Genomic DNA, 70643 nt, shown 5'->3' on the forward strand with positions numbered 1-70643 from the left:
ATTTCTATAGGAAATTTTGTCAAAATTTCATTTCTATAGGAAATTTTGTCAAAATTTCATTTCTATAGGAAATTTTGTCAAAATTTCATTTCTATAGGAAATTTTGTCAAAATTTCATTTCTATAGGAAATTTTGTCAAAATTTCATTTCTATAGGAAATTTTGTCAAAATTTCATTTCTATAGGAAATTTTGTCAAAATTTCATTTCTATAGGAAATTTTGTCAAAATTTCATTTCTATAGGAAATTTTGTCAAAATTTCATTTCTATAGCAAATTTTGTCAAAATTCCATTTCTATAGGAAATTTTGTCAAAATTCCATTTCTATAGGAAATTTTGTCAAAATTTCATTTCTATAGGAAATTTTGTCAAAATTTCATTTCTATAGAAAATTTTGTCAAAATTTCATTTCTATGGGAAATTTTGTCAAAATTTCATTTCTATGGGAAATTTTGTCAAAATTTCATTTCTATGGGAAATTTTGTCAAAATTTCATTTCTATAGGAAATTTTGTCAAAATTTCATTTCTATAGGAAATTTTGTCAAAATTTCATTTCTATAGGAAATTTTGTCAAAATTTCATTTCTTAGGAAATTTTGTCAAAATTTTATTTCTATAGGAAATTTTGTCAAAATTTTATTTCTATAGGAAATTTTGTCAAAATTTCATTTCTATAGGAAATTTTGTCAAAATTTCATTTCTATAGGAAGTTTTGTCAAAATTTCATTTCTATAGGAAGTTTTGTCAAAATTTCATTTCTATAGGAAATTTTGTCAAAATTTCATTTCTATAGGAAATTTTGTCAAAATTTCATTTCTATAGGAAATTTTGTCAAAATTTCATTTCTATAGGAAATTTTGTCAAAATTTCATTTGTAAAGGAAATTTTGTCAAAATTTCATTTGTATAGGAAATTTGTCAAAATTTCATTTCTATAGGAAATTTTGTCAAAATTTCATTTCTATAGGAAGTTTTGTCAAAATTTCATTTGTATAGGAAATTTTGTCAAAATTTCATTTGTATAGGAAATTTTGTAAAAAACTCATTTCTATAGGAAATTTTTTCGAAATTTCATTTCTATGGGAAATTTTGTCAAAATTTCATTTCTATGGGAAATTTTGTCAAAATTTCATTTCTATAGGAAATTTTGTCAAAATTTCATTTCTATAGGAAGTTTTGTCAAAATTTCATTTCTATAGGAAGTTTTGTCAAAATTTCATTTCTATAGGAAATTTTGTCAAAATTTCATTTCTATAGGAAATTTTGTCAAAATTTCATTTGTAAAGGAAATTTTGTCAAAATTTCATTTGTATAGGAAATTTTGTCAAAATTTCATTTGTATAGGAAATTTGTCAAAATTTCATTTCTATAGGAAATTTTGTCAAAATTTCATTTCTATAGGAAATTTTGTCAAAATTTCATTTCTATAGGAAATTTTGTCAAAATTTCATTTCTATAGGAAATTTTGTCAAAATTTCATTTCTATAGGAAATTTTGTCAAAATTTCATTTCTATAGGAAATTTTGTCAAAATTTCATTTCTATAGGAAATTTTGTCAAAATTTCATTTCTATAGGAAATTTTGTCAAAATTTCATTTCTATAGGAAATTTTGTCAAAATTTCATTTCTATAGGAAATTTTGTCAAAATTTCATTTCTATAGGAAATTTTGTCAAAATTTCATTTCTATAGGAAATTTTGTCAAAATTTCATTTCTATAGGAAATTTTGTCAAAATTTCATTTCTATAGGAAATTTTGTCAAAATTTCATTTCTATAGCAAATTTTGTCAAAATTCCATTTCTATAGGAAATTTTGTCAAAATTCCATTTCTATAGGAAATTTTGTCAAAATTTCATTTCTATAGGAAATTTTGTCAAAATTTCATTTCTATAGAAAATTTTGTCAAAATTTCATTTCTATGGGAAATTTTGTCAAAATTTCATTTCTATGGGAAATTTTGTCAAAATTTCATTTCTATAGGAAATTTTGTCAAAATTTCATTTCTATAGGAAATTTTGTCAAAATTTCATTTCTATAGGAAATTTTGTCAAAATTTCATTTCTATAGGAAATTTTGTCAAAATTTCATTTGTAAAGGAAATTTTGTCAAAATTTCATTTGTATAGGAAATTTGTCAAAATTTCATTTCTATAGGAAATTTTGTCAAAATTTCATTTCTATAGGAAGTTTTGTCAAAATTTCATTTGTATAGGAAATTTTGTCAAAATTTCATTTGTATAGGAAATTTTGTAAAAAACTCATTTCTATAGGAAATTTTTTCGAAATTTCATTTCTATGGGAAATTTTGTCAAAATTTCATTTCTATGGGAAATTTTGTCAAAATTTCATTTCTATAGGAAATTTTGTCAAAATTTCATTTCTATAGGAAGTTTTGTCAAAATTTCATTTCTATAGGAAGTTTTGTCAAAATTTCATTTCTATAGGAAATTTTGTCAAAATTTCATTTCTATAGGAAATTTTGTCAAAATTTCATTTCTATAGGAAATTTTGTCAAAATTTCATTTGTAAAGGAAATTTTGTCAAAATTTCATTTGTATAGGAAATTTGTCAAAATTTCATTTCTATAGGAAATTTTGTCAAAATTTCATTTCTATAGGAAGTTTTGTCAAAATTTCATTTGTATAGGAAATTTTGTCAAAATTTCATTTGTATAGGAAATTTTGTAAAAAACTCATTTCTATAGGAAATTTTTTCGAAATTTCATTTCTATGGGAAATTTTGTCAAAATTTCATTTCTATGGGAAATTTTGTCAAAATTTCATTTCTATAGGAAATTTTGTCAAAATTTCATTTCTATAGGAAGTTTTGTCAAAATTTCATTTCTATAGGAAGTTTTGTCAAAATTTCATTTCTATAGGAAATTTTGTCAAAATTTCATTTCTATAGGAAATTTTGTCAAAATTTCATTTCTATAGGAAATTTTGTCAAAATTTCATTTGTAAAGGAAATTTTGTCAAAATTTCATTTGTATAGGAAATTTGTCAAAATTTCATTTCTATAGGAAATTTTGTCAAAATTTCATTTCTATAGGAAGTTTTGTCAAAATTTCATTTGTATAGGAAATTTTGTCAAAATTTCATTTGTATAGGAAATTTTGTAAAAAACTCATTTCTATAGGAAATTTTTTCGAAATTTCATTTCTATAGGAAATTTGTCAAAATTTCATTTCTATAGGAAATTTTGTCAAAATTTCATTTCTATGGGATATATTCCCATAATTCTATTTCTATGGGATATTTTCCCAAAATTCTATTTCTATAAGAAATTTTGTCAAAATTTCATTTCTATGGGAAATTTTGTCAAAATTTCATTTCTATAGGAAATATTGACGAAATTTCATTTCTATAGGAAATTTTGTCAAAATTTCATTTCTATAGGAAATTTTGTGACAATTTCATTTCTATAGGAAATTTTGTCAAAATTTTATTTCTATAGGAAATTTTGTCAAAATTTCATTTCTGTAGGAAATTTTGTCAAAATTTCATTTCCATAGGAAATTTTGTCAAAATTTCATTTCTGTCAAAATTTTATTTCTATGGGATATATTCCCAAAATTCTATTTCTATGGGATATTTTCCCAAAATTCTATTTCTATGGGAAATTTTGTCAAAATTTCATTTCTATAGGAAATTTTCCCAAAATTCTATTTCTGTAGTAAATTTTGTCAAAATATCATTTCTATAGAAAATTTTGTCAAAATTTCATTTCTATAGGAAATTTTGTCGAAATTTCATTTCTATAGGAAAATTTGTCAAAATTTCATTTCTATGGGAAATTTTGTTAAAATTTCATTTCTATGGGAAATTTTGTCAAAATTTCATTACTATGGGAAATTTTGTCAAAATTTCATTTCTATGGGAAATTTTGTCAAAATTTCATTTCTATAAGGAAATTTTGTCAAAATTTCATTCCAATAGGAAATTTTGTCAAAATTTCATTTCAATAGGAAATTTTTACAAAATTTCATTTTTATAGGAAATTTTGTCAAAATGTCATTTCTATAGGAAATTTTGTCAAAATTTCATTTCTATAGGAAATTTTCCCAAAATTGCATTTCTATGGGATATTTTCCCAAAATTTCATTTCTATGGGATATTTTGTCAAAATTTCATTTTTAATGGGAATTTTGTCAAAATTTCATTTCTATAGGAAATTTTCCCACAATTTTACCTTCATTTCTCTAGAATTTTTTTTTTTCAAAACTTAATTTCTATAAGAAATTCTTTCAAAATGTAATTTCTATGACAATCGAAAAAATTGAATGTCTGAAAAATTCCTCAGCTAATCCATGACAGTCCTTAATTGGTGGCATACCTCGTTTGGCGATGGTGTACCCTGCTTTGGAAAAAGTTAATGCAACATATGTAGAGCGTTTTTTCTTACAATTTTTTTGGGGAGGGTAATAATCGCAAAGCAAACACCACAGCAGGTGGAGCACCAGGAGAAGGGGCCACCCCTTCTACTAGTTACTCACTTTTAGTCGGCGGGCAATCGCTGTGGGTAAGGTACGAAGTACGATCATATGTGTAGACTACTTTATTTATTGGCCAGCAACAATGCCATGCCTGCACTATCGATTGCATTGCGTCCACTCAGTCAGTCAGTCGGGTAGCACTTGGAGTGGTTGCAGCTGCATTAGTTGCCAATTTATCAATTGATGCTGATGCTGAAGCTGAGTAGCCGTTGTTTGTTTGTTCGTCGTTGGGGTAGTAGTTACTTAGTTTGGGTGGTACAAAACAACCTTGCCGCTGCCCGGCTGATCGCCCGGCCAATGAATTATGGTAGTCAGTGGCAGAGGAAAAACTAAAAACGCACAAATTGTCTGTCCAATGGAGACCAAGCGACCATAACATTTGTAGTAAATGTTTTATAGACACCAGAAACCCACTAACATTACAAATCATGACAGTATCACTGCACGAAGTAAAATCGATCACCACACCGCGCACACTACCCAGCCCCAGCTGGCAGCATCGAAATATACCACCACGCATTGATAGATAGATAGATGGATGGTGGCATAGAGCATCGATAGTCTAGTTCATTCAAGTGTTTAGACGAGGTCGTTGTAAAAATGATTGAAGAAAAATTTAAAAAAATATTTTTTTTTATATGTATCAAAGAATATGGTTTCTACGTTTTGCGCTAAATTTATTCGGTCGTAAAATATGTCATACAATTGGATAATGTCCAGCTGCAGACCCTAGGTTATTTGTTTACAAATAGAAAAACTAATTCGCGATTTTATTTGACACCACGCCAAACTCATCGGTAGGATCTGTCAAAAAGGTATGTCTTCTATGCTGAAACCTTAAGGGTAACTATCTTTTGGAATGCAGCAAGAGTTGTTTTGTTTTCTTTCTTGCTGCGCTATAAAAGGAAATTACATTTAAGAGCATAGTTTCAGCCCAGAAGACATACCTTTTTGACAGACCCTACCGATGAGTTTGGTGTGGTGCGAAACGAAATCGCGATCTAGGAAACCAGTCAAATGCTATTACAAAGCAAAACACATTTTCTGCCCAAATAAATGGTTTTTATACCACACATCAAAATATACATTTCCTATCTAGTATATATATTCTTGATCAGCGTAAAAATCTAAGACGATCTAGCCATGTCCGTCCGTCTGTCTGTTGAAATCACGCTACAGTCTTTAAAAATAGAGATATTGAGCTGAAACTTTGCTCAGATTCTTTTTTTGTTCATAAGCAGGTTAAGTTCGAAGATCAGATATATCGGACTATATCTTGATATAGCCCCCATATAAACTGATCCGCCGATTTAGGGTCTTAGACTCATAAAAGCCACATTCATTATCCGATTTTGCTGAAATTTGTTAGGCTCTTCGACACCTTTCTTCAATTTGGCTCAGATCGCACCAGATTTGTATATAGCTGCCATATAGACCGATCTCTCGATTTAAGGCCTTGCGCCCATAAAAGGCGCATTTATTGTCCGATTTTGCTAAAATTTGGGACAGTGCGTTGTGTTAAGCCTTCCGTAATCCTTCTTCAATTTGGCTCAGATTGGTCCGATTTAAGGTCTTGCGCCCATAAAAGGCGCATTTATTGTCCGATGTCGCCGAAATTTGGAACAGTGAGTTGTGTTATGCCCTTCGACATTTTTCTGCAACTTGGCCCAAATCGGTCCAGATTTGGATATAGCTGCCATATAGACCGATATATCGATTAAAAGTCTTGACCCCATAAAAGTCGAATTTATAATCCAATTTCACTGAAATTTGGCTCAGTGATTTATGTTAGGCTTTTCGACATCCGTATATATCTAAATATAGTCCGATTTTAACCAAATTTAGGTCAGATGTCGGGAAGCTTAAAATAGCCCGATAAAATAGACCCTTATCGGCAGACCGGTCTATGTGACAGCTATATCTGAATATAGTCCGACCTGAACCATATTTGGGTCCTATGTTGGGAGGCTTAAAATAACCCACTGTTTCAAATTTCAGCGAAATCTGTTAAAAAATAAAGCTTTTATGAGATTCAGGCCCTTTATCTGGAGATGGGTTTATATGGCATCTACAATATGTCTAAATATAGTCCGATCTGCACCATATTTAGGTCAGATGTCGAGAGGTCAGATAGCCCACTGTTTCAAATTTCAGCGGAATCTGGTAATAAATAAAGCTTTTATGGGCTTCAGACCCTTCAGATCTGTCTAATGACAGCAATATCTAAATATACGTATGTCTACCAAATTTCAGCCTAAATTTTTATATCTCATCGTAGCGCAGAGGTTAGCATGTCCGCCTATGACGCTCAACGCCTGGGTTCGAATCCTGGCGAGACCATCTGAAAAAAATTTCAGCGGTGGTTTTCCCCTTCTAATGCTGGCAACATTTGTGAGGTACTATGCCATGTAAAACTTCTCTCCAAAGAGGTGTCGCACTGCGGCACGCCGTTCGGACTCGGCTATAAAAGGGAGGCCTCTTATCATTGAGCTTAAACTTGAATCGGACTGCACTCATTGATATGTGGGAAGTTTGTCCCTATTCCTTAGTGGAATGTTCATGGGCAAAATTTGCAATTTGCATCTCAATTTTTGGAGTGATTACAACAGACGGACGGACAGACACACGGACATCGTTAAATCGTCCTAGAATTCTACGACGATCCGAATTCTATATACTTTGTAGGGTCGGAAATTGATATTTCGATGTGTTGCAAACGGAATGACTAAATTATACCTAGGGTGGTGGGTATAAAAATATTTGTTCGCATTGAATCCCACACAATTTGTCAATTGCGCAAAAAAAAAGGCTCGTGTCGATTGGTCGAAAGAAGTGCTCCAAAAATACGAAACAACTGCATTTTTGAGCACTATGGGCCAGACTTGGCACCGAATGATTTCTTTTTATTCCCGTACGCAATAAATAAAATGAGAGGTCAACTTTTTTTGACACCTGAAGATGTTCATGCGTTCAGAATGCATGTTTTGGAGATATCTCAATCAGAAGGGGAAAAAGTGCTTCGACAATTGGTTCAAACGCATGCAAAAGTGTATAGATCTTAAAGGGAAATATTTTTGAAAACGATTTTCGATGGCTAATATTTGTTTTTTTTTTCTCTAATCCCGAAATATAGAAGGCAACCCTCGTATACTATTTGAGCTTCTGCCTATAAGGGGAGGGATATATAATGTTTGGACTAAGATTCGGCCTGTCTATTCTCAACCTTTACCATTCCATTCGCAACCTCACTTATCACGCCTACCCCATGGGTGTTACATATTTATGCAGCAGTTAATATCCAAATGTGATTTATTTACCAAAGGGGAAAACTGGTCGCATACTTAGACGTACAGGTGCATTTTAACCACACTTCAAGATGTGTCTCCATGCCATAACCACCAATCTCAATAAGTCGCCATCAAGCTATGCAGCCTGGGCCTGCAAAAAAAGCCGAGCATTTTTTGTCACACAAGCAGGGAAAATTCATAGCGAAAAACTAAATTATTAACTAAATTGCAGTGAAGTTTCTCGAAGAAGAGGAAAAAGCGAGGGTATGAAGGAGGACGAATACTCAACTAGGCATAGCACACATGTTTTACAAAGACCGATGGATCAAGCTATTTGAATTTCAGCCTCAGCAGGTTTATGACAGCGGCCGGATGGATGTCGATCAAATGGCACGCATTAACTTCATATCTCACACAGAGCAGAGTGCACAACCTGCTGGAGATCGGTCCAAAGAGGAGGTGGTGGTGTGATATGCGTGCCTGTAACTTAAGTGAATGATCTCCATAGATTTGAGTGACCACCGGCCAGGGATCAGATCACTCGTTAGCTGCTTTCGACTGTCGCTAATAAGCTGACAGACAACCCAAGTGCATATGCATTTACATATGTATATGGGCATATGTACTATATGGGGAGAAACTAAACATCCGGTGTGAATGGAGTTAATGCAAAATCAATTGCCTCTAATAAGGGGACCGGCCAGCAACGCCGCTGTTTGCTCAGCAGCCTTGTTAAAGACGACCAAACAACATCAATTGCGAAATTGGAAAATTATTTAAATTTAATTGGATAATCCAAGCAGCTTGGCAAACAGACTGGTTAGCTGCTGGTTAGCTACGAGTGATGGCTGCATGGTGTACTGATGCCCAATTTGTCAATAAATCATAAACATTGATTGTGCTTTCGATGTTGGTATTATCGATGCCATGGGAAAGACAGGCCTTCAAGCCACAGCATAGTTTAATGGAAAGAATATAATTTTTGCATAAAACCTATATAACATTTAGGAATGCTTTTAGATTATAACAAATAAAAGGGTGCTAAGTTCGGCCGGGCCAAATCTTGGGAACCCACCACCATGGATTCTGCTAAAAATTTATACAAAAAAAATTTATTTGAAGGGCATAATTACTCTTCATACCAAACTTCTGTCAAACTAGCAAAAAAGAAAGCTTCTAGGAACCGAACAAGGATGATCGTGAAACCGGTTTACGTGGGAGCTATATCAAGATATAGACTATTTTGATTGTATTTGGCACAGTTGTCGGAAGTCACAACAGAACACCTCATGCAAAATTTCAGCCAAATCGGACAAAATTTGCGGCTTGTAAGGGCTCAAGAAGTAAAATCGGGAGATCTGTTTATATGGAAGCTATATCAGGTTATAGACCGATTCGGACCGTACTTGGCACAGTTGTTGGAAATCATAACAGAACACCACATCCATGCATGGGAAATTTCAGCTCAATCGGAAACGGACGCAAAAATTGCGTCTTGTAAGGGCTCAAAGAAGTCAAATTTTGGCGAAATCGGACTATAAATGCGCCTTTTATGGGTCCAAAACCTTAAATCGACAGATCGGTCTATATGGCAGCTATATCCACATCTGGACCGATCTGGGCCAAATTAAAGGATGTCGAAGGTCCTAACACAACTCACTGTCCCAAACTTCGGCGACATCGGACGATAAATGCGCCTTTTATGGGCCCAAAACCTTAAATCGAAGAAGGATGTCGAAAAGCCTAACATGAGTCACTTTGTCAAATTTCAGTGAAATCGGAATATAAATGCGCCTTTTATGGGGGGACGATTTAAAGTCTTAATCGAGATATCGGTCTATATGATAGCTATATCCAAATCTGGACCGATCTGAGCCAAATTGAAAAAAAAGTGTCGAAGGGCGCAACACAACCCACTGTCCCAAATTTCGACGACATTGGACAATTAATGCGCCTTTTATGGGCCCAAAACCTTTAATCGAGATATCGGTCTATATGGTAGCTATATCCAAATCTGGACCGATCTGAGCCAAATTGAAAAAGTGTCGAAGGGCGCAACACAACTCACAGTCCCAAATTTCGACAACATCGGACAACAAATGCGCCTTTGATGAGCCCAAAAAATTTAATTGAGAGATCGGTCAATATGGCAGCTATATCTAAATCTGGACCGATCTAGGCCAAATTGAAAAAGTGTCGAAGGGCGCAACACAACTCACAGTCTCAAATTTCGGCAACATCGGACAATAAATGCGCCTTCGATGAGCCCAAAACCTTAAATCGAGAGATCGGTCTATATGGCAGCTATATCAAAATCTGGACCGATTTGAGCCAAGTTGAAGAAGAATGTCGAAGGGCTCAACACAACTCACTGTCCCAAATTTCGGCGATATCGGACAATAAATGCGCCTTTTTAGTGCCCAAAACCTTAAATCGAGAGATCGGTTATATGGCAGCTAGGCAGCTATATTCAAATCTGGACCGATCTGGGCCAAATTGAAGAAGGATGTCGAAAGGACCAACACAACTCAATGTCCCAAATTTCGGCGACATCAGACAATAAATGCGTCTTTTATGGGCCCAAAGCCTTAAATCGAGAGATCGGTCTATATGGTAGTTATATCCAAATCTGGACCGATCTGGGCCAAATTGAAGAAGGATGTCGAGTGGCGTAACAAACCTCACTGTCCCAAATTTCAGCAAAATCGGGCCAAAGACCCTAAATCGGCGGATCGGTCTATATGACAGCTATATCCAAATCTGGAGAATCTGTGCAAAGTTTCAGCTCAATATTTCTATTTTTAAAGACTGTAGCATAATTTTAACAGACAGACAGACGGACAGAAATTGCTAGATCGTCTTGGATTTTTACGGCTATCAAGAATATATATATTAGGGTCGGAGATGGATATTTCGATGTGTTGCAAACAGAATAACAAAATGAATATAGCCCCGTCCTTCGGTGGTGGATATAAAAAGATAGTTTCAAAGTACCATTCAATTCATTCAAAAAAAATCACATACGAAAGGAGGTCAGAAATCGTTCAGAATTCCTTCCGACAGCACTGTCGATACAAAAATTCCCTCAGAATGTCGAACAGCTTGCGGAACGAATCAGGTATGATCTTGTCGGAAGACTTCCGATTTTCTTCTGACATCAGACATTTGATTTGCTATCCTATGGTGGTGGGTATAAAGATATGTTGAGTTGTTACAGACTTATTTCCAAAATTTAGAATCACTGTGCGACATCTGCTTACAAGATTTAAAACTAAAAATGACTTAAAGACTGTACCATAAATTACTAGCGACATCTGACTTCAACTGTTGGCAAATTAAATGTAACTAATAATGTGTCTTTGCTATAGTGGTACCTGTTTAAAATCGTTATAGCAATCATGGAGTTCATGTCTTGGCTAAATAAATTTTTCACCATGACAAAATTTTTAAATTTGTTAACGGTTTTTTGTAAAAAAAAATTAAAAATGGAAATAAATTTATTAAGATATAAATTATACAATTAAAAAAAATTAAATTGTTGTTGTTGTGTTGTTTGTTCGTTTCTCAAAAACGGCGAACTTTTCATGAAAAATGCCAGATATCGGAGATATATGATGTTGAAAGTAGAAAACCAATAAAAAAAACAAGTAAAAAGGCATATATCAGCTATATCCAAATCTGGAACGATCTAGGCCGTATTCAACATGGACGTCGTGTAGCTTAACACAACTCGCTATACCAAATTTCAGCGAAATCGGACAATAAGTGGGCCTTTTATTGGCACAAGACCTTAAATCTAGAGATCGGTCTATATGGCAGCTATATGTAAATCTAGCCCACCCTTACTTGTTTTGACTAAATTCGAATGTCTTTTTGAAGAATAATACCACTGTGAATTTGATGTACTTCATTCTTATTATTTGATTAGTAATAAAAAAAAACTTTTTCTTCCGAAGTATAAATTAAAATTCATTAAAATTTTAAATTGTATTTGTTTTTTCGAGTTCTGGGAACCATTACTTGCTATGTTACAAACTACAATACATTTCTTACAAAGGTTTAATACCTATGGCCATAGGCTTCTTTCATATTCCCCTTTTTTCTAATGCACTTTGGAAGCTTTAGAATATTTCTTCACCTGTTACTCGATCACAACTGACTCTTATATGGATCAATATTTTCACACTCCATTAAATGTTTCATGAAATTATAAAATCCAAATATATTGTTGGAGCAATTGTTACACTGAAATATTCGCAATTTGGAAGCACATAAGCTTTTGTTAAAGTGTTCTTGCATTTCATTAAAAGTTTCGAAAGCCTTAAAACAAATTTCGCAGAAGTACAGGCATATCACCACATCGTCATCTGCGTTAGAAACTGCAGTGCTTGTTTGTTGGTTATGTCCTAATTTGTTTATATTCGTTTGATGGGCTTTTTTGCCACTTAATTTCCCAGAAACTGATTTGCCGGGCATTGGAGACCTTACATTTGCTTTGCTTGTCGTTTTGAGAGTTATTTTTTTATTACTCTTTGGTTTATTTAAAGGTTTATCTTTAACCATAGCCATCTCAAGGAGATTTTGGTACGCATTTTTGTTGTTGGTGAGTGATGTAACTTCTGCCACACATAAATTTTGCTTCACTGATTCTTGAGGCTTCGGCCTTTTTAAGTAATTTTTGTCCACATTACTGCTATCTTTATTTGGTGTGACTGGTTTCTTATGTGAATTTTGAAGGTTGGCTGAAAAAAAAAGTATCTCTTTTATATAAAAATCAATTTGTGTTTGTTTGTGTGTTCCTTATAGACTCAGAAAAGACTGAACCGATTTTCTTGATGGTGCATAATGATCCCGTGGTGAAAATAAGGTACTACATTGTTTGATATCTGAAGGGGGAGTGGACCCTCCCCCTTTTCCTAATTTTCAGAAACGCCAGATCTCGGAGATGGGTTGTGCGATTTAAGCAAAAGTTTGTGTGCTATCTTATATTAACCTACAAACAAAAATTTGGTATCCAAATTTCGCATGGGGTACATAGGGGGGGCGCCCACCCCCAAAACCTAGCAAATATAAATATATATACACCAATCACGACAAAATAGAACTCAAACGAAAAGTATTGAAGATTAGAAAACGTATCTGATATTCAATTGCCGGACCAAGTATTTGGGGGACCCCCCCAGCCCCCAAAACAACCCTAAATCGGACATATTTACCGACCATGGCAATATGCGACTCAAATGAAGGGTATTTGATAATCTGATATCTAAATTTACTGACCATGGCAATATGGAGCTTAAATAAAAGGTATTTGAATGCAGAACACGAATCTGATATCCAGATGAGAGACCAAGTGTTTGGGGGGCCGCCCATCCCCGAGAACATTACCCAAAGAAGACAAATTTACGACCAAAGCAATATGGGGCTCAAATGAAAGGTCTTTGGAAGTAAAGCACGAATCTGATATCAATGTTCGGGAAGAGTGTCAATGGGGCCACCCCACCCCCATAACACCACCCAAATAGGAAGTATTTGCTGACTATTGCAATATGAGGCTCAAACAAGAGGTATTTTAAAGTAGAACACGAATCTGATATATATTTTCAAAGCCAAGTCACTGAGTGGCCGACCCATCCCCCAAAACACACCCCAAACCGGTCATCTTTGCCGACTATGGAAAAATGGAGCTCAAATGAAGGGTATTTGGGAGTAGACCATGAATCTGACTTCAACATTCGGGACCAATAGTCTAGGGGACGTCCCACCACCATACCAACCCCCAAGTAGGACGTATTTGCTCACCAAAACAATTTGAGTTTTCAAGACTGTGGAGTTTGATGTTCATAGTTTTAAGAGCCCATACCCTCAAACCGGACATATTTGCTGCCTTCTGTATTAAGAGATTTAAATGAACGTTATGTAAGATTAGAAAACGATTATGATATCCAATTTTGAAGCCAATGGCAATATGGGGTTCAAATATATGAGAATAGAGCACGTTCCTGTTAATTTCAAGGCTTAGTGATTGGGGGACCACTCCACTCCCAAAAAGCACCCCTAAATCGGGCATATTTACGGACCATATCAATGTGGGGATTAAATGAAAGGTATTGGGGGGGGGGGGCAGAACAAGAATTGATACCCACTTTCGGGACCAATTTTCGGGGGTCTACCTCTTTCCCAAAATACCCCACAAACAGCTATTGGGGGCTCAAATAAAGGTATTTGGGAGTAGAATACGAATTTGATATCCAAATGTAGGACCATGTTTTTAGGGAATCAGCACGTGGTGTTATTTTATGACTTCCAACAACTGTGCCGGTTAAAATCAGTCTATAACCTGATATAGCTGAAATTTTGCACGTAGTGTTCCGTTATGACTTCCAACAAGTGTGCCAAGAACGGTCCGATCTCCCGATTTGATTTCTTGAGGCCTTACAAGCCGCAATTTTTGTCCGATTTGGCTAAAATTTTACATATATTGTTTTGTTATGACTTCCAATAACTGTGCCAAGTACGGTACAAATCGGTCTATAACCTGATATAGCTCCCATATAAACCGATCTTCCAATTTGATTTCTTGAGCCCCTGGAAGCTGCAATTTTTGTCCGATTAGGCTGAAAATTTTCATGTAATGTTCTTTTATGAATTCCAATAACTGTGCCAAGCGTGGTATAAATCGGACTATAACCTGTATAGCTCCCATATAAACCGATCTCCAGATTTGACTTCTTGAGCCCATACAAGCCGTAATTTTTGTCCGACTTGGCTGAAATTTTGCATGTAGTGTTTTGTTATAACTCCCACAACCGTGCCAAGTATGGCCAAAATCAGTCTATAACCTAATATAGCTCCCATGTAAACCAGTATTATCCTTGTTCGGTTCATAGAAGCTTTAAGTTTTGGTAGTCTGACAGAACTACAACTTAATTTATTTTGTATAAATTTTTTACAGAATCCATGGTGGTGGGTCGCCAAGATTCGGCCCGGCCGAACTTAGCACGCTTTTACTGGTTATATAATAGATAAGTAACTTACCAGGATCCCTTGAGACACATTTTATTTTATATTTGGGAATTTCACCTTCAAGTTTTCTCCTTTTGCTTGCTTTTAGGTCTTGTACAAAATCCGAGTTTTTCTTTAATGTTTCCCGTGGTACTTCTACAAACTCCAACGGCTCATCAATAATAATGATATCAGTATTGGGGTTATAATTTAAATCAAATTGATATAAAGCATCTTCGATATTGGTATTCGTATTGTTGCAATCGTATACACGAATCACTATCTCATTGTCCTTACATGGGTAAGATTGTATGGTTACAGGTCTATTGGCAAGATTTATGGTTTTTTTGATAGCTCGCGATGTTGTTTGCTCTCCGCAACAACTGCTTTTTGAGGCAGCCAAATCATCATTACTCGTCAACTGACACGACGTAAGATTTTCCAGTATTGCCAAAAATTTATCATAGATCGATGGTTTTAAACGATTCTTACACATTTTCAAAATAGTTTTGTCATCCACCATATATTGTGGAGTGTAATTATAATATTTCTCTTGGAAGAGTTCATTGCGGACATTTTGTTCGTACTCTATGAGTTCGCTCCAAAAATACGAATAAATTTGATATTTGGGTACATTAAAAATTTCCCTATAATGTTCAGCCTGTTGGAATATTTTCTTTGAAAACCTGTTTCCTCTGCTGTTCCATAGAGAGCGTTTTGTCCATTCAATAAGCAATTGATGTAAAGCCTCTCGATCAGTTTGTCGTGTTATGCCAATTTGGCCATCTGTGGACTTAGTGGTGTATGGGACACGAGAACTATTTTGCTGTCTACTGCATGCATTTGAAGAATCTCTTCCGCCAGGGTACTCGTATGGTTGTAAGGGAGTCACATGAATTTTCGCAGCATTGCTAGCCTTATGATCGCTTTTATTACTTGGGTATTTTTTTCGTTTCTCTTTTTTGTTGAGGAATGTTGAGAGTTTTTCTTTATTCTGATTTTTTAATTGTATATCCAGCGGCGCTGTTACATTCGGTACCTTCTTCGCATCATCATCAACATTAACTATTTCGGATATAGTAACATTTCTAAACTGGATGACCTGCATCCGAGGACATTTTTGAATGTCTTCCATCGCTTACGTTTGTATGTACCAAAAGTTTTTGATTGTCGGTTATAAACAAAAATAAAATAAACATAGCTGTAATGTTTTACAAACAACTTTGATAAGCGATTTGAAATGACTGATATAAGAAGTAATGAAATGAAATACAAGCAGATCCTTTATTAATATAGGTTAGCCGTCACAAAGTGTTACCAATAAAACTCGACCTCAAATTAAATGGTTTTTACAAACTTATGATTGAACCAAGGCGGATTTAAAAAGGTGGTCTCACGCGAACAGCTATTAACAGCCGGTCAGGTTTGACAGTATTAAGATGAGATTTTTTTGCATTTTCTTTGTTGTTATCTTTCTTCTCGCATTGTCTCTGCTCATTTACGCACACGTATCTTGACAAAACGTCGACCAGCTTGATGACAAGATGGCGTATTGAACCGTATGTTTTGTAGTTGTTATACAAATGAGACCACCTTTAATTGTTTCGCCATGTGCTTTTCTCAAAACTTTAACAATCATTACGCATAAAAAAATCAGCTTTTGCTCAAATTTTTAAGTTATGTCATACGAAAATAACATACAGGTGTTAGAGCAAAAATGATGAGTCGTATATTAACTGACAATTTTGACAAACATTTTTAAATACACGTGAATACAAAGTGACATGCCATAAGACATCTACATGCCGTGTAATAGCGCCTTAACTTTGACGTCAGGCTGGTTGAAAACTATTGAAGAGTGGTCATCGACGGTCCCAGCTGCCATACTATTACTTGAGAAGGAATAGTACAGCTGGCCGTTCGTAGGGTCAAATTCTCCTACATGCGCATGGTTAAGTAAACTCGATTGTTTTTGAATTTTACGAAATGCTTTCAGAGATTCACCACGTCACATGTCCTTTGTTCTAACTAAGAAAAGTCTATCTTTTTTCTGCCTCTTGAAACTCATAAGGCTTTACCTTAGGCTCATGCAGATGTACCACATAGAACTTGGTAACACTTCGTGTCAGCTAGCATGTAGGGTACACGAAGGTGACAATAAGCAAGACCAATATGGTAGAAAATCCTACACTGTAAAGGAAACCACACTAATTTTGATGCAATATGATACACAAAAATGTTTTGACCACCGGAACATAAATACAAAATCCGTTTTAGGGACTCATCAAGGGTTTCTTTTTACATATGTTTTCTCATATTCGTAATCTATTTACTAATACCCATACCCTTTGGCCTAAGTTGGAGGGTTTAAGTTCCAAGAATCCATAGGTCCTTCCTTGATATAATTTTAAATTTTTCGCTAGCATGTCTTCCGTGTATCTTATTTCATATCCCACTTTATTGTTTTCGAGATAAACGCACTTGATGTTTGCAAATGGCATTGTAATAGGGCATATTTACTCCTCAATAACTCGAAAACTGAATACCACGATACATAAAATATTTTTGGAGATTATGAAAGAGCATCTTGGGGTCTTGACATCACGACAACCGATTTTAACTCAAAAAAACCAGAAAATGGCGTATGGAACAAGATAGCATTAAGCCAACGATATGCGTAATTTTCTTGTCAATACGTATGATTTGATACCGATATTGCTTAGGATGGGGTCATCTCTCCACTGGAAGGGATTTTTGTGCTCTGGAGGCGCCCACTCCACATGCATTTGTCCTAAACACGGACTTTAGATACATATTCATGGGATCAAAAGCAAAAGTTAGTGCTGCTCCTTATAAAGTGCAGTTTTACCATACGACCTAATGTACAACATTTTCATGTATGTGTGCTGCAGGAAGATTTAATTCTAATAAGACAAATCAAAACAGAGGTCTTCAGAATTTTGTATATAAAAAAACACAACTTTTCACATTTTACTAAATATATGGATAGGTCTATTAATCTAACACATTTAAGGATTATTACACAAATTATTTACGGATAAATATCTTACCCAAACTGAAACAACGAAGATCAGGATCAGATGTTGTTGATCGAATGCATACAGTGATGCCAGAAGGAAGGTTTTTCAAAAAACCCTGTACAACAAATTGCTTTTATTATTGTGCCTGTTTTATTTTAATGTTCTACTAGGATGCACTTGTAAGGTGAGTTGATGCGAACAGCTGAGTGCTTTTTATTTTTGTTTTGATTTTGCAATAAATCTAAATGTAAAATTTTATTATTCTACACACAAAGCCTAGTACTGACTTTGGCTTTTCGGCCGAAAAACTGTCAAAAGGCAATATAAAAAAATGGTGACGAAGAAAATGCAAACACATTCCATAGAAGTTGTATTGAGTTCTTTAAGCAAAATATTAGCGACATGTCGACATACAAATTTAACTTCAATTAATGGCCAATATAATTAAATTCTCACGAAATGAGCACTTGTCAACTCTGTTTCAATGATTTTGTCTTTGTTGTGTGTTGTTGTTTGACTTTTGTTGGCGTTCTGTCACAAAATAGAGTCCGTTTGGATTTCGCAATTTTCGCTGCGAATGAAGTCAGTACTAGGCTTAGCAAAAAAATAGTGTTACAATGGTGAAAATATAACTTTAAAATACATTTGAACAATATATATATTGTAAAACTATTTTTATTTCTAAAACCACTTTGACATTTGCATTTACGACATTTGCAAATCAAGGTTATTTCGTTAGGGGCATATTTTTGTTTTGTGCTAATAACGCTACCTCTTAATTGTACCGTCATGATCAAGGTAGAATTAATAAGGTGGTCTCAGGCGAATAGCTAAAAACAGCCGGCCAGTTTGACAGTATTAACATTCCGGAACGGCACAGCTGTGAGCACAACACAGACTGGAACTTTAAGGCCCGATCTGTGCGGTGTTCTTCGAGAAGCTACCGGGCGAGTCCACAGGTTGCTGATAGTGAAATGCCCAATACGTAATAGCTGGAACGGCAGTCGTGGACAATCAGCGGTATCGAGCGCAGTCGCTGCGCAACAAGTCGTTTTCTAAGGATTGGTACTCCATTCGGCTTTTTACGTGAACAACTGTCAAATACCATATAAAAAACGTATACGCTAAAAATAAATGCCGCTTTAAGGTTAATGGCTTAAAAGGAGCACTTAAAAATAATTAATCCTTGTGTAATATGAAAGTAAGATTGAGTTAGTATCAAAATGTTCATGTAATTATGTTAAAAAAAATTATGATATTTTGTTGAAGTTTTTCGTAACAATTCCGAAAGCTGAACAGAATACTCTGATTAATGTAAAATAAACGCGATCGCCAAACTTCAAATTGTAATTGTTAGTCTCAAGCTGTGGCAGAGCTAAAAAGGTGTCCCAAGCGAACAGCTGTTAACAGGATTGACAGTATTACAACGTCAGTTTTTTTGCATTCTCTTTGGGGTTATCTTCTTTCCCGCATATTCTCTGCTCATGTACGCACACGTATACACACACGGACACAAATTTCTTTGTGTGTGCTGGCAGAACGACGATCAGCTTGTTGACAAGATGGAGGATTGCATCATATGATTTGTGGTCGTTGTTTGAGCTTGCTTACCAATAGGAGCTAGACGAGGATCGCAACCTCCACATTTAGACACGCGGCTACAACAACAATAACGCATTTCAGAACAATCGGACAAGAATTGGTTCTATAGAGGCTCGATAAGTAGGTTCTATAAAGGCTTCATTTGTTGTCGCAAACGACTCAATTTTAGGTGTTACAAACAGTATGGCAATGTTAATATACCCCATTCTATGATGGAGGGTATAATAGTTTAAAATTAAACATATTTTTAAGAATTATATTTTTCTCTTTTTATTTGTATTATCAAATTGTGATATTGATTTGAACCATTTTTGAGTTTTTTCATTCATATTGTTAGAAATTTCAGATTGCATGAATTTCTCCCACTGGTCTTTGAGATCACTCTCTTGCGCAATAATATTGGTGATGTTATTCATGCTAAAACATCTTTCCATTATTGGAAATACATTCGAAATGGATGGGTACTGTTGGCAATAGTACAAAACCAATAACTTTCGATAAAGTTGTAAAACATCTGGTTTAATAGCCTGCAAAGAAGAATATAAGTAATAGAACATTAGTTAATTTAAGTACAGGAATGCTTTAGTCCAATCCGAAAGATCCGAAGCTGACCGGAGTGGGAGCTCCGATACAAGTTCCTAATTTAAAATCACATAAGATGAGTAAAAAACTATTTCTATATACAGGGTTGCTTACTCGAAGCTAACACTGGTATACATATTTAACCAGAAATTACAGCATATATATTTTATTGACAGCTCGTTTATATTGTTTACAGGCCAGCAGAAATGTTAAACCCAAAGAGCAAATTCCACATATTTTTGCCCTTTTAATAAATAAACAAGTATTTTCACAAAAATAAAAATTTGGTCGTTTGAAATGACAACTCTTCGTAAATAAAAAGCAGTACTTACGTAATCTTTTCCGAAAACTTTCAAGAATGCTACACGTAAATATATCTCACTGAATTCTGGCAAATCTTCGTCTTGGGTATATCTGTAAAATGTTTATGTTTCAATTCTCTAAATATATTTCAATAAGACAAAAAAGCAATATGATGACAAATATATTTTTAGTAAAAAACAAATGTTTGTATGTATGAAAAAGTAAAATTAACCATTCAACACTACGATTTATTATAATTTTCAAATGATATTATAGAAAACGTGATTTATTTTTGTGTGGTAAAATATGCAAAACAAAAATGGAAAATGACTTGAAAGCTAAAAAAAAGTATTTTAGAGACCAATACCTATGTATTTTTGATATTAAAAAAGCTTGACAAATATTTTATAATCTAATATTTAAAGAACTTAAATATTAATATTTTATTTGGCAGCAAAGTATATCTATCAGTGAGAATGTCCCCTATGGTTTTCTAACCTGTACATACTGAACACGACCCACAACAAATTTTTTAAATGAACAAATTTAGGAATTGCCATCTTATAACAGGCTGGCAACTCTATAAAATAAAATGAAGAAGCTCAATTTGATTTGTTCGGTTTTTTTCTATCCCTTTGTCATCTATGAAAAACCGCAGCCGGGCCAAAAACACAACTTATGACCGGACTAAACTAGTTTGCGCACTTCTATCTTTTTTCACAATTGTACTAACTTGATCATATCTTCATAATAATTTATAATAGGATCGTAAAACAAGGAAAACATTGAATGGTAATGTACAGCTCAATATTTTTTAATCAATATTCCACAATGTATATGGCTAACAAACCAAAATAAACAAAACTGATAGAGCTGCCGGATATATAAGCTATTTGAAATACAAACACATGAATACTTAAATGTTAACGTACAACGTTTCCATCGTAATTTAATAGGGTATTGACATGATAAAATGTATTATTTAAGAGCCATATTCGACATGAACTGGTAAGAGTTTCTGGTTAATTGTGTTAACTAAAGAACAGAAACACAAATGACAGTCAATAAACAAAAATGGAAAAACAGCATTTCTGTACATTTATACGCATAAAGTACGTAGTACGTCATTTTTTATGAAGCTCACCACAAGCAAAAAATACAACACACCTACAATGTTACCAGATGTTGGATATTGCATGCAATCAAAGCATTTACGATAAAATACATCTCTGTTTTTGAGTTGCCGGCCGTGAAACGACGCACAAACAACAACTTTGCAATTTGGATGGCCATTGGCTGCTTCTAATTGATTTTGATAATATATATTCCGTGTTTTTAGTGACTGTTTGCAAAAAACGAACTCGCCATTACAACAACAAGGCATTCATTTGCGAAAAATAAAATATTTACCATCGTTTATGTCGTTTGTTTTAAACACACCAAACAAGTATGTCTACAATTGAACGTCTATCTATTCAGGGCATAAGAAGTTTTGGCGGAAATGCTGGAGATAATCAGGTATGTATACAGTATACATACAACACGCATAATATTTATGATGCATGATGCAAATGGGCCGCAAGCTGTGAAGACTAACTACAACTAATAATTTTTTATTTTTCATGGCAGATGATAAGTTTCACCTCACCGGTTACCTTAATATTGGGTGAAAATGGTTGTGGTAAAACTACCGTCATCGAGTGCCTGAAGTATGCACTCACCGGCGAATGCCCACCCGGCAGTGACCGTGGCAAGAATTTTGTTCATGACCCGAAAATCTTCAATTTAACTGATGTTTTGGGTCAAATCAAATTGGAAGTGCGCAATGTTCAGGGTGCTCGTTTGTCCATTTGTCGTTCCATGAAATTGGGCATGCGACGTGGTAAAATTACCTTTGAGACACTAGATGCTACTTTGAATTACTTAAATGATGATGGGGATGGCAAAAAGGCAATTGATTCCATATCAAAACGTTGTGCCGATGTGGATTTAGTTATGTCCCAGTTCATGGGTGTCTCAAAGGCCATTATTAACAATGTGCTGCTTTGCCACCAGGAAGACTCTAGTTGGCCCTTGGATGAACCCAAAAAGTTGAAGGAGAAATTCGATGCAATTTTTGGAATTTCGGAGTATAATAAAGCTTTGGAACGAATTATTAAGATGCGTAAAGAGGAAATGGACATACTCAAAATCAAAGGTAGGTGCATAAGTGTGTTTCGCTAATTTTTACTTTTTATGTGTTAAGTAAACAGATCGAGAGAATTGCCCAACGAATAATTTCTAAATGAATTTGTTGATGACCGTAGACACCGCAACTACTACTCACCCCCCTTATTTTGAACATTAAAATTTGTTGTTTTATTGTCGCAACAAGTATGGGCATTATGTAGTTATCAAAGTCGATTTGTCTTTTTTGCTACGAATGATAAGGGACTCTTAAAAATTCAATATGCTAATATATGAGAAGTCTGAAATCATGGTGCCATGGGTAAGGGTAATTAAAAAAAACCAAATTTTCCCATTTAGGGATATTTCTCTCATATCAATGAGTGCTGTCCGATACAAATTTAAGCTCAATTATAAGGGATCTGCTTTTTATTGCCGATTCCGGACATTATGCAGTAGAGTGATATCACCTAGTAGAGAAGTTGTTGTGGTAGTAGCCACTTAATTGCATGTGGAGGTGCGATCCTCGCCAATGTCCAATATGTGGCCAAGCTCTTTTCGATCCATATGACCGATCGCCGAGTGAATGTGATGACAATTTTAAGGCGGTCCTTAAATGGTCATAATAATAAAATGGTCCTCGCTTTGTCATATCGATCATCATAGGCACTCAATGTTTAAGCATTAGCCGGTCCACCGGCCTCTCACTGAGACTCTGCTGATGGTCCGCGTTATCTGTAGACGTGCCCGGTAGTTCTCAGCTGACCTGAGCATGATAACGATAAACACCTCATACATAGATCGGAGCTCAAAGTTCCAGCCTGTGTGGTGCTTATAATTGTTCTGTGCCATGTAGCAGAGATTTTAATAAGGCTGATTACCTAAGGTTAACACCTAAAAAGTTTTGCCAGCACTTGGAGGGTTTAATGACCACCGAACCTTCTTCCTAATGTTCTCGCCAGGATTTGTGTCCAGGCTTTCAACGAAAAAAGGTGGATATGCTAAAAAATAGTAACCGCGTTAAAATGCTTTTGATAATCTCGTCGTGATTTCGAAAGAATGGAAGGTTAAACCAACGAACAAGACAGAAACACTGGGAACCAGACGGATCAGAGAGGATCACTTACTAGTGAGAGCTATAACCATAACAGGATATTTGAACAATTCACTATTTTTCTCATAAAGTCAATATGTGAGACGTGAAATAGGGATGCTATATTATCTTGTTGATCGATTAGCACTATATTTGACACCGATATTGGGAGTCATAGCAGAAGTCGTGCAAAATGCCAGCCAATTTGGCTAATAATTGCGCCCCCTATGGGCTTAAGAAGTCAAATCCAGAGATCGGTTTATATGGGAGCTATATTAGATAATTGACCGGTTTGAACCAAATTTATTATATATGATATATATGCTATTGGAGCTATATCAAGTTATAGCCCGATTCCGACCATAAATTAATTGAATGCTGTCATAGTAGAAGTCATTGGGTAATATTTCAGTGCATTCGGATAAGAATTGTGCCTTGTAGGAGCTCAAAAAGAATTATCACAGGAGATCGGTTTATATGGGAGCTGTATCAGGCTATAGATCGGTTCAGACCATATTAGACACGAATGTCATGGGAGAAATCTTTGTACATTTCAGCTAAATTGGATAAGAATTTCGCCCTCTAGAGGCCTAAGAAATCCACTTTTATTTAAATTTTCTGAAAGAACAGCAGATCTTATATTTTTCTATCTTTCGACTAAAAGCCAATCGGTATGTGTTGAAAGCCGGTGTTTTAGTTATCTTCCAGTCTCAAGAGGTTCTCCACAGGGGTCTGTATTGGGTCCACTCCTCTTTTCCTTATATAGTAATGACCTTCCTGGACAGTTGCGGAACTGTGGTATTCATATGTATGCCGACGACGTAAAGATGTATATGAGCTCTTCGCCGGAGAGGCTGATCGATGGCGTAATAATTGCAAATTTTGCCCATGAACATTCCACTAAGGAACAGGGGCAAACTTCTCACATATCAATGAGTGCAGTCCGTGCAGTCCGATTCAACTTTAAGCTCAATGATAAGGGGCCTCCTTTTTAAAGTCGAGTCCGAACGGAGTGCCGCAGTGCGACACCTCTTTGGAGAGAAGTTTTACATGGCAGAGTACCTCACAAATGTTGCCAGCATTAGGAGGGAAAAACCACCGCTGAAAATTTTTTCTGATGGTCTCGCCAGGATTCGAACCCAGGCGTTCAGCGTCATAGGCGCTACGGTGGTCTCCTTCGCCTTCTATGGCGTACTTCGCCTTAATAGCGACTTGAATAGAATAAACACATGGGCAAACGCCACGGACTACTTTTAAATCCAACAAAGTCAAAGTACCTTGTGATTCGTAGGAACCGAGTGACAATGCCGCCATATCTTGATGTGGCAATCAATTGCTGGAGCCCCAATTGAGATTGTTTCATCTGCCAGAAACCTTGTGTTGGGGTTTGATGATAGACTTTCATGGAAGAATTATGTCAGTACGACATTGGGCAGGACCTATGGCGTTTTACGAAACTTATATATGAGTCGACAGTACACCCCTTTGTCCATAAGAATGCTTTGGGCTATGATATTTATTCTGCCGAAACTACTATACTCTTGCGAGGTTTTTTACAGTTACGGACCGATATGGCCCATTTACTATCCCAATCGACCTACACTGGTAAGAAGTATTTGTGCAAAATTTCGAAACTTATCGGATCGACTTAAAATGTTATGACGATCAAGACTATATATATGGGGTCTTGACGAATATGTTACAAACTGAAAGATGAAATTAGTAAACCCCATTCTATGGTGGAGGGTATAAATAAATTCAAGGGATTTATACATTCATTGATTGTTAAAGTGTTAGTCATATTATTAGGTAAAATGATTTCTACTTTATTATCTTCACGATTAATAACATGATAATTGTTGATTTTATGACCCCCCTTTAGTCTCCAACAAGTCCTTAGCAGTATATTTGCAAGATTTGTATAGTGGTCATTCATGTGTCAGCTAGGTTGCGATTTTTGACAAGTACGGCAAATAATGTATGAGACACATTTTCACAATCGGCGTGATACCAAATATTGCACGTGCGACGGATCAAACACTTGCTAACAGTAGTATCTTTACCACATACATCACAAGGATATGCCATTTCAAGGAAAAAAATAATCTTTGCGGCACACTCAATAAATTTTTTGAGGTTAGATTCAGTTGCCCAGAACTAACCACCAACCACCAATCCACAATGACAGTGTTAAGGGCTTATGTATTATGGATTGCATCTCCACTGCAGTTGCTTTGCCAGGAGATAAAACCTTGATATAAAAATTAGTATAACGTTGGAAATTTTTGTAAAAAGCAGTCAATATCGGTGTTTAGAACTTTCAGCTACTAAGTAAATTGTAAAAAAAGTATACAATTCAATAAAGAAATCGAAATTTTTATTACAAATTTGCCCGTTGGCAACGCAACTGAAGTTGGGGGTCCGTTCTTTAATCGACATCTTAGGCTCTGTTTATTTCCGACAGTAACGATACTGTTGAACTATCTTTAAATTAAGAATAAAATGTTTATTCATGGTATTTCACAACTTCAATTCAATTTTTTGTGGTGGTTTAATTATTTGTCTACACATTTTCTTGTTGCGGGACTGCCAATATTAACGGCATCAATTGACAAAAGTTGTCAGACAACCACTCAACTGATCCATGATCGACTCATTAGATTTACAAAGCTATTGACACAAAGTATAACGCATTCAATCGACCAGTTTTTTTATGCGTAAATATTCCTTATGGATTCAAAAGTTATATTTATTGGGTTGCCCAAAAAGTAATTGCGGAGTTTTCATATAGTCGGCGTTGACAAATTTTTTTACAGCTTGTGACTCTGTAATTGCATTCTTTCTTCTATCAGTTATCAGCTGTTACTTTTAGCTGCTTTAGAAAAAAAGTGTAAAAAAAAGTATATTTGATTAAAGTTCATTCTAAGTTTTATTAAAAATGCTTTACTTTCTTTTAAAGAATCCGCAATTACTTTTTGGGCAACCATATATCATTAAATATGTGGAAGTTTCTAAATTTCAGAGCCCATCCACTTTTGGTCGTTATGACCACATTTTGGATTGACTTTTGCTCTGAGTCGTTAAAAATACAATTTGCAAGCTGCTCGAATGTAGTCTGCCGTTATTTTGGCCTATCCATGCTGTCATTAATCACACGGCAAGCGATGCGTATATCACCGGAATGACCGGATGAAACCTTCATCGGCAAAGGCTGCCACCTCAGTGTACAAAAAGAAAAGTCCATTAGATTGAGATCTGACGAATAGACCAAACGAAGCACGGAAGATGATTATTCAGCCATTCTTGGTTTACAGGTGCTCTATATAACGGTGCCGAGACTTATTAGTGCGTGCATAGTCTACGACCGAAATGTATCCGTTTCCACGGCTCCAAAGCAGTTTCAGGACATGTTTTTCCGATTATAAGTTGCATTTACTTTGACCAATATGACTTGATTTGAGTTAAGCTTCAAAGGGCTCATGTCTACCGTGGTACCACAGTTCATGGTTCATACGACGCCTATACTCTCCTTCAATGCAAACTGGTCCATAAATTTTACGAAGAATTCTTTCAAACACTCCAAGCGGCAGTCCTCGTCTGCTTTCGCAAGTACCCATATCTCCTGTATAGTGTAATCTTCGTTTGTTTAGAGGTAGCCCTGTTTCTAAACTGCTTGCTTAAATCCAAAGTATCTTTTGTGTGATCCAGTATTATTCTTCTCTTTATTTCAAAACTGGTGTCATTCGTTTCGGTTACAGCGGTGACGAGGTAGATAAAGTTGCTATCTCAAAGTTGTGATTCCCAACGTTCTCCATTTTTATTCCCACCATCGAAGGATGGGGGTATATTCGTTGTGTCATTCCGTTTGCAACACATTGAAATATCCATTTTCGACCCTATAATGTATATATATTCTTCATATGCAGGTTAAGTTCGAAGATAGGCTAAATCGGACTATATTTTGATATAGCCTCCATATAGATCGATCCGCCGATTTAGGGTCTTAGGCCTATAAAAGCCACATTTATTATCCGATTTTGCTGAAATTTGGAACAGTGAGTTGCTTTAGGCTCCTCGACATCTTTCTGCAATTTGACCCAGATCGATCCAGATTTGGATATAGCTGCCATATAGACCAATCTCTCGATTTAAGGTTTTGGGCCCATAAAAGGCGCATTTATTGCCCGATTTCGCCAAAATTTGGACAGTGAGTTCTGTTAGGCTCTTCGACATCCTTCTGCAATTTGGCCCAGATCGGTCCAGATTTGAATAAAGCTGCCTTATAGGCCGATCTCTCGTTGTAAGGTTTTGGGACCATAAAAAGCTCATTTATTGTACGATTTTGCCAAAATTTGGAACAGTGGGTTGTATTAGGCCCTTCCATATCCTTCTGCAATTTGGCCCAGATCGGTTCAGATTTGAATATAGCTGCCATATAGATCGATTTCTTTTCTTTTTCATCTATTGTCCGATTTGGGACAGTAACTTATGTTTGGCCCAGGTCGGTCCAGATTTAGATATAGCTGCCATATAGACCTATCTCTCGATTTAAAGTTTTGGCCCCATAAAAGGGTTATTTATAATAAACTGTATTATCTGTGAAAATTTCATGAAAACCGGTTCACCTTTTGTTAATAACATCTGTGAAAATTTCATGAAAACCGGTTTAGCCGTTTTTGAGTCTACTCGGAACAAACAAAGCGCAGCACAATTTTTATATAATAAAAGATATCAAGTACATAGGAAAAAAAATTTAAAATCGGTTTCAATCACTAAATTAATTGATCTAATTAATTAATTAACGAAAATGATCATGTTATGAACAGTTTTAAAAAAATTTCCCAATTAAAAAATTGCATACTCAATTAAAAAAATTATTAAAACATTTCTATTTCCAATTAATTGATACAATAAATACATGATGGAATTTTTCAATTAATTTTTTTAATTGATACAATTGAAAAAATTATTAAAATGGTTGGCGCCGCGTCCTGTCTTCAACTAGTCGAAACAATTTTTCAATTGAATTGCAAATTTTATACTGATTTTTGAAATGTCATAGATCAGGCAATAATCAGTAGTTCAAAACCAATTGCAAAAAGGCACAATCCCATACTTGATGCGATACACATACTAAAATATTTATTACCATTTAATTTCAGAGGCCGATTTACGTTTGGAGCAGCATCTTAAAGTTGAAATGGAAGACAAAACTATGAGTTTACAAAAATGCCAAGAGAAGGCCAAATCCATAGAGGAACAGTGTAAGCAATGCGAGGAGGAAATGGCTCCCATTGAAGAACGCCTACAGCAAATTCATAAAATTGAAGCTGAAGTGGGAAAATATCAGGCGCAGAAGGTTGAATTGCAAACCAAGTAAGTATTGCTGTGGCCAAGGTCATTAGCAGTTACTTTTAAAACGATTTTCTCTCTCTCTTCTTTTAGGCAGAAAAATTGTCAAGATCAAATGAATAATTTGAAAAAGAAAATTAAAACCATGTTTGAAGGCACTCTGGAAGAGCTGGACTCTGAAATTGGCAATTTCGGTCAGAAAATGACAGAAAAACGTACTGAACGTCGTGAAATGGAGGGAAAACTCAACTCCGTTAAAAAGGAAGAGAAGAGTTTGCAGAATCGCCACAATGATGTTGATAAGAAACGTGTCGTTGCCATACAGCAAAAGCAAAAAGAAGACGATGCTAAGAAGAAACGAGCTGATAAGTTAAAAGCAATAGGTCAACAAATGAATATTACCATACCTGAAGACTTGGGTGATACCACAGAAGAGGTTGCAAAAATTTTGGAAGAGATTAAGGGAGTACTGGCCACAGAACAGGGCAAAATCAATGAAACTATTAGCCAGCACGATGCCGAGGACCAGGAAATTCAAACTAAAATCGATCAATTGCGTGTTGAAGTAGCCAAATTGCAAGAATCCGTTGGAAACTTGACCAAGCAAAAGAAAGCCTATGAGAAAGAGTCCGAGCAAACTGAAAAGAAAATTTTAGAGATTGAGAAGTCCACGCAACAACTGAAAGTTGTTTCGGCCAAATTGAAGGAGACTGAGGATTGCTACGAAGAGACTTCATCGAAATTCAATCAGGAAGAGCTGCGCGAAAATATTAAAAAAGACAAAGAAGCCATCAAGAAGTTGGACGCCGATTTTCGTTCAGTCGATGAACGCTTGACATTTTTGAATTCGATTTCAAAACTTGTGGCCGAGTTAAATTTAAAGGAACAAGAGTTGGAGAATCGCGAGCAAGAGGTTAGAAAAGTCAAAAGTAAGCACAGTGGTAATTTCCGCAAAATCTTCGAGGAGGGCAAAGTTGTTGAGAGCAATTTCCAACGTCACGTGAAGGTTACCTATGAGAAATCTCGCCGTCATATTAAGGAACTCAATAATAAGATTAATGGTCTAAAATTGAAGGAGCAACGTTTCGAAATTAAACGCAAAACTCTAAAGGACGAATTGCAAAAGGCCGAAAAGGAATTGGAGGATTGCAAGGAGACCATCTTTGAGAAATGTCGTTCCACACCATACGAAGAGCTGCTGACCAGATCCAAGACATTGCTCAGCAAACATCAATTGGAACTTGGCGCTCAAAAGTCAGCTGAGGCGTTCTACAAGCAGTATTTGCAAAAGATTGAGGATGAACCATACTGTCCTTTGTGTCAAAAGGATATGACAACTAGTGAGGTAAGTTAAAGGCGTATAAAAAAAGCAATTGGCGAATTTTTTAAATTTGTTTCCTTGTTCTTGTTCCTCTTAGGCTTCAGGCTTAACTTCCGAATTGAATGACAAGATTGTAGATCTTCCACAAAACATCGACAGACTTGAAAAACTCATCAAAGAAGAGCAAAAGAAACATGACGCCCTATTGCAACTGAAACCGGTCATTGACAAAGTTGCCAAACTGGAGCAAGATATTCCAAAAAGGAAGGAGGATATGAAAAAATTGCAAGATGACTTGGCAGAATGCAGCAAAGAAATCGAATGCATCCAAGCTCAATTAGCCGATCCAACAGCAAATATGGATCTGGCCAACTCCATGATGGGCGATATGTCTCTTCTCGATGAGGCCATTAAACAGGTTACAAAATCCAAGGATGACATAGCAAAGTTGAAAAATAAATTTCCTAAAGAGAAGGATTCTGAAAATGAGAATACCTCAATCGATGAGGTGCAAGCTCAGAAAACTGCTATTTCAACGGAATTGGAAGAAAAGCGTAAAACACTCGAACAAAATCAACAGTACTATGAGAAGAACATGGATGCTTTGAATAAATTAAGGGATTTGAAAAATACGTAAGTATGCTTGCAATAAGGGACGTTGTTGCATTGTACATGACTGCACTTCCTCTTCTACAGTCTAAAGGACCAACAGGTTAAATTACAAGAAGGAATACAGAATCTACCTCAACTACAAGAACGTCAAACTGAACTCAGCCAATTATTGGTGGCCCTTGTTACCGAGATGCAGGACAATCAGGGCAAAGTTGGTCCTATTAAATCGCAACTAAGTGCGACCATCAAGGAAAAAAGTCAACAGAAGGATTCGAACCGTGTTAAAGTCAACCAAATGCTTATGAAATTGGATACATTCAAGCGCATGGATCAGGATGTACAAAGGTCTGTTTTAGATTTTAGAATAGAACATTTTCCAAAATTATTTACCAAAAAATGGCTCATTCCTCCCATCCAGACTACATGCGGAAGTTTTGGACTATGAAAAATTAACTTTGGATCACAAACTGAAAACTTTTGAGGAATCATTGAAAATCAGCAAGGAGGAATTGCAAAAATTGGTAAGTTTCGTTGGCGTATACCCTTACACAGTATTTGTGGATGGACGTTGAGTGACGACTAGACCTATACATAAAAGCTGTTATGCATAGGTGTAAGGCGGTTGTTGTGGCCGCAGATTTGCATAGGGAAAACGTTATCGGCTAGCATTGGTCCTGGGTTGATCCCGGTACATATACCAGAGCACAGTTGGGCTTAGGTTAGGATAGGTAAGGTTGAACGATGGCGGATATGGCACAAAAACTCAAAACCCTCTCGACATAGGTTCCGCCTCGCCAGTCACCTCTGGACCCTACTGAAGTTCAGAATGACAATAGTGCAGGGGGGTGTCGGGCAGCTCCAGCTCTTGCTTGAATACTAAGTGCCAATAGTTATCATGTCCCCGCGGCGATTGGAACTTGCTCATTTAGAGGAGATTGAGAAGGATCGCTACCTCCATAGGCAAATATGTGGTTACAACAGCAACAATGGGATCGAATGTGTGAAGGGACCTTAGTGGTGAAAAGAGATGTTCATCCAGAAGGCTCCACGAAAGCGGAACATAATCATACGCCTTCTTCCCATCAGCGCGGTAAAAGCGATGTGACATCGCAGTGGCCGGTCAGTTCTTCCACCAATAGCCCCAGAACAATCGACGACCTCGTTCTCTACAGAGCCTTCGACTCTCTGCAATCCATAGCGCCAAGCCCCTACAAGTCGCCGAATTCGTCGTAATACCAAACAGACAGCACAAAGGGGGTTTCACTATCGCCGTAGCACTCGCAGACATCAGCTACCAATCATTCGAGACGCTCCTTGCAGCTCCCGATAAGCCTGCGCCTTCAGCGCCTTCTGATTTTTCACCTATTATTATGAAAGTGTTCCAGGGCCGGCACTCCTGACCCAGAATCACATCTACGGCTCTGAGGACACTGCACTCGTCCAGAAGTATATGTGACACCCTAACTTCTAGGAACTCTATAAATACGTCTGCACCAGTGTCGCATTTCAGCTTTAACCCATCTGTGTAAACAGAGGGAACCGAGAAGGGCGATACGACCCCAGCCCAAAGTTCCATCTCCAGCAGGATAACTTGCAGATCGCCATTGAAGAAAGATAGGTTCGGCTCTTGGTCCATCGCGTATCCTATGCCACACAGTCGCTGCGCAGAGCATACGAATACCCAAAATCTGATAAGATCAATGTTCCTAGCAGCTCCTTTAGCCTAATGGCAGTACTATTGCCGCGCATTACACACAAGGACTTGTTGTTTCCACACAATATAAGTGGAGGCAGCGATACTCGTCAAGCTCCATAAGTCAGTTATCTTGCTTCGATCCATAGAAACGATCGCTGCGGGCATATGAAAACCATTGATTATTCGCAAATTTAAATTTGGCCATGAACATTTCATTAAGGAACAGGGGACACTTCTCTTATATCAATGAGTGCAGTCCAATTAAAGTTTAAGCTCAATGATAAGGGGCCTCCTTTTTCGTGCCGAGTCCGAACGGCGTGTGGAGAAGTTTTTAAATGGCAGGATACCTCACAAATGAACCCAGCATTTGTAAGGGGATAACCACCAATGAAAAAATTTCTTATATCCACCTATAGGAGCCTCTTGGCCACATGATCTCAGTGACCATTAGTTATTAAGAGGCGCCAAAAACTCGCATTGTCATATCGAGCACCATAGACACTCAGTATTTGAGCAATAGAAGTTCCTTATCATTGAGGTAAAAACTTGAGGCCGCACTCATTGATATGAGATCGTGAGTTTTTTTATATGTGAAAAAATCGAGAATGATTTAAGGGTTGTTCAAATGGCCGCCCCGATGGACGTATATTTATCCCGTGCCGGGATAACTATGAACACCACACGGCCTGTCTGTTTGGTGTTCACTGCTGCAACGAGACACTTAGCTGCATCCACGGGTTGCGAATAGTGGAATGCTTCATGCGGAGTGGCTGCAATTGCTGTCGCGGACAATCAGCATTATCGAGCGGAGTCTCTGAGAGGCCGGGAGGCACCGGCTCTTACATAAATACTGAGTGCCTATGATGCTCGATATGGCAAGGCAATTTGTTGGTGCCCGAGTCCTTTGGACCGGAACGAGCTTGCTCACATATAGGAACTCGACGAGGATCGCCTCCTTTACATGTAGGCATGTGGATACAACAACTTAGGACCCCCCAAAGTTCGATCCCCGGTATAAGCCTGGTCTGTCGCTACTGTAGTATCAAAATTAACTAAAATTTTCCAAGTGAGTCTTTATAGAAAAAAATCTGTTACCTAACCTAACCTAAGATTTGTTCAAGCCTATCAGACGTTCTTACGTTCTATCCAAGATGTACTACGGCACTCATAATCTCCCAAGTAAAAATTAAATTTGTATAAAAAGTTTTTGTTTTTGCTTCTTAACAGGCCGATAACATTGCTGAGATGACAACTAAGGTGGAGGGTATAAAACAAGAGTTAGCCAACCAAGAATCTGCTGATCGTGATCTGAAAGACAATCGTGATTTGAAAATTTTACAACAAAAATCCGAAGACTTGAAAGTAAAATACGATGCATTAATCGAAGAATTGGGCAAATTAGATTTCTCCAATGTATCGAAGGAGAAGAAAGAATTAACCTCCAAGCGCGATAAAATTACCGTACGGAAAGGAGAACTGCTGGGACAGAGTGGCGAAGTTAAGCATCAAATACGCAAACTGGAAAAGGAATTGGCTTCACCCAAGTATCGTAACTCGCTGATGAACTACCGGCGCATTTACTACGAGGTAGAAGTAACCCGCAAAATGGTGAATGATTTAGGCCAACATCGTGTGGCACTTGAATGGGCTCTAATGCAATTCCACACTGAGAAAATGCGCGAAATTAACCGTTTGATACGCGAATATTGGCGTCTCATCTATCGCGGCAATGATATCGATTACATACAAATTCAAACGGAGGAAGGCAAAGATGCTTCATCTTTGGATAAACGTCGTAATTACAACTATCGCGTCATACAATCGAAAAATAATTCAGAAATCGAGATGCGTGGACGCTGCAGTGCCGGTCAACGGGTATTGGCTTCTCTTATCATACGCATGGCCCTGGCCGAAACCTTCAGTAGCAATTGTGGTGTTCTAGCCTTGGATGAGCCCACCACCAATTTGGATCGTAACAATATATTATCGCTGTGCGATGCACTCAATCGTATTGTGGAGGAGAGGCAAACACAATCCAACTTCATGTTAATTATCATTACCCACGATGAAGCATTCATTTCGACTTTGGGTAAGGTTAAAAGCTATAATCGTGTATTCCGCAATGATGAATGTAAATCCGTTATACGTCGTGTAAAAGTTGCCTAAGTGATGTATAAGGCTCAAGAGTGAAACGGTCGGCTGTATTTTTATACATCGTGCATATAACAACAAACAGGAAAAAAAGGAACAGCAAAACTATGTTGATACCCTAATTGCAGAGTATGCCATTTCGAAGGCTTCTGCCTCATATGGAAATCTATATTTTCGATCTTTAAGATAGACTCAAATGAACATCGTACTTTTCACACAATATAACATCAAAAAATACCTTCTAACTTATTGCTTATAAAAGCTTTAAAATATGGATTCCCATTACAAATGCATGCTAGTTCAGTCCAAAACGCATACCATGTAATTAAAGTATCGATATACAAAGAATGAAAATATTATATTTTATAAAAACAACTACATACACACTCACACACACAGAGAGAAAACTATCAAGGCCAGCCAATATTTTATTAATTTACATATATAGAAATAGTTGTAACTACGTGTTTTGATTCAAGAACACTTCATTTTCATTGAATGTCATTCATTTTGTTCATTTAAGCTTTGCATCATCTCATTCATAATTCTATTTTGATGGAATCTCGGCAAATTTAGAGCAGATTTTAACATATTTTCAAAAAATTCTTTCAAGATAATGTCTTCCGGTGTTAAATTGATTTCTTCTTCTCTATCTAATGGGATAATAGAATTACAGTTGGCAGTGTCATTGCTATTGCCCAAGTCTTCCTCTATTGATGCGATGATAATATCAATTTCATTTGCTGTTGGATTTAAACTGCTCTCACCAGTCTTGGAGGCTGCATATTTCACATAGGGCACCACAAATTCTAACTCTTTGTAATAGGGCCAATCCTCCAATTGTATGTATCTATCTTCGGGATTATGAGTATTGGGTATATAGCGCCGTTGTTTCTTGTCAGCCACATGTTCCAAGTGCTGACGCAGATAGTTAATCAATGAACGCCATTTACATTTGGCATCATCAGCTGGAAAATTAAAAAAAGGAAAAATCCAAAACTAAAGTATTTTTTTTTTTTTTTTTTTGGTCGAAAATTTCAATTTATAAATTCAACAAGCTGACAAAAAGGTTATAAAAGAAACACAAAATTTGTGTCGCCCACATTCTTCCAAGATATTTGTTGTTGGCCTTAATCTTGTTTAGGTTAGACTATAGAGGCAGTATTGTAAAACCACCCCAGCAAAAGACCAAAACTGAACCCCTGCTGGGCTCTCAGTCTCGTTAAGGCTACTTTCGTGTTAAGCGTTTTTTATGATCTTCAGATCAAACGGATCTAGTCCCGAATTTCAGACAACCACCTCAAAACTCTTGCTCCTACAACATTAAAAACCTCGACATTCCATGTCAAATAAAAGAATTATGAGCCAACGTCTGGTGACATTACAGATCTCTTTAGGTGTGCTAATACACTTGCCATCCGAAAATGAAATTTAAATTATTAAGGGCAACAGATGATAAGCTCTAAATATCTATGGCAAATTTCTATTATCTTAAGCTGATATATCCCAGTTTTTTCTTATTTTTTCTGTATTGACAAGTATTTAAAAAATAACATTTAAGCAGATGTAAAGCACATAGACACTTATAAAGTCCCAAATACTGCATAATAGTGGTTAACACCATAATGGTTTGAGAGTACATCACGCCAATATTTCATTAAAAGGTCTTAGGTACGAACGCGTTCCCTGCCGAGCATTCCATTATCTATTCTGTATTGTATTCTATTAACATTAATTTTCATAAAATATAAGAAACCTCCTAAGTGTAAGCAAGCATCTTTGTAAAGTTTGATTTTAAAGAAAGCAAACTTAAATAAGAAATTAGTCCATGTAAGCAAAAAAAAAAAAAAAAAACAACAAATTAAATTTTAAAAACTAAATGTTGGCTTTGAATTTTTAACATGGTAGTGTGGTATTGGCAATACCCTCTGTGGACAGGTTTCCATCATCTTGCGGCCAGAAGCGTCAAGGTGCATCGTAATAATCTAGAATTATCATATAGGTTCAGCGCTACAAGAGAGAACCTCTAGATCAAGCGGCATATCAAGTGGGTCTAGACAACATGCAGCTCAGAGCTAAGCTTCTCGTCACAACGAAGAAGACCACAAAGATCAGAGCCCCAAGTTCCAGCCTGTTCTGTAATAATGCCGTCTTTGTTAACGTCGTTCCGATTTACGTCGTCAAAATATTGGCTCCTACTACAATTTACGTCGTCTCAGTAGTTTCAAATATGACATAACTACCAGATATTGTACCGTAAACAGCTGAGTACAATTTTTTCTCGCGAAGTGTGCACTATGTGTCAACGAGTTTTGGCAAAAAAAAAAATGACATGAAATAGTAACATATACAAAATCAGAATTGCACTAATCACTAATTTTGACAGATAATGCACTCAATATTTTGTTGTTGGGCAACTGCCACTACCTGTAAATTGATATATCTTGGTTTCAAAGCAAAATCGGTCGATCTGTATTTTTGCTTGCTGTTGTTGTTGTAGCCACATTTCCATGTGAAGGCTCCAATAGGTGAGCAAGCTCGTACGGTCCAAAGGACCGATCGCCGTAGAAACATGATGGCTATTTAAAGGTGCCAGTAATTCGCCTTGTCATATCGAGCATCACATCACTCAGTATGGGCGAAATGACAGATCTAGCGCCTCAAAAATTAATTTTCAACTTAACTTCAACTTTAAAATCGGCAAAGTAGGCTCTCAATCGATCACAAACATTCCAATGATCTTAGAAATCGATTCTACATAAGATCTGTTCGCGTAATTTTCCAGTAAAAATTTGCCAGTAAAATGTGCAGGAGAGTAAGAGCAATTTTACTGTCTTTAAAAAATGTCCAGTGAAAATTTGTTGTTTTGCTTGTTTTGGTTGGGTTTTTTATTTGCTTGCTTAAGAAAACAATTTTTTCTCAAATAAAAAATGCTGGACACCCATCATAATTTACAGCGCACGAAGCTACGAATGTCATCCGTGGCGCCAAGTCGCGCAAGACGCTGGTGCCAAATGGAAGCTCTTAATTGATGCTGAAGAAACTGGATCTGCCTGGAGTCAAGTACCTTACAACTGTCCTCAGCCTTTCCGAACGCTATTATAGTACCCGATGTTTGGAAGATGGACACTGTGATCCCGCAATTGAAACCTGAAATGGACACGTACAAAGGGAAGTCGTACAGAACGATCTGTCTTTTTTCATGGTATGAGGCTAAGGGAGCTTTCTATTTGGTCATGTGGCGGCTACAGATATCTTCAATGAAAACAGTGTCTTCATTGAAGATATCTGTATCCGTTCACAATTGGGAGTCTAATTTGCACTAATTTTGTCCAATCCCACTGTGCGTAACTTTTAATTCCCCAGCCAGACCCCTCCTTAACAAATTCAAAGGATTGGTGTTGGTTTCATCGTAGCTCTTTGATGAGGATGATTCCATCAAAACATTTAAGATACCGATCATTGCTCTTTTCTTGGTGTCTAGAAAGATACAATATTTTTATTTTTCGAGAATTTCCAAACAATTACGCAAATTTTGCACTTACCTTCTAATATCGAACAACCGACTTGAGGTAAAATTACTACTTCATTTGGCGAGATTTCTGTACCCGAACACTAGCCGTTGCCTTCATTATAAGTAAATAAAAATGAAACAAACAATATTTTTATTTTTTAACTTACCTCTGCCTTTTTGATCCATTTTGGTGTTAGCTTTTGTATTTTCATGTAACGGCTGCTTTTCATAAAACAGTTGACCTTTACAAAACATTTGTTCATAGTTGAAAATTTCTGCTGGCAAAAAATGTCCCATTCGAAATTTGCAGGTTCACTATTTTCATACTGTCAATTTACTCTCTCTCGCGCTCTTTTCTGCTGACAAAAAAAATTTGTGCAAAATTGATTGATTCGGTCCAGTAGAAGGAACTGTAAGCTGTCAAACACGGCTTTTGCATCATCAAAAAATACGTGGTTATGCGTTTGTGTTAATTAAGTGAACAAAAATAGTTTTTTATGACCAATGCGAATATTTGATTTTTTTTTTTGATACAAATAAAACAAATCGTTTTCATTTTTTCTCGACGTTTTCCAACTTCATCAGAACAGAGTTTATTTAAGTTCCTGTTTAAAATATTTTGTTGTTGTAACAGTGTGTTATATACTAAGGGGGCAGCCCTTGCCGACGAAAGATTTCATCGGTTCAATCCGGTACGTACAACCGGCTGCCATGGAATATTTTGTTGTTGTTGTTGTAGCAGTGTATTAAACACTGAGGGGGCAGCCCTTGCCGACGAAAGATTTCATCGGTTCAATCCGGTACGTACAACCGGCGGCCATGGAATATTTTGTGTTTATAGTAAGTGTGTTCGTGTACCCAAAAATATATGCAACCTTGCACAAATTGTTACTAGAAATCGTTCGCGTACTTTATTTGTTAGCAGAAGAGAACCGGGAATTCGTGAAAGCAAGACAAATTTTAAGAGCTTGCAAATTTGTACCTGAGGTTTTTTTCCCTGCAGAATTTTGAAAATCAACAATTTAATTAAAACAAACTAACTTAGGCTGTTCTTGCTCTCCTGCAAATTTTTACTGGAAAAGTACGCGAACATATCTAGTATGTTTTGTTTTTCTTAGTATTGTCATTCAGACTTACACGACATAGAATTAAGATAAATAATTGCACTTTGAGGGAAATATATACGGTCTAAACTTTTAACTAATATCACAGAACAGTCGTCTTCAAGTTATTGCGATGGAATACTGAAGCTTAGTGTTGTCTTTATTCTCTTTGGTGTTTATCGACTAAGTATGTGATGAATTCATAGGCTCTTTAATGTGTTACGTTTTTTCTCTGTTAAGTACTCTTACTGTTGTAAAGTTTGCCTCACGTCCGCTTTCTTTTATATGTTGTGCTAGTGCTGTCGAATCTTTTTCTTTCTGCCAATCTGCCTAGCGTGCGTCTAGTGGTTCTCAGATATTTTTTGTTGCATTTGTCTTGCTGATTCCTATCACACGTAATTTTGTATGCGACGTTGCGTAGCTTGAGTTTGTCTGCTTTAGTTGTTGTTGTTCTTTTCGTGAAGATTTAGTTGTTTTATTTGGCTTATATGCTTTTGTTGAGTTTTCTTCAAGAATAAGAGAACTGTTGCTGCAGAACTTGCAATGCAGTGGCAACCGCCCAAGTACAACACAAGTGTTTGCTCTCCAGCTACCATTCATCGCTCTATGTATTAGTTGATCCGCTATTCCTATTAACTACAAAATTTCTATACTCACCATTGTTCAATCCCGATTCCACTGCCACTTCATCCCATAATAATCGCTTCTCATAACGCAGTAGCAAAGGTGTACTTAAAAATTCATTTTTATAAAGACGCGGACGTTTTCGTATGCTTTGTATTAGATTGATATGTCGAGTTGTTGTTTTCCGATTGTTTACTTTTGTACGTCGAGTTTCTGCGCAATTATACATTTTTGTCATTGAAAGTGAGATGTAAAATCCTTTCGATAGGTCAAAAGCCAGTTGTCACACTACACCAAAATCTGGAAACAGCATTAAGTAACGGTACCCCCGACAATTTGTTTGCTTCACAAGTTACAGGACTATTTTGTTTTGGTTTTTAGTTTTATTTACCTGTGATGCCATTCTAAGTTGAATGATAACTTATATCGATAAGGTAGATTCATGGTACATCATTTAAGGGTTAAAATTTGTCAGCTGATCAATTACAACATCAACATGTAACACCAAAGCAATAAGTAAATTTCGCTTAGGATATGTCAAAGCATTCCTAATGCCAGCGAAAAACTGCTTTCCGACCTCTCAGTCTTGTATTAAAATATATAACTCGAGTGAACAACAAGAGTTAAAATGCAGAATGATACGATGATTTCGCAGGAGTAGCACTGAGCTTTTTGAACAAAATGGCGGCAACAGTCACGGCAACATTACAGTTTTCGCTTAAAAGAATTGCATATACATTTATTTTCCACGGTTTCAGTTTCAATGATGTTGCCTTATTGTGTGTTGTAATTTTACTTTTCTTTGCGTTTTGGCATCAAATGTCCATAGGATTCCGCAATAACTTAATAAAATTTATCATGCGAATGAACTTGTGCCAACTTGGCTGCGTGACAATTGGCACAATTAAATCATTATCCAAATTGTTCTTGTTGCAAGTTTATTAAACAACTGTTTTTAATCAAGTCATGGGTGATTTTAAATACATTTTGATTATTTAAAATAGCTAAGCTTGTTTTTCTTCGTCAAAAATGTCAAAAATTGGCATAGTGAGAAAGACACCGTTTGGCACAGCAAAATGTAATTTTTTTTCTCACCAGTGTAAAAAAACACCCTTCAGAACATTTTACCATCTCACCGTAGGAGATTGCTGCCGATTGGCACAGCTCCTTTATATACAACCTATTCTGTTTATTAATAGTAGCTAATCAAGATTTCAAGGTATTGCAAATGCAGAAATAAGAAAAAACGGTATAAATAAAACGCAAGTTCCGGTTTGAATATTCACTTCAAGCAAACAGATATACAAGCACAAAAGAGCGCCACTTTAAAATCAATCAGTTGATTGTTGCCGCTCAAGCCAAGTGGTTCGTTTGTCAAGCACAACGGAGAGCAACGAGAAAAACAACGGTCGGATTGCTTTGTTACTGTGTGTGTTTCCGCCCGCTTCACCCCAGCAAAAAAAATAAAAATTGTAAATAAACACACTCACGCACATGTGTTGCGACACCGGTAAGACAACAACAACCATGTACATGTTGCCATAAAAATATCGAGACGAAGAGAAAGATATGAATGAAAAATGTCTGCAGCTCCACAACATCGTCAGACAATTCATTCCATACACAATAAAAAGTTTTGGACCGAATTCTTTTGTCTGTATGAAAGTCAACCATCTCTTTGGGATGTTAACAGTCCACTATATAAAAATCGTCAGATAAAATGCAGTTCCTATGACATTATGGTGAAAAAATTAAAGGAAATAGAACCTGATGCAGATCGCGAAGATGTTTTACGTAAAATTAACATTTTTCGTACCAATTATCGACGGGAGTGTTCCCGCATAACTAGTAGTTTGCTTGAAGGCAGGCCCTATAAGTCAACTCTATGGTACTTTGATCTATTGAGCTTCTTGCAGACAGCCGAAACACGTAAAGAGAGAAAACGAAAATTGATGGAAGACGATGGAGAGAAAAGTATTATGGTAAGTGTTGTCAATCATTATTTTCTATATGAGATGGAGATAAATTGAAAGTGATAACACAAAAACTCATACCAGTAATAAAACTATATGGATACAATTGGATTTTGTAAAATTAACTTAAAAACACAGACAATAGATTCTCACAGATTAATTTTCCCTCTCTCAAAAAAACAAAAAAAAATAAAAATGAAAAATACGAACAGTGATTAGAAATCTGACGTTTTCTTTTGTTTCATTCTTAAGAGTAACCTAAGAGAGGAGAAAAAGGAATTGGGGGAACATAAATATGGTAGAAAAGCACAGGTTAATTAACAATAAAAAAAGCCAACAAGGACTTTAAAAAGTGTTTTGTACAAATAAATTTAAGTTATTAAGCAAAAAAGTGTACACAATCGACTGAAAACGAGCTAAATCAGATTTATTGTTCATACACAGTTCTGTTGAAATATTCTTCTCTAATTTTTTTCCTTTATTTCATTTTGTGCTTATAGAATCAAGCCTGAAAACAAACAAAACGGCTTAATGAAAAAAAATATATGTCCGCTATCGTAGGATCTGATTAAAAACCCAGTGTGAAAAACGTGAATGTTTCTAAGACGTTTCTATGTAAAGTGCAGTATGCACCTCTGGCGAAATTTTCGTTACCATAAGAAATGTATTAACATATCCTAAACGAAATTTTCGTTATCGGTACCGTTACCGAAAATTTCGTTTGCAGGTACGCAGCTCAAATGAAATTTTCTTTGCGTAAAAGGGTGACATAATAGGCATTGGTGAATTTCTTCTTCCTACTCCGAATGAAACACATTCTACACAACTATTTTTCAGTGGCGACATATATGTCTTGGCTGCAACCAAAAATTTCGCAAGAGCTATTTTGCTTACATTTCAAGCAGTGAGTTATATTACAGCCCCTACATCTACGATAAACACATTCTAAATCGAAACATTTTTGGTTATAATTACCATATACACCGATCTTTCGAATACCTTCTTGCCTACTAAAATAATAAATAATTTGATTTTTTATAAAATCATAAAAACTATAATGTATTATAACATTATACATTCCAAATACACTGTTGAACAATGTATTCTATTAAACGAATTATATATCGTTTCCTTCGAACATATAAAAAGAATTTATTCTTTTCCTAGGACATTTCCCGTGTTAAGAATAACGTATTCTGAAATCAATAAGCTATAGAGGCTATCGAACATGACATAATTACCAGCTAGTGTACGGTGAACAGCTGAGTACAATTTATTCTCGCGAGTGCACTATCTGTCAACAAGTTTTGGTTGTATGTGATTATCATAGTAACATAAACAAAATCAGGGCTGCACTAGTCACTGATTTTGAGTGCATGTTTTGTTGGTGGGCAACTGCCACTACCTGTATATGAGTATATCTTGCTATCGATTATATTCTCATACCTCATTGATTACCTTTTCCCACTGGGAATATTAGGCTTTTTTTATTACACAAGTGAGAGAAACAGCTAGCTTTTGAGGAGGACAGTGAAATCCACCACTTTCCACTATTAGTAACAAAAGACTAAAAATAAAAACAATGAAAATAAATATGTTGGCAGTAAAAACTTGAAAAAAATACGTTTTAGGAAATCAAAGAAATCAGAAAAATAATATTTTTAATTATCAATCATCTTTTTCAAAAGCGGTGATTGATGTTATTATTTTCGTGATTAAATCAGGTAAAATTTGTGCAAATTTGCATTCGCATATTTTATTTGCCAACATAAGAGAGCGGGAGAGTGCGTGAGAGCAAATACAGTTTTGAGAGATTGCAAATTTGTGCTCTAGACTTTTTTCCACAGCAGCAATTTGCAGCACCGAGCAGATGTTTTTTTTTTAAAACTAGCTGTTTTGTTTAAATAAAAAGCGAAAGAGATTAAAAGTTGTTCCTACTCTCATGCTAATTTTTACTGGAAAAGTACGCGAACAGACCTAGTGTCTGCTATTCGTTTACTGTTATGGATGCTAACATGGCGAAACAATTAAAGATGGTCTCATTTGTTCAACAACCATCCGTCATCTTGTCATCGAGCTGATCGACTTTTTACCGACACACACAAAGAAATTTGTGTGCGTGTGTGTATACGTGTGCGTAAATGAGCAGAGAATATGCGAGAAATAAGATAACAACAAAGAGAATGCAACCAAAAATCTGACATCTTAATACCTTCAAACCTGGCCGGCTGTTAACAGCTGTTCGTGTGAGACCACCTTTTTAAATCCGCCTTGGGTTGCTTAATAAAACTAGCGCGTTTGAGTTTTTTTTAAGAATTAGGAAGGGATACATTTGTTACTATAATTGACCCCTTAAAACCAAAAACTTAACCCATTTTATTCCTTTGTTTCCATATAATTCCAGAGAAAACGTCGATATCCTTTGAATATCTTAAAAACCACTGATAAATTTGTTACAAATAGAAGAAAGGAAAGTTTAATTGAGTTCCATCTTCAAGCGAACGATGCTGATTACTATGATAAATATCAGGAATCCGACTTTGCTTATGTTGTCGAAGATTTTTCTCAAGATCTGGTGGAGACAAAAAGTGAAAGCAATGAAATGTCCGACACACTTCACATACAGGATGATGAATATCAGCAAGAGGACGAAGAAGTCAATTCACAAACGGAGTATAACTCCGAATATCCCCGATATGCCTTACATAAGAATAATGCAGCATCATCAGCAAATAGTCAAACCTCCATACAAGATATTGCATTATCGAATGCTGTGGTCGTGGGTTCAGATGATGCCGAAAATGGTGATACAATCATAATGACAGATGACGATCTCCAATGTCAAAATGTTTATGAGGAATATGATTCGGAAACTGGTCACGACGGAGTTAGATGCTTGAGTTCAGAAACACAATGGAGCTTAAAAGCACAAATGGCGCCACATCTCGCATTGCCAACAACATCCAAACAGTCGTTACAAATCGTTACACCTGAACCCGTTGTGTCTACTTCTTCCAATTGTAATGACATAATGACGGCTAAATTTGTGCGAGATGTCAAAACTATGACATCAGGAAACTTGACTTCCAGCACTCAATGGAACAAAGTATCGGAATCGTCGGAAATTATTGCCAAATCGTGGGCAGTCCAATATGATGAACTGTCACAGGAGCAAAAGGTTTTGGCTCGTAAAGCCATAAATGACATATTGTTTGAGGGTTATTTGGGAAATTTGGCAATTGGTCCAAATGGTATTGTGCGGTCTAGTAGCGCTGGTCAAAACAAAATTATTCCATCTACCCAATACTCAATTAATGAAGTAGAAAGTGGTGAAATTTATGAACAAGCCACCTCAACGTCGCCAGCAATAGCTTTGGTGCAAGATAATACCTCAACAAATGATCATTGGCTAAAATTATGATAGTGCGATAGCAAAAATTTTTATAAGAATGTACGAAATAAAAAAAAAACTGAAGAAAAACGAGAAATTTTCAAAACAATTTTTGGTTTGTTTAACACTTTTTTTCAATTTAATTTTTCGTTATATTCAACGCATTTTTACTTTTTCGTAGGCAACCCTATATATTATAGGAAATAAAAAAAAAACAAATAAAATGCATATGGTGCAATCCGCCATCTTGTCATCAAGCTGATAGGCGTTTTGTCAACACACACAAAGAGATTTGTGTGCGTGTTTGTGTACGTGCGCGTACATGACCAGATAATATGCGATAAAGAAAAAAAAAGAGAATGCAAACAAAAATCGGACATCTTAATACCGTCAAACCTGGCCAGATGTTAACAGCAGTTCGCGTGAGACCACCTTTTTAAATCCGCTTTGCATTTAGACCAACGATGGTGCAAATCGGTCTATATCATGATACAGTTTCCATTAACGGATCGCCCGATTTTACTTCCTGATCCCTTAGAGAATTCAATTCTTATACGATTGGCTGAAATTTTGCATGATTCTCAATCGAAACCAATTACATATGCGTACTGTATCCGCCAAAATCTAAACAACCTTTCAGATTATTTGTTTTAAATTGATAATTTTTTAAATTTATCTATATCTTCATTATTAAAAAACAAACAATTTCGAACCCAAATAGCTTTTATATAATAGGGAGGTATTTTTGGGGTGGGGCGGAACCCCAAACACATCGCTCTATATTGTCGTGATTGGAAACCTTGTTTTGTTTTTGGTGACTATGAGAGTGCAAAAAATTTTCGAACGAATCCCATTACCAATCTCCGAGATCAGGTATTTGAAAATAAAGGTAAGGGGAAGATCTTTTTAAGGAGACATTTCGACTTAAAAATTGATATCAAATTCGTGCTCCACTCCCAAATCCCTTTAGTTTGAGCCCCATATTGCCATGGTCGGTAAATATAACCCCCAAACACTTGACGTATTTTTATGGCGAAAAGGACTTGAACGAAAACTAATGTCATATTCCTAATCTACTCCCAAATGTCTTTCATTTGAATCCCATATAGCCATGGATGGCTGATATGCCCATTTGAGGCGATTTGGAGTTGGGTCGACCTCCCAATACTTAGACCTAATTGTTCATGCCATATTTGTAATCTACTGCGGAATGCTTTTCATTTGAGTCCCATATTGATAGGAACGTCGAATATTGCTGTTTAGAGGAGTTTTGGGGTTGGGGCGGCCTGTTGGGTACTTGGACCCAAAATTAAATACGATATTCGTTGTCTCCATTACCTTTCTTTTGATACCCATATTGTGCCTATCAGTTCACCTTTGCTTTTGGGTGGCGTTTTTGGGATCCGCCACTAATGTTTCGTTCCACAACAACCTACACAATCTATGAAAATTTTAAGAAAATCGCTTCAGCCGTTCATAGTCAGGATAACAAATATGCCCATTTGGAGCGTTTTTGGGGAACGGGGTGACCCCCAACACTGCGATCTGATTTTGTAAGCCAGATTCGTAATCTACTCCCGAATACCTTCTATTGAGCCCCATATGGTAGTTCATTTTGTCTGCTATTAGAATTTTTGGAATTAGGACTCCTGGGTACTTGGACCCAATTTTTAATACCATATTCGTATTCTACTCTTCAATACCTTTCATTTGATATCCATATTGTCCGCGGACCGACACACTTTTGATTTAGGGTGGTGTTTTTGGGTAACGGGGAAGGGTCCGCCCCCTTTCCGATGTCAAGAAATTATAAAGGCTATTCCTCCTTCCTGACTACAGTCGTAATCTATTCCCGAATACCTTCATTTGAGTCCCATATTGTCATGCTTGTACAATTAACCTATTTTAGGGTGTTTTGAGGTTGGGCTGGCCACCCAGTTACTTGGACCCAATTTTTAATATGAAATACGTACTCTACTCCTGAATACTTTTCATTTGAGTCCCATATTGTCCTAATCGGTACACTTTTATTTTTGGGTAGTACTTTTGGGGTAAGGGGGAGGGTCCGCCCCCCCCCCCCCCCCCCCCTTCTGATATCAAAAAATTATATAGCCTATGTTTCCTTCCACACCGACCTACACAATCTGTGAAAATGTCAAGGTAATCGATTCAGCCGTTTTTGAGTCTATACGGAAAAAAACAAACAAACACATGTTAATTTTTATATATAAGATAATATCGGGCGATATTGCTTTCCAGGTTATTTTTCCGGCTTCAGTTAAACCTTCTTTGGCTTTTCAATTTTCTCGGTTGATTTTTCCAAGGTTTTCAATAGGATTATTGATCGGTGATGTAGGTGGCCATTGCATTACATTGATAATTTTTTCCGTAAACCAAAATTGCAGGCCCTTAGGATGCCCGGGGCCCTTCAAATTGACTCCTACAAAATTTGTTCTGGCTGCGAAAGCGAATTTGTGGACCGATTTTTATATTTGATACATGGTTTGAAAGTGCCAACAAAGTCCTACATGAATGGGATATTGCTTAAAGTGCGCAAAATATAGACCTTCCAATTTATTTTTATTTTAGCCAAATTTATTTAAAATTTCAAGAAAGAAAAATCAAACGTGTAGGGTAGATACCAGATTCGTACTGTACTCCCAATTAGTTTTATTTAAATTTATTTTATTTAAACATTTTTTTGTACCAAAGATTAAGTACAGATCAATCTTCTCTTACTCTCTCGCGTAAATATTAATTAACTATACTAGTATACGCATTGTTGACCGATATTTTTGTTTTATTTCTTAATTTTTAACTCCAAGGGCCATACGGCGCTTAAGGAAAATGTTCTTTATATGAAAAATATTCTCATAGTACTTATCTTATTATCTTATAGCTACTACTTTTTTCAATATATCAGTCAATCGGAGTGGTTAAATTTCTATTTGTATTGGCTTATAATTCCGGAAAATGTCTGCACCCATAGGTTGCTAACAGTACAAAATGCAAGCAAGTACACATGCCAGTGAAACGCACATACATACATGCACATATGTACTTGCACTTCTTATATGTATGTAAATTTACCTGGCATTTCGAGTTCGGTGTCTCTCTTAACACGCTTCGAGGGCCACAGCGGCCATAGTACAACGTCACACATCTGCGCTCATATGGATGAAAACAAATACCGAACCAACCGAACTGTTTGGGTAAGAGCCGGTTGGATGGCTTGCTTGCCTGTTGGCTGGCCTGTCTGCTTTTTGTATTGCTTCGTCGTAGTCGCCCCGTGCTATTCTTGGTTCCATGCATGGCTCTCTGTCTCTCTCGCGTTCTACGTATCCCTGTGTACGGACGCTGCTTCATGAGACAATTTGCCGTTGCCCTGCTTTAGTCGCATTTAAACATTTTCTCGGTTACAACGTTGTTGCCGGCAGGCCCGTGTGTGTATCCACTGCTGCGCTCTGTTGCTCTGTTCAAGAAGATTATTTCGGAAAAGAATATGTCGTATAAACATCATCGTCTGGGGAAGAGGGTAAGTGTGCGAAAAACAGAAAAAAATCATCCACAAGCTATAGGCCTTTATCACACTCCGACCACAGGTTGGAGTCTGTTGTTTTTCTTTTTTTTTTGTTTTGTATGGCATACAAATGTACATATTTATTGAATTGTGGCCCACTGGCGAGGGTACAAGCTACAAAAGCATTCAGTCCATGCATGGACTTTTATTTATTTTTATTAAATAAATATAGCCAAATACCTAAGCCCCTAAGCGGCGCTAATATATGCTCCACCCTCTTGCCATTCTTGAAGATTTGTACCACCAAAACAAAGTGAATAGATTTGATATACTGAATTAGCAGAACGAACGATGTGGTGGGGTACCCATACATATATGTACGTCTGTCTCCCCCCATCAAATATGAGGGTAGATAATACAGTAGAATAACCGAGGTCACAGCGGCTGGAATTACCGAGGTCCACAAAACAAATATTTCGTATGTTTCTTCTTCGTCATTCTTATGGCAAGTTTGGGGGTTTGTCTTGCGAACTCTCTCTCTCTCCTTCTCTCTCTTACTCTCTTTATTTTATTTATTGCGCCTTAATCTCTACCCATTCATTCCCTCACTTGCTGTTGGTTCAATAGTATGTTGAAGGGTTTGTGCATGTGTTTTTTCAGTTATTGCAGTTGAATCAATGTGAACGTTTGCTCTGTATCATTGGCAATGAAGAGGTATGCAAACATGTGTATGGCGGGCCTTATTAAAATGTCGTGGTGCCCATATATATTGGGCCAGTTTTATTTTTTGTACTGTGTAAGGCTAATTATTTAGTTTGCATTATTTGCTCTGGCCAGCTACGAATTTACCTGAATACCGTTGTCAAATTAGATTAGACTTTTTGTTGAGAAAAAAATTGAATGTGCAGATTAGCTGCATTCAAAAGGGGTTTGGCTGTTTTATTAACAATTTTAATTTTGTACAAGTACCTAGTCATATTGTTCAATTGAATTTTCAATGGACCAAATCGGTTCCCATATACAGTGAACAACTGATTTCACATCAAGTGTTTGTTCACCAGATAGTCAGCAAAAGTACAACAGCAGCTAAATATAAAAGTCGACGAGGTAACAATTCCGACCGCAATATAGTTTGCACTAGGTGCCACTTATACACCATTTACAGGTCCTCCGCCATATAAAACAAAGCCAGTAGTAGTATAGTAGACAAGGTCAAAATATATTCATTTACAAGTAGTGGCAGTTGCCCAAAAACAAAATTTTGAGTGCATTATCTATCTAAAAAATCAGTGATTAGTGCAACTCTGATTTTGTGTATGTTACTAGTTCGCGCCATTGTTTGTTGTTAATGTGTGTTATAGTTCTTAACTATAACACACACACATACAACCAAAACTCGTAGACAGATAGTGCACTTCGCTAGAAAAAATTGTACTCAGCTGTTTACGGTACACTACCTGGTATTTATGGCATGGACAAGGTGCCGAAAACGCTTGAAATGAAATAAACCTGGTTTACTACATGAGATTGAGACAAGGCATGGGCAAAGGTGCTTTTTTGAGTATTTGCGCTCAGCAGCTTATGCTGTTTTGGTGTATGCTAGCTCTCTTTACACACGCAGAAATAGAAACAAACTACGAACATTATTCATTGCAGTTCAGGCAATACAAACACATAACGATGAGTGAATAAAATATCAATGTGTTTCTTCACAGACAACTATTTTTGACAGCCAACACTGATACGTTCAAATTGCAAAATGATTTTAAAAGACACGGTTGCTCACCGACAAGCACATATTTAAAACAATAATTATCAACAACAAAAACAAAACATATTTGAAATTAATTTTAATAAAATAGCTATCTTTGAACAATTTTCGTTTCGAGTATTCACATCCGCTATATCAGACATGTTCTCAAAGGAATGAGCGGTACAGTGATTTTTATCATAAAGCGGCTCAGGAAAGGTGTAATCCTGGTGCCTGGAACATCGGATATTGTATCAAGGATAACACAGTGTCCGTAGCCGCCACATGACCAATGAGAAAGCTCCCTTAACCTCACGGCAGTGGTCGCTGCAATTTGGGTAGCCACAATGTCCAGAGGCATAAGATGCGGCTGTGATGCACAAACAAGCCATTCTTTGGATTCGGTTAAGTATTGAGCAGTAGGTGGATTTTTGAAGCGCCGTCCAGCAGACCACAACACCATATAGCATAATAGGTCTGACAATTGCAGTACATGCCCAATGCATGACACGCGGTCTAAATCCCCAACTTTTGCCAATGGCTCTCTTCCAGTTGTATAGGGCAAGAGTGGCCTTGCTTGCCCTTTCCAAAATGGTGGATTTGAAGTTCAATTTCCTGTCCAGAAAAACACCCAGTTATTTTGCGCTTTCTGTAAATGGAACATTCTCTCCACCCAAGGAGACAGGTTCCACTGTAGGCAACTTGCATTTCCTGCTGAAAATAACTACTTTTGTCTTGCACGGATTTATACCCAGACCACTTTCGGTAGCCCTCTTTGTTGTTGCACGTAGAGCTTCCTGAAGTATATCTCTTAGAGTGCTGGGAAGTGCCACGTCATCAGCATACGCGACGACTTTTACGCCTTTTTCTTCCAGAGACAATAACATATTGTTAATGGCTATATTCCAAAGTAGAGGAGACAGTACACCTACTTGAGGAGTTCCTCTGCTGACTCATCTTTTTAGATCCACAGATCCTAAGCCTGCCGTAATACATCTTTTAGTAAGTTATTAATAAACTTTCTTACGGTAGATTGATGCCTAGAAACTCCAACTCCTTCATGATTGACGTCGGTTTTACATTATTGAAAGCACCTTCAATGTCAAGAAATGCTACCATTGTACGTTCCTTGACAACGAGAGAACCCTCTATGTAACCGACTAGGTCGTGCAGGGCTGTTTCAGTGGATTTGCCTTTTCTATATGCATGCTGCTGCCGCGACATCCAGGCATCTTTGCCCAAAGATATGTTTCTATCAACCTCTGAAGAGTCTTTAGCATAAATGATGACAGACTAATAGGACGAAAATCTTTCACCTTCGTGTGGTAGGGTTTTCCTGCTTTCGGAATGAAAATTACCGGTCTATCAGGCACAGCTTCTAATTCAACAGGTGATACATCATCCGGACCTGGCGACTTAAAGGAGTCGAAACTTCGTATTGCCCAAAGAATTTTTGGCTCAGACACAATTCCCCTAATGGCCTCCGACGATTGCATATCAGTGACAACCTCTTCTGGCGACACGTTGTCCGTTGGAGAATTTCCCGGGAAATGTGTATCAACGAGTAGTTCTAGTGTTTCCTTACTCGACATAGTCTATACATTCTCTGACCTCTGGATATACCCCACAGTAATAGGTCTCGGGGACAGAATCGTCCTTAGCCTAGAGGCCTCGGACGTATCCATCACGGAGCTGGAGAATTCTACCCAGTATTTGTTCTGAGCCTTTCTAAACTCGCCCTTATTTTTTCTTAGTTCAGCCTTATAGATGTCATATGACGCCGAACGGCAGATCCCGCCATGAACATTAGCAAATTTTTCACCGATGGCTATCTCCTTACTAATGCAAGCTACATTTGTGGGGTACTGGGACTACACCCGCTTATCTCAACATAGAACCGCCAATACTAAGAGTTAAATTTGACTGAAGTAGGAATAAGGCCTCAATCCTCTTGGCGCCATTTGCGAACTGCAACGGTTCCTGTGAACCATCTCAAATAGAAGACAAAGATGCTTCGCGTGCGTAGACAAAATTAGATATTGTCTAGGCAATACCTAATGGACTGTTATGGCGGAGACTTCAGGAGCCCAATCGCTGGTTGATACACACTTATTAAATGGAAAATATTTCAGGACTTGCTTTAGAATGCTTTAGAGTGCAGAGCGTTTCAAGTTTTAAGCTCAATGATAAGGGGCCTCCTTTTTATAGCCGAGTCCGAACGGCGTGCCGCAGTGCGACATCTCTTTCGAGAGAAGTTTTACATGGCATAGTTCCTCCCAAATGTTGCCAGCATTAGGAGGGGAAAACCACTGCTGAAAATTTTTTCTTAAGGTCTCGCCAGAATTCGAACCCAGGCGTTCGGCGTCATAGGCGACATGCTAACCTCTGCGCTACGGTGGCCTCCATTTACTCAGAAGTACTCAGCCAATTACAGGTTCAGAAGCGGTTATCCTTACAGGTATCTTATTGCTTAAGGCTTTGTATCTTCTCCTGTTTTTAGGGCTTTTCATTTTCATTTGTACCTTTAAAATTGCACAAAATTCATAAAAGTTTCACAACATCCATTTCAGCCCTGCCGATATGTTTTGGAGAGAAAAAAGCTCAGAGATAAACCACGTAAAATCCTTAATTTGGAAGAACGGGTACAGGCGATACGCATGTATGATGAACTGCCGGTTTATCAGCGAGTGGCATCAGCATTCAAATGCAGTTGGGAGCAAATAAAAAATGTTGTGGCAAATCGCAAAGAGATCCTCAAATATTATGCCAGCTGTCAAATAATAGATGTCATGAAGGATGATCCCAAGGTAGTCAGGCACAAAAAAATCAATTTCTTGGGCAATTGCATGTATGAATATATAAAGAGAGCCCATTATCATGAATTGGTAGATATAACCGACGATGTTATACGTGACCGTGCTATGGAGTTTAAGGATATCATAAATATTGAGAAATTTTTTCCGAATCGAGCCTGGATTCGAGACTTTAAGTCAGTTTTTAACATTGATTTGGAACATATGAGTCAGATAATTGTTTCGAGAAAACCACAAAAATCTCTTAACTGCAAGGATATTATAACATATTGTGCCAAAGAAGTTGATCATGCACTGTCATCGCAGCCGGGAAACACAAAAAACCAAATGACACAGGATGCGGAAAGAAATTCAGCAGATGACGCTGGACACCTAAGGCATCCTATATTCGATGGCGACGCTGATGACGATGAACAGGCTGACTACGACGAAGAAGTCATTAATGAAGATGAAGAAGGTCCCACAATTGATTTTGGCGACTACCACGAAGATCAATATGAAAACCTGCAAGATCCAGAACCAACAGAGGAGGACGTAAAGCCTGATGTAAGCATTTTAGAAGATATACTAAGAAAATCAAACAATGCCAATGCCACAGATGTAGATGCCGTTAAAGAGGAGCTTTCTGAAGAAACTCCCGCCTGCGAAACGTATGACAGTAACCCAGCAACACCTGCAGTACAAACGCCGCTCGAAAATGAGACCAGAAAACGATCGATATCTCCCATATCGAGTTATGAAGAGGCACTTGCTCTTATGCGGCCCTTAGAAGATTTTGCTATATGTGAAGAAGATTTTAAAGCCATCAATTTGCTGACTCAGCTAGCAGAGGTATATGAAAAAGCTAAAAAACGTAAAATTGAAGACTCAAAAAGACGAAATCGTTAAATTTTGAATGTTTTTGAAAAAAAATTGTGATAAGTTTATAGGATACAAACACTAATTTGTGTTTTGAAAAATTTTTTTAATTATCTTGAGATGTAGTCAAACTGTTTATGTGAAGCAGCGTTAAAACTCCCAAAGGATTTGATGGATATTTCATGGAATTCTCTTGAAAGATTTCAAGTCATTTAAATAAAATTATTTTACGTATCTATAATTTTAACTTGTACCCTACAGAGAAGAATTTACGGGACTACCTTTATGGCTAAGACTCGAACATGTGCAACAAATAAATCCTTACATATAGTTTAATATTTGTTTTAATGCGTTGTAACATGGAGGCGTATATGGAGGCTTTTTGTAAAATGGATTCATTGATTTGTTCATTGTTGATTTCAAAAAAAGTATGTACATATGAATATGGGATATTTAGAGTACATTTTAAGTACGATATATCTGCTAGGCTGGAAGCTACATGAGATTACCATATCAAAAATCCCATGGCAGCCGGTTGTACGCACCGGATTGACCCGATGGTATACTCATCGGTAAGGGCTGCCGCCTCAGTGTACGTGTTCGTCTTTTTTCGTCATGGGAGAGGCACATCCCGGAGTGCCTTCTCCGCATGCTTCTGGTCCGTGCCGGGATTGAAAAGAACCCCAGACCCTGGTTATGTTCGGTTTGCCAGAATTGCCTCCATCATCGGTCGGTGTCGGTGAGGTGTAGCCGGTGCATGGAGTGGGTACATTTCCGATCTTGCTCTGGCCTCACTTCACTAGGGGGTATAGTAGTCATATTGGATATATCTCAAGGTACTGTGCGAATATAGCCAGCAGTGGGTCACAAGTATCGTCGTTGTCGCCTTCTGCGTCCTCGTCGTCCGACTATGTGACCCCCCGACCTCTTCTGTGCGGCAAAATACACAACGGCAGCATCCCAGCCCAAATATTGGCAGGCCGGGAAATGTATCATTTTTGCAACTAATCTGAAACGGTCTCCGCGGCAAGATCGATGAGATTGTGTGTCGAAAAAATATATTGGTCGCAGCGATCCTGGGGACAAAGATGATCAACACCTGCAGCTTCCACAGTTGACACGGATACAATATGCTACGTAAGGATCGCACATTGTATCCAATTGATCCGAAGAGATGCGCCAGGTTGTTCAACCGTCAATTTATTATGCATCCCGAGAGTGACAGGGTAAGGAGGAGAGTCATTCGCCGTATTCGTGGTCTCCGAGCCGATGAACAGCCATCACAATTTACCGTGGTTGAAGTTACGAATGTCATCCGTGGCGCCAAATCATCTAAGGCGTTGGGCCCCGACGGAATCTCTACATTGATGTTGAAGAATCTGGATTCACCTGGAGTTGAGTACCTTACTACTGTCCTCAACCTGCCTTTGAAGACGACGTTCTCCTCTGTAGTTGTTACAATCTCATTTATAACCACCATCATAGATCGTGTATAATCCATTTACAGGAAGCGCAAAATACTACGGTGTTTTGCTGGACAGGATATTGGAAAGGGAAAAAAGGCTACTCTTGCCCTATACACCTGCAAGAGAGCGTGTCATGCATTGGGTATATACTGCAGTTGTCAGACCTATAATGCTATATGGTATTGTGGTCTGGTGGACAGCGCTTCAAAAATCCACCTACTGCTCAATACTTAACCAGATCCAAAGGATCCGATCGGTCCATATGGTACTAACTATTGTTCGAAATGAACCATGGTGGTCGTACCTTAATAGGTAGATCGGTCTATATACCAGCTATATCTAAATATAGTCCGACCTGAACCATATTTGGGTCATATGTCGGGAGGCTTGTTTGTGTATCACAGCCGTACTGAGGACGACACCATCTGATGCACTGAATTTAATGCTACATCTTATGCCTCTGGACATTGTGGCTACCCAAATTGCAGCGACAACTGCCGTGAGGTTAAGGGAGCTTTCTCTTTGGTCATGTGGCGGCTACGGCCACTGTGTTATCCTTGATACAATATCCGATGTTCCAGGCAGTGTGGATTACACCCTACCTGAGCCGCTTTTTGATAAAAATTATTCCACCCCTATTCCTGATAGAACCGATTTGAACTACGATATCCTTAGTAACAGAAGTTACATAGACTTCTATACGGATGGTTTCAAACTAAACCACCAGATTGGCTTTGGGGTGTACTCTAAAGATTTAGAACTAGTCATTTCGAAAAGATTTGCCGACCTCTGCAGTGTGTATCAATCAGAGATCCTTGCATTTAAGGAAGTGGTGGAATGGCAAAGATATAATGTCATTAAGATGATTGGCATAAATAACTTCTCAGACAGCCAGGCAGCCATTAAATCTCTGGAGAACGTATTTCCATCTCTCAACGAGATGGCTGAACAGTTCAAAATTCACCTATTCTGGGTGCCGGGCCACAGAGATATCCCAGCGAATTCTAAAGCAGACGAGCTTGCGTGACTAGGAACTGCCTTAAACATTCCAGGGATACTGGAATCTGTGGATACGCCTTTAGCGACATGTAAGCTAAGTTTTCAGGACCAGGTCCGAAAGGCAACGAATGATAGATAGTCACAAAGAGGTGGCTGTAAGCATTCCAAATCTATGTGGGCTTATCTTGACTTGAAGCTACTTTGCTGTCATTGGCTAGAACAGACGTCTGAGTCATTATGTCTATCATGACAGGTCACTGTCTAATCGGAAAACATGCTGACAGACTGAAGGTTGCCAGCAACGGCTATTGCAGAAGCTGTGAGGACATCGAAGAAGAAGAGACTATAGAACACCTTCTGTGTGTGTGTTCCGCACTAGAAGTTAGAAGGAGTTCCACTTTAGGTTCTCATTTCTTTAAGAACCTGTCGGATTTGCGAATGTGAACGTTCGCAAGTTATTAGGCTTTTAAAACTATTGTAGAAGGCATCTTCCTTCTTCTGTTCTTGTGACATCACAGAGGACGAAAACGTCTAAGTGAGTCTGATGGCAGACTGCCACTTAAACCCAGCCTATCATAGATCGGGTATATACTAATAAAGGCATTCCCTTTGTAAACATTCGAAATAACGATCTTCGAGGCTATAAAATATATATATATATATATTTTTGATCATCTCAACATATTGGAATGTCGAAATCACAAAAGCGTTCGACCAAATGAAGATATTCACTTGAAATTTTACAAATCTACTTGTTATTCATATAGGTCTTATGAGATTGAAAAATTGAACAAATCGGCGCATAATTGGATATAGGCCACTGTAGATCAGAGGTAAGCTTGTCCGTCCCTAGACGCTGAATGTCTGGATTCGAACCTAAGCGAGGAAATCAAAAACAAAATTTCTCAGCGATGGTTATCCTATTCCTAGTGCTGACGACATTTGTTAGGTACTTTGTAAAAATTTCTCCCCTGAGAGGTATCGCACTGCGACACTCCACGAGGTCTATCATCATTAGCATTAAGCTTGAACTGGACAGCATTCATTGATATTTAGAATATGATGTCAATATGATTGCGCTGAAGCAAACCATTGCATGGGCCAAAAAAAAAAGCAGATTACATTCTTACAACTCGTTTTTGGTCGAATCCGAGCAATAATCAAGGAAACGACTTCACATAACCCCACAAGAAATATTCAAGGAGCGTCAAACACATGCTTTCATATGTCCATTGTTTCATGAGCTCTGTGGTTTGCGGCGCCGTCTCGTTGAAACCACATATCAACCAAGTTCAACTCAGTCAATTGTGGCAAAAAAAAAATTGCATATTATGGCTTGATATTGTACGTTTCCACGGTGAAGACAAAGAAACCGATGATGTCACCAGCAATAAACGGCACTAAACTGTCGTTTTTCAGGATGCATTAGTAACTGTTGTTGTTCACCCCAGATGCGACAATTTTGCCAGAAATGGGGCTCATCGCTAAACACAATTTTTTGATAAAACAGTTGATTTTCATCGAGCAGTTGTAGGGTCCAATTTGATAATAAATTTCACAGATTTTTAGACGTTACTCGTTTGTGGAATTCTTAATAAAGAAACGGCAGGGTATACTGAACACATTCACAGATGACGTTTGGAGACAATTATCAACCAACGCAGGCACCTTTTGTTTGAGGATAATAGATTTAGGGATTTGAGGATAATAGATTTAGGGATTTGATTAAACCAATAAATTAAAGAATAATAAATAGTCTTTAATGACAATATTTCAAGACTGGTATTCCTTCAGACGAATTATGTATTTCATTAAGAACATGTATGTTCGAGAAAAAAAGTGAAGACTTACAAAATCCAGTAGCTAAGTGCCATTTTTTGTGCTCTGCTTCTTCCAATTGATACTTTTTCGAATTGTTCACATGTTAAATTGTTAACTGAATTAATTTGATACTTTGAATTCGAGCAAGGCACACTAACAAAAGGTAAGTACCTTATACCTTTAAATTCAAACAGATTTATTGGAACACCAATATCCAAATGTTAAGGGTACATTAATTTAATGCGATATTTGTTTAAACATATACATTTTCGCTAGTCCTTTTCACAACTTGTAAATGTTACAACTTGTCTTGAAATTAAAATTATTTGTCATGTTTTTCGTATCAAATAAATATTGGGTTGCCCAAAAAGTAATTGCGGATTTTTCATATAGTCGGCGTTGACAAATTTTTTCACAGCTTGTGACTCTGTAATTGCATTCTTTCTTCTGTCAGTATCAAGCGGTAACTTTTAGCTTGTTTTAGAAAAAAAGTATATTTTATTAAAGTTCATTCAATGTTTTATTAAAAATGCATTTACTTTATTTTAAAAGATCCGCTATTACTTTTTGGGCAACCCAATATTTCTTCAGGTGCAAACATCAGTTAGACTTTCTATTCTTTTATTGCAATGGCTTTACGTTACGTTTTTTCATTAACTAGATAAAAGCCTGAATTGAAGATGCTAAAAGGCGGATTTTGCTCGCCAACATCATTTTTGAAGGCTCTACGTTCAAAACTAGAATAAAGTTGGTGAAATTATTGTTAGTTGTAATTAAAAAATGTCCACAACTCAAGCTACTAAAAATTGCATTACGCTTAATGGATCCGCCCAGATAATTGCCGAGTATTTGAAATACGGCATAAATTCAATTCTTTTTCAGCGGGGCATTTATCCGGCAGAGACTTTCGAAAGCACTCAACAATACGGTCTAACAATACTAATGTCGAAAGATCCAAAAATTGAGGAGTTTTTGCAAAAGGTTTTGGAGCAAACTGAAGGTAAGTCAAATTGAAATAATTAGCTTCTATGTATATAACATTTGATATACCTATTTTATGCTATATCTTAGAATGGCTATCGAAAAATATGATAAACAAGATATCGATGGTTATAACCAATGCCCACACCAAAGAAGTTCTAGAATGTTGGGATTTTAAAATGAACGCTGAAATAGGTGATGGCGATACAACTGATCCACAAAAATTGACCTCATCCAAAGATTTGAAACGCATACAAAATGAAATTCGAGATGTAATGCGCCAAATTTCTGCTACAGTGACTTATTTACCTCTACTGGATTGCATATGCACATTTGACGTAATGATCCATACATTGCAAACTTGCAATATACCAGAGAGTTGGGATGAGACTGGACCGGCCTTTATACAAAATGCTCAATCGGTCCAATTGCGTTCATTCTCTACGGGTTTACACAAAGTAGATACTGTTGTTAATTATAAGATGTCATCATAATATTAGAGGATACGTTTTTGTTATTGTATAATTTTACTTCTTTCTATGCAGCATTAATCAGTTTACACTTAGAGGTGTGTTGTGCTTCTTGAATCGAGTATATTGACTTTTTTAAAATTTTTATCAAAACTATTTTACTATAGACTAACTTATTATTTGTGCTATGTTTGAAACTTAATTTAAATGTTAAGTCTTTTTCTATGGAAGTTCCACCTACGTCCAAATCATTTCTAGAAAATTTCTATTAAAAATTAAAGGTTGCTAATTTTTACTTTTTTATTTGGCAAATTGATTCTTAAATTTCTACGAAAACGTTTTACAAATTTATTTTAAAAGTCTGGTCACAAAGAGTGCAATTCGAATTCACGGCAGTCTGCCGTCATACTCTTACTCATATGGATATCACAAAACGAACTTCTCTTCAATTTCGGACACCTAGCGCTGAGATGTCTTTCTCCTTTTGGTCCAAACGGCGAAAACATTGGAAATAAGTCACTTTTTATCTGTTTATTTGAGCGGTACAAAAAATGTAGACACTTGTGGAGCAGGACATAGACTTTCAAGAAAATAACCGATTTTGCACCGAGTTTAATGAAGTCTACGTGCAATTTAGAGCAGATAAAATTCTAGTTCGAACATTTTTAATTTAAAATAAGGAATATTGCGTAATTAAGGCGATCGTTTTGTTCCATGTTCCATGAAAACGGCAACAAAAAAAATATAAAATTTAATTTTTAGAAAAATGGTTGTTGTCAGTCGCATAAACTCGGATAGAAAGATTTATGTTCCTTATCCTTTTTGGGTCTTGCAGAGAAGTGATACAGAATAGTAGCATACTGCTAAAACAACAACAGAATAATAAGTTCCGACACGCTACCGGACGCATCAGGTTGCGGGTTGCAGTTAGTGAGAAGCTCTAAAACAGCGTAGCTGCAACTGCAGTGGCGGATAATCAGTGCTATCGAGTAGAGAGTCTCAGAGGGAGGTCGGGCGGCACCAGCTCTTGCTTAAACACATAGTGCCTATGATGCTTGGTATGGCAAGGCGAGTTATTGGCAATTTGACAAAAAGCTTCCGCGGCCTCTGGTCCGGAACCAGCTTGACAGAGATCACTACCTTCACATGCAAATATTCTTAACACAGGTATGCAAAAAAGGTGACGGAGTTTTTGGTTTTTAACAGTAAAAATAGCACTACTGAAAAATCGTATATTTTAGCAAAGTTTCACGAAAAATCGAATAAAATAGTAACTTTTTTGTATTTTTTTTTTAAGAAAAAATATTTTTTATTAAAATCGCTGCCATTTTAAACCGCAAAAGTTATGATGATGATTATTCGTTATTTTGTGTACGTACATACATATACATATTTCGGATCGTTGTTACGTTCTAAGGCGATTTAACGATGTCCGTCTGCTGTAACCACGCTACGGCCTTCAAAAATTGAGATATTGAGCTGAAATTTGACAAAGATACGCAGGTTAAGTTTTTTAAATGGCAATATTTGGCTATATGGACTATATTTAGATATAGCTGCCATATAACCCAATCTGCCGATTAAGGGTGTGAAGCCCATAAAAGTTGAACTTATAAGCCTCCCGTCATCGAACCAGGATATATTCCAGATTAGACTATATTTAGATATAGCTGCCATATAGACCGATCTTTCAAAACGGTCCAAAGTTATAACCTCTTGAAGGTTGGAGAAGTAGAAGTTGGTCAACTTTCACACCCTTTATCACATACTGTATTAAAGTTTTAGAGCCTATGCCCTCCTTTACAAATGTCTAGAACATTTTGTACCGCTCAGATTAACGGATAGAAAAGTTGTGGACTTATTTCCAATTTCCGCTGTTATTCTTCATTAGCGTTTTCGCAAGTACCTATGCTTCTCAATCATATTACCACACCGATTGTATCAGTGAGTACCAACTCCTTCCTGAACTAAGTAGGTGTTCAATCCAAAGTAGCATCTATTAACCAATATTACATATATTGGGTTGCCCAAAAAGTAATTGCGGATTTTTCACATAGTCGGCGTTGACAAATTTTTTCACAGCTTGTGACTCTGTAATTGCATTCTTTCTTCTGTCAGTTATCAGCTGTTACTTTTAGCTTGCTTTAGAAAAAAAGTGTAAAAAGTATATTTGATTTAAGTTCATTCTAAGTTTTATTAAAAATCCATTTACTTTCTTTTAAAAAATCCGCAATTACTTTTTGGGCAACCCAACATATTTCAAAATCAGTGCCATTCTTTTCGTATTTGGCGATAGCAAGGTAGTTGATGCTAAGTCTCTCAAAGTTATAGGTCCCAACTTTCGTTGTTTGCCCGGCACATAGGTTAGGTTGAAAAGAGGGTGCGGATATGGATATATACCTAATATATATATGCCACTATGGATATATACCTAAGCAAGTAATCGGCCAGTTGTTGGCTCTAAATGCTAAAAAGTAAACTCAAGTAAGAAATTTAAGTCAAGAATACCTGCTTACAATATCCCCATTACTGAAAGGATTCAAGCAGCAGGTCAGAAAACTTTCGGTATCATAACAGGACACATAGGACTATGAGCTCATTAGTGCAAAATCGGTGCGGCAAGTGATAGCATGTGTTGCGGGGAAGATGATGAGACTTTGAAGCATTTCTTATGTGATTGCCCGGCTTTCGCGGATAACAGACACCGGAAACCAATTAATGTGCGTGGTTCTATCCGTAAAGATGTTCACAATCGACTTCCTCGCGTTAGCACCACACCACCTCACGCATTCCGTGATCGCCCGGATCTCCGCCTGCAGGACCTTATTATGGTCAGCTAATCTAAAACAGATCTCAGCCTTTGGGTTCTCAATGTAGACCCCAGGCCCACTCTGTCCTCTAGCTTTAATACATCCGTATAACATGATCTTCTAGACGGCAATACCAGGGTTGTGTCAGTCCAAGACTGTGCCCCTGGCAGCAGTGCCTCGCACTCGACCTCAAGTATCGCCTCAGGTATCCGATCGGAAACCTACCCTTCTTTCCATGTTTCATATCGTCGCTCGATTATACCGCGATGGTATGAGCTGCTCCCATCCTCAATCCATTTTCCCATCGCCTTAAGTCTCATAGCCGCAGTAGCTGTCTCACACTTAATCTGTATAACTATGGGTCGGACATATTTTCCAGTGCCCTAGTGGACGTGGTCCTCAGCGCTCCGCCTATGCCAAGACAACATATTCTCCGAAACTGTTGTATTATCCTAACGTTCCACTTTTTCTCCATCGCAGTCCATCAAACTACTGAGGCGCAACTAAGTATTGGTCAAATCACACTCCTGTAGAGCCAGTGGACTATCCTCAGATTCAGGACCCATTTCGAGCCTACGGCCCGTCTACATAGTACCCAACATCTGTGAGCCTTCCGGCTATGCTCCTGAATATGACACTTCCAATTCAGTTTCCTGTACAAGATCACTCCTAAGTATTTGACCTTGTCAGATATCGAAATCGTTCTATTGAGTTACCGTGGTAATAGGCCCACCTTTGCCTTCCTCGTGAACAAGCAAATGTCGGCCTTTTCTGGGTTAACATTGAGACCTTAGTCGAATGCCATCTGCAAGACCCTTTCAGCCCTTCTACTTAGCTGGTTCGGATCCTTAACCCCTAGAAGTAATACAACATTGTCTGCATAGCAGACGGGTTCAAATCCCTCCTCAGTCAGAATCCGTAATAGGTTATTTATGGTGGACACCCATAGGAGTGGCGATAAAATGTATCCACATGATAAAGAGTAGGCCCGGCATATACAGTCTTGTGTCTTTTCTTGTGTGTGCCGAGATTCCAGGCATCGGGCATGCGTTCGTAGCCAGATAGCACAGACGAGCTGATGCATACGCCTCATTAGCGTGTCGTCTCCAGTCTTAAATAGTTCAGCTGGCGACCTCATTCTGCCCAGGTGGTATATATTCTCTATCATAGGGGATTGCCTCGTTGCTGCCAGCATCATAGCGCTTTTAATAACTTATATTCATGCTGATAATTTTTTACAATGGCAATTTACACCTAATTCTATTGGGTTGCCCAAAAAGTAATTGCGGATTTTTTAAAAGAAAGTAAATGCATTTTTAATAAAACTTAGAATGAACTTTAATCAAATATACTTTTTTTACACTTTTTTTCTAAAGCAAGCTAAAAGTAACAGCTGATAACTGACAGAAGAAAGAATACAATTACAGAGTCACAAGCTGTGAAAAAATTTGTCAACGCCGACTATACGAAAAATCAGCAATTACTTTTTGAGCAACCCAATACTATTATGGCCCTGGACAATGGATGGTTAGTTAGTTTATTAAAAAAAAACTACAAATAAAACCAAAGCTTACACAGACTCTTGATCGATATTACCCACTCATGACATAGGTATCCATATTTTACAGTTAATTTTTTACAAATTGTGACCGATGTAACAGCTTTAATTTGCCTTTTCAAAACAATGAAGATGATTATTTTTAGTAAGAAAAGAGGGGGAAGGGGTTAGTTTTTCATATGTCCCACATACGGCATACATGTACAGTCTTCTCTCTGTAGTACAATGGGCCAATGGAACTATGTATATGGCTCTCCGTAGCCATACATGCGCAGTACGTACATAAATATATGCATGGGGTTTGTGAGTGCTCAGACTCTCATACTGTGGATTTCCGATTCCAACACAACAAATTTCTGGCAAACAAAAACTCCAATTGATGCATTCATTTGGTTTTTATTTAATCTTTGGTTGTATTTACAGGTTTTTTCTTATAAAAGGGAAACACTTTCTTATTTGATTTTCTTGGAAAATATGATATTTGTATGTATTTTATATATTATTCTAGAGTTTCTATTATCTAATACAGTGGTTTGGAATGACAATGCAATGCAAAACTCATGACTCATTGTTGGTGAATTCAACCAAGGACCAGCCTTGCACTCCTAACTGAAGTTTAATCAATTTAATATTTAACAAAGAAAAATTCTAAAATTATGTTTCACATTGCCACAAATTCAAAATTTATGTGTCATTAACCACTGTAAAAACTTTGGTTTTCATTTTTGATACAATATTATAATAACTTTTAAACTATAGCTGTACATGGTTCGTGGAACTATTTATGTGTGTATATGTGCATTTAATCAATATCGACGTCCTCACTTTCCTCTTCTGTTGTGTGTTTTTTGTCCAGTTCTCTTAGTACTTCGTCAGCCCGACCTATTAGACCAATAAGGCGAAAAATTTCACGTTCCAAAGCGAAATCTTCCAAAAGCTTTAAGTATTTGCGTGCCTCTGAGCAAGAACGTATTGGTGGCAATTCTTGGGAATGACTATGTTGTTCGGTTGAACTTGGTCTTTTGCGGTTTGCATATATAGGCATGCTACTTGATCCTGGTGGGGTCAAGGTCGGCGCCTTTGTTAAGGGCGGCATAGGAGGCATATTTGCTCTCAAACTTTTTTCAGAATTAGAAGATTTGCTGCAATCCGTTGTAGGTTTTTCATTGCCATTTGCATTTGCCTCTTGTTCCGTTGTTGATTCTTCTGTTTTGATTCTTTTTCTTAGCGACGATAAGGTAAGGTCATCTAATGAATCCTTAGATGATTCTTCTAACATATCCTTATTGTGAATTGGTATGGCAACAACGTGTGCTGGCAATAAAGTTGGTAAAACTGTTGGCATGGCTTGTTTAACGGGCGTTGGAAATTCATTTTCTTCATCGGAAAAACATTCTTTTTTAATTTTAATCTCTGTTGTTTCCTGTTCCTTACTGGATTCCTTTTGCTCATCTACAAATTCTTCATCTTTGGGTTCTTCCTTGATTTCTTGTTTTATTTCAACCATTGGATTGGGTATGGCAATTTCATCATGGTTACTCCGTTTATCGGAGGATTTCTGAGTGTTGAAACAAGCGCTATTTAAAGACGCAGCTACAGCTGTTGCATTTATGTTATTTGAGTGTTGTCCTAAAGTGGCTAAAGGTATTATGGTCATTGTCATGGGGGCAGAGCCTTGCTTTTGTCCCGGCGGCACAATTGGTGTCGCTACCAAAACCTTTTGTCCCCCTGTCAGACTATTTCCTTGAATGGGCAATGCCACCAATTGATGCATGGTTGGAATAGTTGCATTAGCCGATGTATTTGGGTATGTTATTGTCTTGCCGCCGCTGTCTTTACCAATAATCCTTGTCTTCAGTTTCTCCTTCGCACTTGAATTTTTCCGAACTTTTTCGTCTTCCAGCTCATCGCCACTATCATTACTATTGCAATCATCATCCAAATTCATTATGTTATCGTCTATATCATTCTCTTCATCATCCTCGTCGGGACAGCATTCGGAAAGAACATCTTTCATGACATCCTTAATCTGCACAGAATGTCCTTGAGAATAGGATATATTCAATGTCTTACTGTCGCATGTATAAATCTTGTATGTGCTGCGAAATTTGTCACACCATTCCTGGTGTGGAAAGAAATTTTGCAAACCCATGGCACTCTTGAATTGCAAAGCCATTTTTTGAATAAGACCATCGGTAATGAGAATGTCCTTGTAATACATCATACGCCTTATCCATTCGTATACCGCTTTGCCAAGCATCGAAACACGTACTACTTTCATTTCCAGCGTCTTGGCATCACGACACTTACGAGTTCTTTGTTCCCAGGCATTTAGAATGGACTCTTTCTGTTGAACAATGCGTTTTATTTGGTCGGGGCTGCATTGGAACATGCGGCCAATGCGTTTGTATATGGGACGTTTTTCATATTCACGTATGGCGGCCACTTTTTCATTCAGCGCTAAGACATTCTTCCTCTTAATACGATTATCATAAAGGACTTTTTCGACCCGCGGTTCCTGAAATAGAGAACAAGTAAGATGGAATTACATACTATATAGGATACAGTAGATACGTCTCTAGTTCGGCTGAACCGAATCTGGAATTTATATCACCATGGTTTGAAAGAATAATAATAAATAGAAAAGAAAAGTTCATCAGTCTTTAAAAGCTATGGGGCTTCGCATTGTCATCTGGGGTACATGAATAAAAAAGGAGTAAAATTAAATTTCTCATATATGACGTAGTAGCTTCCTATCGTTGGGTCTTTAATAAGGACGAGCTAGCTGGTGGATTAGAAACCCGCAGTGGTTCATTGCAGATGGTCAATATAAATATATAGAAGCATCCCGCAATGGTTCTTAACGTTGCATTTGGTTCGCTGATATTCTTACTGCGCCCTTTTTACACAAACACTGGTCGGCAATCACTTTGTAACAAGTCTTCACTTTTATCCATTCTCGTAAGTCAGAAAGGAGTCATTATGAGTACCTTAAAAGCGTTTTGGTTATTTAAGGTCAACATTTCCAGTTGATTAACTTCCAGTTGATTATGTGGTGTCCGACAGAAACACTACCCAATATAAGTTAATTATTTGTTTAGGAAATTAACAGCATACCAGTATCCAAATTTTTGTAAACTAGTGTATTCATTATACAAAGTACTCGTAATATATAAGAACTAAAACGCATGATAGACTGCCGTTGGATGACTGATATGGAAAATGTGAGCATGGCTGTTTCTGCTTCGGCGCAATCAACAAATACACAACACAGCACCACCACGTCAATGTCCCACAATGCAATATGGTTATGGTATTTTTCCCAAAACACCGTACGTAGCAAAAACTAAAAAAATCCTCCTTGGCAATTCTCACCTTGTTGGATGCTGTGGCAATAGTGACATATTTGTTATCATTACTACTGCTGGTTGTACCATTTGTTGAGTTCCTCATAATTTATGGTTTCCGAATAGTTTTAGGGTCGGTAAGAAAAATGCTGCTTCTATCAATTTATTCGAAATTTGCAATTGAGTAACAGCAACAAAGAATTTATTCTTTACAAACAAACGGCTGCTCGCTCGCTCCCTTTGTTCTAGTAGGTATGTCGCAGATGTGTGACACTATGCATTGATAAGCATTTCCGATGGAGGAGCTCTTCAAAAAATAATTATTTTAAACGCAGCCTCAACGACCCAAACAGCTTTATTCTATATTTTTCTTGGATCAAGACTACGGCACGGTGTTTTGATTTTGTTATGTTTGTCGGTGTGTGTTTAACAATCTCATATGTTTTGCTCTTCTTATTGTTATTGTTCTACGGGGCAGTTTTCTGCCTTCTCCTCTTTGGCCTTTTACTCTAGCACACCGAAAGAAATCAGCCCCAACGCCATCAGCAGCTAACAAAACACGGACACAAACACACGCACATGTACGTATCGTATATCACACCAAGACGTTTGTCAGATAGTTCCCCTCTCTTTGCTTTTGTTGGGGGGTTTCGTTCGGTTCGTCCGCTCCACAAACGCTGTATTTACACTTCCACTACACGACGTTTTCGATATGACTAGAACATTGGGTTTCGTGCAAAGCGGAAACAACCAACGTTTTCAAATGTGACAGCACATCATCAACGCTAGCCGGAGAGTAACGGCTTAACGGAGAGAGTTGGGTCACCATGAGAGTTCTCTCGCCATCGCGCATACATTTACAGTTGGCCATACAAACACATGTACAAATGTATTTTCTGGTAATTTATTCTCATCATGGTTACTGCATAGCCCTAACTCTATAAAAATATGTCAGTGCAATGACAGAGAGAATAGAAAGAAATGAAATGCGCCGGTGCCATGTTTCTCGATGTGGTCGCATGGGGTATTTTTTTTTTGTTTTGTTCACGCATACAAATTTTTATATACATAGGTACGTATACATATGGACATGTAGTAGCTACAATACTGTGTGATAAGCGTTTTGGTTTAATAACTTAATGATACACCGTTGAGCTTGACGGAGAGGGGGTGGTTTTTCTTTTAACCTTCCCTATCATTGTTTTGCTTAGCTCATACAGGGAATAGATATTTACTCTCTTTCTGATTCTTCAATGAGGGGAGTTTTGTTTAATAGGAATGTAGACACATTTTTTTTGTTGTTTTCTTGCGCATAATCAGCCCTATCTGACTATTGTTATCCCTGCAAACATTTTCTATTGCGTGAGTCACTAAATTGGCACACAAGAAAGTTGAGACAATTGCAGGCAATATCGCTTGCTAGTCTAATAATTGCCTCGGAACTGGGAAAACGAACGTGGCGCTCGGCGCCCCACGACAGACTAAATAGTGGCTGAAAAAGTTTAAAATACGATAATGTGCATCGTTAAAAAAGAGTTAATTCTCTACTTTTTCTTATTTTTTTTATTTTATTAATTATTGTTTTTATTTATTTTCTTAATTATTATTTTTAATTATTTTATTAATTAATATTTTTATTTCATTTTCTTGTTTATCTCAATTTCGAAACGAGGTTAGTGATCGAAGATTTTTTTGCGATGATGCTGCCGTCTGAAATATCAACAAACTATCGTTGAAAATGAACCTAAAAAGTGACAATTGAGAAAGGGAGTGAGAATTTCTCTCCCAAATGTTTGCAGGGTTAAGTAGGGTTCCATTGACGCCTGAATTTCGATTCCCTTATGCCAACAAGGAAATTGGTAGTCGTTTGTTCAACACACGAACGGACATGGAGATCGTACCAATGAGCCACGCCTTGGTAATCCGAGCCCTTTACATCTTAGCTTGTCTTTAAAAAAGGTTAGGTTATAGACAATATTGTCAATTGTGATAACCAACCTTGGAAGAAAATAATAAAAATCGGTTACTATCACAAAGGTGTGAGGCAGCCACTGCGGCTATGAGACTTAAGGCGATGGGAGAATGGATTGAGGATGGGAGCAGCTCATACCATTGCGGTATAATCGAAGCGACGATAGGAAACCTGGAAGGTAGGGAAGAGGTTTCCGATCGGATACCTGAGATGAACCTTGAAGTCGAGTGCGAGGCACTGCTGCCATCGGCACATTCTTCGATTGACGGAACCCTAGTATTGCCATTTGGAAGATCATGTTACAATAATGGATCAGAGCTAGAGGGTAGAGTGGACCTGGGGGTTTACATTGAGAACACTGGGACTGTTTTAGACTGCCTGGCCATAATAGGGTCCTGCAGGCGGAGATCCGGACGATCACGGAATCCTTGAAGTGGTATGGTGCTAACGCGAGGACGTCGAGTGTGAACATATTTACCGACAGTAAAATTGCCATAAGGGCAATAACAACCAGGACGGTAAGGTCACGACCAGTCTTGCAGTGTAAGAAGGAGATTAACGCCTTCTCTAAGGATGGCAAAATCCGCATCGTTTGGGTGCCGGGCCATAACGGAGTAAGGGGAAATGAAAGGGCAGACGATTTGGCGGTGAAGGCCAGAGGACTGCCGTCAATAAACTTGGTTAATCCGAAGCCTTTCGGGTCGACGCAGTACGAATTAGGGGAGTGGCCAACGAATGCGCATGCAACATTGTGGAACAGTGATAGGATGGCGAAAATCCTATGGGAGGATCTACGTCGTGAGAAGACGAGGCTATTACTGTAAGGAAGCAAGAAGCAGGTCAGTATAGCTATTGGTATCATAACGAGACACATAAGACTACGAGCTCACTTATGTAAAATCGATACGGCAAGTGATAGCATGAGTAGGGCATGCGGGGAAGATGATGAGACGTTGGAGCATTTTCTTT

General features: G+C 37.2%; 8 protein-coding genes across 17 annotated transcripts in view; 4 read left to right on the top strand and 4 right to left on the bottom strand.

Annotated features, from left to right (window-relative positions):
• Positions 1 to 11748: 11748 nt before the first annotated feature.
• LOC106091599 (uncharacterized) lies at positions 11749 to 17886 on the bottom strand. The gene is made up of 3 exons (XM_013258159.2): positions 17857 to 17886; positions 14819 to 15922; positions 11749 to 12522 (listed from the first exon to the last, which is right to left on the bottom strand). The coding sequence occupies exons 2-3, from the start codon at positions 15918 to 15920 to the stop codon at positions 11930 to 11932; spliced, it is 1695 nt and encodes a 564-aa protein (XP_013113613.2). The 5' UTR covers positions 15921 to 15922; positions 17857 to 17886; the 3' UTR covers positions 11749 to 11929.
• A 1792-nt stretch (positions 17887 to 19678) lies between these two features.
• On the bottom strand, positions 19679 to 21313 carry LOC106091602 (uncharacterized). Of its 3 annotated transcripts, none has more exons than XM_059361751.1 (3): positions 21246 to 21313; positions 20343 to 20424; positions 19679 to 19955 (listed from the first exon to the last, which is right to left on the bottom strand). In XM_059361751.1, the coding sequence occupies exons 1-3, from the start codon at positions 21254 to 21256 to the stop codon at positions 19683 to 19685; spliced, it is 366 nt and encodes a 121-aa protein (XP_059217734.1). In that variant the 5' UTR covers positions 21257 to 21313; the 3' UTR covers positions 19679 to 19682. The 3 variants fall into 3 exon arrangements, with proteins under 3 accessions (XP_059217734.1, XP_013113617.2, XP_013113618.2); XM_013258163.2 differs by lacking the exon at positions 21246 to 21313 and adding an exon at positions 20812 to 21191; XM_013258164.2 differs by lacking the exon at positions 21246 to 21313 and adding an exon at positions 21047 to 21190.
• A 215-nt stretch (positions 21314 to 21528) lies between these two features.
• Positions 21529 to 34996, top strand: LOC106091600 (DNA repair protein RAD50). The gene is made up of 8 exons (XM_013258160.2): positions 21529 to 21831; positions 21943 to 22510; positions 28735 to 28948; positions 29018 to 30269; positions 30343 to 30878; positions 30942 to 31202; positions 31276 to 31378; positions 33781 to 34996. Exons 1-8 carry the CDS (start codon positions 21763 to 21765, stop codon positions 34717 to 34719), a joined length of 3942 nt encoding a protein of 1313 aa, XP_013113614.2. The 5' UTR covers positions 21529 to 21762; the 3' UTR covers positions 34720 to 34996.
• Positions 34997 to 35043: 47 nt separating this feature from the next.
• LOC106091611 (uncharacterized) lies at positions 35044 to 48569 on the bottom strand. Of its 7 annotated transcripts, XM_059361729.1 has the most exons (3): positions 39356 to 39561; positions 38386 to 38577; positions 35044 to 35672 (listed from the first exon to the last, which is right to left on the bottom strand). In XM_059361729.1, the coding sequence occupies exons 2-3, from the start codon at positions 38513 to 38515 to the stop codon at positions 35206 to 35208; spliced, it is 597 nt and encodes a 198-aa protein (XP_059217712.1). In that variant the 5' UTR covers positions 38516 to 38577; positions 39356 to 39561; the 3' UTR covers positions 35044 to 35205. The 7 variants fall into 7 exon arrangements, 6 of the variants coding, with proteins under 6 accessions (XP_059217712.1, XP_059217722.1, XP_059217704.1 ...); XR_009396879.1 differs by lacking the exons at positions 38386 to 38577; positions 39356 to 39561 and adding an exon at positions 39571 to 39946; XM_059361739.1 differs by lacking the exons at positions 38386 to 38577; positions 39356 to 39561 and adding an exon at positions 48400 to 48569.
• On the top strand, positions 41150 to 45418 carry LOC106091601 (uncharacterized). The gene is made up of 2 exons (XM_013258162.2): positions 41150 to 41927; positions 44323 to 45418. The coding sequence occupies exons 1-2, from the start codon at positions 41526 to 41528 to the stop codon at positions 45337 to 45339; spliced, it is 1419 nt and encodes a 472-aa protein (XP_013113616.2). The 5' UTR covers positions 41150 to 41525; the 3' UTR covers positions 45340 to 45418.
• A 144-nt stretch (positions 48570 to 48713) lies between the features above and the next one.
• On the top strand, positions 48714 to 54586 carry LOC106091610 (uncharacterized). The gene is made up of 2 exons (XM_059361712.1): positions 48714 to 48844; positions 53150 to 54586. The coding sequence occupies exons 1-2, from the start codon at positions 48812 to 48814 to the stop codon at positions 54278 to 54280; spliced, it is 1164 nt and encodes a 387-aa protein (XP_059217695.1). The 5' UTR covers positions 48714 to 48811; the 3' UTR covers positions 54281 to 54586.
• Positions 54587 to 59210: 4624 nt separating this feature from the next.
• The window catches only part of LOC106091609 (mitotic spindle assembly checkpoint protein MAD2A), a 17154-nt gene continuing 5721 nt past the window's right edge, over positions 59211 to 70643 (top strand). The window contains exons 1-3 of one of the 2 annotated variants that reach the window (XM_059360076.1): positions 59211 to 59536; positions 59608 to 60268; positions 60348 to 60978. In XM_059360076.1, coding sequence (XP_059216059.1) covers positions 59317 to 59536; positions 59608 to 60011 — 624 coding nt within the window. In that variant the 5' untranslated portion in view covers positions 59211 to 59316 and the 3' untranslated portion in view covers positions 60012 to 60268; positions 60348 to 60978. Of the gene's footprint in view, positions 59537 to 59607; positions 60269 to 60347; positions 60979 to 70643 lie in introns of those variants that run through there. The other variant, XM_013258172.2, reaches the window with a different exon arrangement.
• On the bottom strand, positions 64736 to 68429 carry LOC106091608 (uncharacterized). Its single transcript, XM_013258171.2, has 2 exons — positions 67731 to 68429; positions 64736 to 66873 (listed from the first exon to the last, which is right to left on the bottom strand). The coding sequence occupies exons 1-2, from the start codon at positions 67806 to 67808 to the stop codon at positions 65158 to 65160; spliced, it is 1794 nt and encodes a 597-aa protein (XP_013113625.1). The 5' UTR covers positions 67809 to 68429; the 3' UTR covers positions 64736 to 65157.

This window comes from Stomoxys calcitrans, chromosome 1, assembly GCF_963082655.1.
Source record: "Stomoxys calcitrans chromosome 1, idStoCalc2.1, whole genome shotgun sequence".
Taxonomy (NCBI): Eukaryota; Metazoa; Arthropoda; class Insecta; order Diptera; family Muscidae; genus Stomoxys; species Stomoxys calcitrans.

Excerpts from the sequence above, each read along its gene's own strand:
- LOC106091599 (XM_013258159.2), bottom strand. The coding sequence starts at position 15,920 with ATGGAAGACATTCAAAAATGTCCTCGGATGCAGGTCATCCAGTTTAGA. Across the intron at positions 12,523-14,818 it reads ATGTGTCTCAAGGGATCCTG|CCAACCTTCAAAATTCACAT; the intron begins GTAAGTTACTTA and ends TTTTTTTTTCAG.
- LOC106091602 (XM_013258163.2), bottom strand. The coding sequence starts at position 20,873 with ATGGCAATTCCTAAATTTGTTCATTTAAAAAATTTGTTGTGGGTCGTG. Across the intron at positions 20,425-20,811 it reads GTCGTGTTCAGTATGTACAG|ATATACCCAAGACGAAGATT; the intron begins GTTAGAAAACCA and ends AACATTTTACAG. Across the intron at positions 19,956-20,342 it reads AAGTTTTCGGAAAAGATTAC|GCTATTAAACCAGATGTTTT; the intron begins GTAAGTACTGCT and ends TCTTCTTTGCAG.
- LOC106091600 (XM_013258160.2), top strand. The coding sequence starts at position 21,763 with ATGTCTACAATTGAACGTCTATCTATTCAGGGCATAAGAAGTTTTGGC. Across the intron at positions 28,949-29,017 it reads AAGGTTGAATTGCAAACCAA|GCAGAAAAATTGTCAAGATC; the intron begins GTAAGTATTGCT and ends CTCTTCTTTTAG. Across the intron at positions 30,270-30,342 it reads AGGATATGACAACTAGTGAG|GCTTCAGGCTTAACTTCCGA; the intron begins GTAAGTTAAAGG and ends TGTTCCTCTTAG.
- LOC106091611 (XM_059361721.1), bottom strand. The coding sequence starts at position 40,183 with ATGACAAAAATGTATAATTGCGCAGAAACTCGACGTACAAAAGTAAAC. Across the intron at positions 35,673-39,978 it reads GGAATCGGGATTGAACAATG|CTGATGATGCCAAATGTAAA; the intron begins GTGAGTATAGAA and ends TTAATTTTCCAG.
- LOC106091601 (XM_013258162.2), top strand. The coding sequence starts at position 41,526 with ATGTCTGCAGCTCCACAACATCGTCAGACAATTCATTCCATACACAAT. Across the intron at positions 41,928-44,322 it reads ATGGAGAGAAAAGTATTATG|AGAAAACGTCGATATCCTTT; the intron begins GTAAGTGTTGTC and ends ATATAATTCCAG.
- LOC106091610 (XM_059361712.1), top strand. The coding sequence starts at position 48,812 with ATGTCGTATAAACATCATCGTCTGGGGAAGAGG. Across the intron at positions 48,845-53,149 it reads ATCATCGTCTGGGGAAGAGG|CCCTGCCGATATGTTTTGGA; the intron begins GTAAGTGTGCGA and ends CATCCATTTCAG.
- LOC106091608 (XM_013258171.2), bottom strand. The coding sequence starts at position 67,808 with ATGAGGAACTCAACAAATGGTACAACCAGCAGTAGTAATGATAACAAA. Across the intron at positions 66,874-67,730 it reads TTGCCACAGCATCCAACAAG|GAACCGCGGGTCGAAAAAGT; the intron begins GTGAGAATTGCC and ends TCTCTATTTCAG.